We start from the raw sequence: 72,089 nt of genomic DNA on the forward strand, positions 1-72,089 counted from the left end.
TTGAGGTTTGTGGATATAGAGGGAAAAATGTATCTGGTAGAGTTCCCGGGTAGCTCAGTTGGTAGAGCGTTGGTACGTTTAACCAAAGGTCGAGGCCGCTCCTTCGGAGCTCGCCGGAAAGGTACGTCGGAATGACGTAGGCATGCTATGAATAGAGGATAGTCCACGCGCCTGTCTGGTGTAGTGTGTATTATCAGTAGCTATTTCACTTTGCCTATCTACGGCTACATAATGGAGGGATGTAAAAGACGGAAAAGTGATCATCAGGCAAATTCTTTCATTATTGCATGGGAAAATGCCTACTTCTTCAAAGCAGTTGGAGTCAATACTTATCTGCCACAAATTTTTAAAGAAAGAGGAAATGCGTCATTACTAGTCCACACGTAGAGATACGATGGTTTTGTTGGTGAAGATCGCAGTAAAAAGGTTCAGAAATTGAAAGTTGCATTATTACATGAGGTAGGGTACGTTAGAATTTATTAATCTGCAACAATTTAAATATCTCTCCTCAGGGAAAAAGCCAGCTCATTGTTGATATGTTGAATAAATTACGGGATTTCAGTCGTAAATTTACACTTTTCGTAAGTCAGTTTCGGGAAGGTAATATGGCTCACTTTTCAACGATAGAAACTGCTCGTGATGAAGCCATGTTAAACGATTATGTGCAAATATTAATTGAAATTCAAAATGAATTTAATTCTAGGTTCCCAGATCTTTTCTTAATTGGAAAGAAGTTTAAAGTTATCATAATAAATTCCTTCAACACCAGTTGAAACAGTGTCATACGATTTACAACTTGAACTTATTGATCTTTTATGTAGCCTAAGGGCTAAAGACCTTTTGAATAATACTACGAATCTGGTTGAGTTTTACAAGACTAAACGTCAGCAATAATATCCACGACTACACAAGCTGGCTGTGAAAATGATTGCTATGCTTGGCTAAACATTTATATTTGTGAGGAACTGTTTTCTGTTATCAACATTAATAAATGCAGACATCGAACATCTGTAACTGATGATTCATTACGATCAGTACTGTTCCTTTCAGCTGCCAACAGCATAAAACCCCGTTTTGATGCACTGATAAATAAAAATATAACAAAATGATACTGCATATTTAAGTAGCTATAGAGTATCGATTAATGTTAATGTTATGTTTTATTTAACGACGCTCGCAACTGCAGAGGTTATATCAGCGTCGCCAGATGTGCCGGAATTTTGTCCCGCAGGATTTCTTTTACATGCCAGTAAATCTACTGACATGAGCCTGTCGCATTTAAGCACACTTAAATGCCATCGACCTGGCCCGGGATCGAACCCGCAACCTTGGGCATAGAAGGCCAGCGCTATACCAACTTGCCAACCAGGTCGACCAGTATCGATTATTTCTGTAAAATAAATATTTCCTTATTAATTAATAATAGTCCAAGATAGTTTTGTAAACACTCGTACTAGAGTTTTGTGTACAGTTGTCAAAAAAAAAAAAAGTGGCCGCACTCGTGAACAGCGAGTATTTTTGTCAAAAAAAAAAAAAGTGGCCGCACTCGTGAACAGCGAGTATTTTTAAAGTCCACTTCGGGTCGCTGCGATGTTACACGATGAATGTGCTTGTACAAGTAGTTCCGGAAATATGAAAGTGTTCCATATCTGCGCCTCGTAGACCAGCGGTAGAGTGCTTGTTTAATGAGTCAAAGGTTGTGCGTTCGGGCCTTCTTCAAGTTTTCATTTTATTTTTTATTCGTTCTTTAGCGATGTAAATGATAATCAAATTATCATTTATATCCAGTTATCGTTCTTTATGGATATCACGTTATTTATATTTTGTTATCGTTCTTTAGAGATATGAATAAAATTCAAGTCATCATTTGTATTCTGTTATCGTTTTATAACGATATGAATAATAATAATTATTATTGTATCTCCAATGCGGGTTAGCCCTATTTTACATATGTATGTTAGGGCTATAGTTTTACACACAAAAAAGATAAGCATAATGAGAAATGGAAAAGAAAATTAAATTAGCCTACGCGATGAAAACAAAACATAAACAATCCATAAATTAGGCATTGCGATTGCAAAGCAAATATCAGTTATCAATTTGAAACATACAAAAACAATATCAACACACATACGTAACACTTCTATAACACAAATATGCAGCTTTCCTTACCTTACATCATAAATTAATACATAATAGTCACACAAATACAATCAAACTATAATTACGACATTGCGACGACATCAAGCATCCCATAACTGACTCACATACATAACAAATCAAGCATCCGTTGCAACACATAAACTTCAACATAGTAACCACACTTTTAAAAGTTACAAATTTGGCTCCAAGAAGAATAAATAGGACACTGTTACTAATTTATATTCTTCTACAATTTCTTAAATACATCTGTAATAAATCTGTGAAATTCCGATATGAATAATATTCACGTTTTTTATATTGTTATCGTTCTTTAGGGATATAAATAATATTCCAGTTATTATTTATATTCCGTTTTCCTTCATTAGCATTATAAAATAATATTCTAGTTATTTATATTGTTATTGTTCTTTCGCAATATAAATAATCTGTATTTTATGTAAGTAATTATTATAGCACAAATAACCATTTTTCTTTGTAAAATAGGTTATTTTATTTAGATAATTAAATACGTATTATATAATATCTTATATTAAATAAACAAACCGATATTTATCATTTATATTCTGTTATCGTTCTTTAGTGATACGGTATAAATAATATTCAAGTTATTTATATTGTAATCGTTCTTTAGCGATATAAATAACATAAATTTAATATTAGGTTTGGAAAAATCCAGTTGCATAATAGTGCTATTAGTTTTTCTTTTTGTATTATTACATTATACTATCTTGAAACACAATAAAATTAAAAGCAGTAACGAGGAATTGAACCTGAGACGTTGACATCTAAATTCCGACGTTCGTCCGCTGAGCTACGAGGGCAAAAGTGTGGAAACATTTTCGGAAAAATTGGCCCAATCACACTCTAAGATTTTCTGATGATTCGTAGAAGCTAGTCCAGGATGCGGGGGGAAAAGGCTAATTGAGATTTCCGGGTCTCTGATCGGGTCAAACATCCTGATAGAATTAATATTTAACCCTTGCCGTGACTTTCGGTGAAGTCCGGAGGGCCCAATTAGTCAAATCCACTCTCCTCATCTCCACGCTTGAGCCCCCTGGAATTTAATAAGATGCGAAAGAGATAATGGTGTGCGGAAAGCAACGGGATGTTACCGCATTTAGGCCTATCCTTCCCAAGAAAAACTGCAAACATGAACAAAGGAAGCTTTTAATAGAAGAAGAAGGATCTTCTGCGGACATCTGGAAAAAGAACTAAGGAAGAGACTAGTGAAGTGCGTTGTGTGGAGTGTGGCATTGTATCGGGAAGGAAAATGGACATTACGACGAAATGAAGAGAAACGAATTGAAGCATTTGAAATGTGGCTGTGGAGAAGAACGGTGCGTGTGAAGTGGACAGACAGAATAAGAAATAAAATTGTGTTTGATAAAGTGAGTGAAGAAAGAATGATGCTGAAACTGATTAGAAAGAGGAAAAGGAATTGGTTGGGTCTCTGGTTGAAAAGAATAATAGACGATATTAGGATATGTGGATCATGTGCGGAGACTAAGAGGAAGGCAGAAAATAGGAAAGATTGGAGATTGCTGGGTTTGCAATGAAAGACCTGCCCATGGACAGAACACTTATGTATGTATGTTCAGAATGCCTGGAATATCGTGTCTAAAAACAGTCGCTATTTGCAAAGACTAGTCAATTCCATGCCCACTCGACTGCAAGATGATCGAGATAAGAGGAAGATAGACTAAATATTGAACTGTGGCTTTTTGTTTTGTTTTTTGAACGTTTAATTGTTTGAATGTTTTAAGGCCGACGCCAGTAAATTTGTTTTGTTTATGCCACGAAAGATATTTTTATTGAGAATAAAATATTTTGTCTTTCCATTTGCAGCCACAATAGCATAATGATAAAGTCATGGCATAATATATTAATGAACCTGATGTTAATTACTAAAATAATCGTAAAAGAGAAAGGAGCCATTATGTATAGTTTGTCTCTCTCAAAAACAGAACAAAAAAAGCACGAGGTTGTAGTCGAACGCAGAACCTCATGAATAAGAGGCCTGAACGCTACAATTACGTTATTGAATAACACACAGAATACTTCAATTGTAACTGTAGATATCAGGCAACGTGGTCCAACAACATGTAACATCGCCTGTCTCCGAATTGTAGCGAAGATACCCGAAGGGAACTTTGTTTCAGGAGAGCGGCCACTTTTTCTTTTGACAGCTGTACAGCTGTCAAAAAAAAAAGTGGCCGCACTCGTGAACAGCGAATATTTTCAAAGTCCACTTCGGGTCGCGGCGATGTTACACGATGCATGTGCTTGTACAAGCAGTTCCGGAACTATGAAAGTGTTCCATATCTGCTCCTCGCAGACCAGCGGTAGAGTGCTTGTTTAATGATTCAAAGGTTCTGGGATCGGGTCATCTTCAAGTTTTCATTATATTTTTTAATCGTTCTATAGCGATGTAAATGATATTCAAATTATCATTTATATTCAGTTATCGTTCATGATGGATATCACGTTATTTATATTTTGTTATCGTTCTTTAGAGATATGAATAAAATTCAAGTCATCATTTGTATTCTGTTATCGTTTTATAACGATATGAATAATAATAATTACTATTGTAGCTACAGTATCTCCAATGGGGGTTAAGCCTATTTTACATATGTTTGTTAGGGCTATAGTTTTACACACAAAAAAGATAAGCATAAAGAGAAATGGAAAAGAAAATTAAATTAGCCTACGCGATGTAAACAAAACATAAACAATCCGTAAATTAGGCATTGCGATTGCAAAACAAATATCAGTTATCAATTTGAAACATACAAAAACATTATCAACACACAGACGTAACACTTCTATAACACAAATATGCAGCTTTCCGTACCATACATCATAAATTAACACACAATAGTCACACAGACACAATCAAACTATAATTACGACATTGCGACGACATCAAGCATCCCATAACTGACTCACATACATAACAAATCAAGCATCCTTTGCAACACATACACTTCAACATAGTAACCACACTTTTAAAAGTTACAAATTTGGCTCCAAGAAGAATAAATAGGACACTGTTACTAATTTATATTCTTCTACAATTTCTTAAATACATCTGTAATAAATCTGTGAAATTCCGATATGAATAATATTCACGTTTTTTATATTGTTATCGTTCTTTAGCGATATAAATAATATTCAAATTATCATTTATATTCTGTTTTCCTTCATTAGCATTATAAAATAATATTCAAGTTATTTATATTGTTATTGTTCTTTCGCAATATAAATAATCTGTATTTTATGTAAGTAATTATTATAACACAAATAAACATCATTCTTTGTAAAATAGGTTATTTTATTTAGATAATTAAATACGTATAATATATGATATCTTATATTAATTAAACAAACCGATATTTATCATTTATATTGTGTTATCGTTCTTTAGTGATACTGTATAAATAATATTCAAGTTATTTATATTGTAATCGTTCTTTATCGATATAAATAACATAAATTTAATATTAGGTTTGGAAAAATCCAGTTGCATAATAGTGCTATTAGTTTTTCTTTTTGTATTATTACATTATACTATCTTGAAACACAGTAAAATGAAAAGGAGTAACGAGGAATTGAACCTAAGACGTTGACATCTAAATTCCGACGTTCGTCCGCTGAGGTACGAGGGCAAAAGTGTGGAAACATTTTCGGAAAAATTGGCCCAATCACACTCTAAGATTTTCTGATGATTCGTAGAAGCTATTCCAGGATGCGGGGGGCAAAGGCTAATTGAGATTTCCCGGTCTCTGATAGGGTCAAACATCCTGATAGAATTAATATTTAACCCTTGCCGTGACTTTCGGTGAAGTCCGGAGGGCCCAATTAGTCAAATCCACTCTCCTCATCTCCACGCTTTGGCCCCCTGGAATTTAATAAGATGCGAAAGAGATAGTGGTGTGCGGAAAGCAACGGGATGTTACCGCATTTAGGCCCATCCTTCCCAAGAAAAACTGCAAACATGAACAAAGGAAGCTTTTAATAGAAGAAGAAGAAATAGAAGAAGAAGAAGGATATTCTGCGGACCTCTGGAAAAAGAACTAAGGAAGAGACTAGTGAAGTGCTTTGTGTGGAGTGTGGCTTTGTATGGGAAAGGAACATGGACATTACGACGAAATGAAGAGAAACGAATTGAAGCATTTGAAATGTGGATGTGGAGAAGAACGGTGCGTGTGAAGTGGACAGATAGAATAAGAAATAAAATTGTGTTTGAAAAAGAGAGTGAAGAAAGAATGATGCTGAAACTGATTAGAAAGATAAAAAAAATTGGTTGGGTATCTGGTTGAAAAGAATAATAGACGACATTAGGATATGTGGATCATATGCGGAGACTAAGAGGAAGGCAGAAAATATGAAAGATTGGAGTTTGCTGGGTTTGCAATGAAAGACCTGCCCATGGACAGAACACTTATGTATGTATGTTCAGAATGCCTGGAATATCGTGTCTAAAAACAGTCGCTATTCGCAAAGACTAGTCAATTCCATGCCCACTCGACTGCAAGATGATCGAGATAAGAGGAAGATAGACTAAATATTGAATTGTGGCTTTTTGTTTTGTTTTTTGAACACTTAATTTTTTGAATGTTTTAAGGCCGACGCCAGTAAATTTGTTTTGTTTATGCCACGAAAGATATTTTTATTGAGAATAAAATATTTTTTCTTTCCATTTGCAGCCACAATATCATAATGATAAAGTCATGGCATAATATATTAATGAACCTGATGTTAATTACTAAAATAATCGTAAAAGAGAAAGGAGCCATTATGTATAGTTTGTCTCTCTCAAAAACAGAACAAAAAAGAACATAAAAAGCACGAGGGTGTAGTCGAACGCAGAACCTCATGAATAAGAGGCCTGAACGCTACCATTATATTATCGACAACACACAGAATACTTCAATTATAACTGTAGATATCAGGCAACGTGGTCCAACAACATGTGACATCGCCTGTCTCCGAATTGTAGCGAAGATACCCGAAGGGAACTTTGTTTCAGGAGAGCGGCCACTTTTTATTTTGACAGCTGTACATTTTGTACGAGATCACCCTTCTTCTTTTCCACCCTTATACAGAGCGCAGCCAATATCTGCATTCCGCTCATGAGCTGTGGGCCGACTGAGAGAGAGCAAACCTCCTGTAAGCCTTGTCTATGGTGTTATTTTAATTTCATATATAGTGTCAATTTTGTTATGTTATTATTTTCTGTAATATGTTAGTATTTTGTTCTTTTCACTTTTTGTTAAATTTCACTGCATACGTATTTTGTGACCTGGAGAAGGTCCTATGGTCTTAACTCTTCCAGTATAAATAAATAATAAATAAATAGCTTCGGCCTGCTTGTTTGCTTTCTTGACATTCATCTCGTCACGTTTCTTGAAAAGTTGCAGCATCTTGTTTCCATGTGAAATGCTAGCAGCTTGTTGAGTTTCACTGATGAATCTCGTTCATCCTGCGTTGGGTCAACGTCTACATATCATTGAATAAAGACTTTCATTTTAATTTTGTATCTTTCCCATCTAACACATTTCCATTAGATTTTCAGATGCAAGCCTCTGGTATTTATGGAGTTTACATTGTGCATCAGTGCCCAGAATCCCTATAATGTTGCGACACAGAGAATCAGGGCTTTATACATGGTAGATTCTATCGCGGATTGTCAGTAGTTAAGGTCGCCAAAATCGGATAGTCAAACTATCAGAACGTTGGCCTTACGAGCAAGGGATTGGGAATGATCTCGAAATGTGAAATCAGAGTCCAAGGTGATCCCTAAGCATTGAATTTATTGCATCCATGGCATTAGTTGGCGGAAAAGTGGGGGTGGTAGCATGTAATTAAACCCCCTTCTTAGTGAAAAGAGTTGGCCCTAACACTTATTTACGTTGACCTTAGGCCTTCAGTCATACGGCGGGTGGTGATCTAAGGGGAGGGGGGGAAATTGCGCACAATGATTCTTTGGAATTGCGCATATGATTATTTTAAACATCGCGGTCGCATAGTTTTATTGCGCACACTGCCACCAATTTGTATACCTGTCGCAATAAGACATGCCCAGTGCAGCAGCAGTAGTGCGTGGTGTCATTCGTCCTTATAAACATTGCAGCAGCAGTAGTGCGTGGTGTCATTCGTTCTTATAAACAGTGCAGTGTGGTGCCATGTTCTAAATGCTAAGTGAAAGAGGACCGTGAGTTATTGGTGTGCAACGGTTTAAATTTCGATATACAAGATTGACTGGGAAAGGAAAACATGGAGGTTTACGGTAAAAAACTGTATTGCACGTATGTTTACTGCCGAGCATGATAATATGTTTTTAGAATCTGTAGCGGAGCATAATCACGACAATAGTGAACATTTGCCTAGACAAGTTTTATCGAATAGTGTTAAACGCAAGGCCATGGATGATATCTCTGCTAGACCTTCAAAGCTGGTGAGAAATGAAATTCGTAATATTCCTGATGAAATTTGTAGTAACTCAACAGGAAATAGTGTTGTCATTTCAGACCAATATACTGTAGTTTCATTAATTCGGCCACAGAATACGGTGATATTAGGCTATGTTAGTCATACAGAGAATGAAATTCATGTCCGTGAAAATGCTCCTTGAAAGCAACATCATATCAGTAGCAAAATTTGATTTATTATATTGAATTATTTCAACGTTATAAATGCTTGTTTGTTAAATGTGTACATGATAACGTTATGCAATTTGTGTTCTTTTGTTTTGTGTGTTTCTGGAAAATATAATTTCAATTAATGCTCCGTCATAAATGTTGTAACTAAAACCTTGTGCATCCCTCATGTTTATCGTACGGCTCGTCCTCCCGCACACGTTACCTGCATTTTGTTTACGTTTTCACTGTGCCTAAACGAGACGCTCTACTGTAAAAACCTCAAGAGATAATATTTCCGATACCTTGTAAATAAGGAGGTATTATGAAATATTGCAGAAACTGTTTCCTATAAAGTAAGATTAGCTCTTGTTTTACTATTCTTTGTACGTATTTAAATTATAACTGTGAATGAGGTTTATTTTTATGCCGTTATTTCATTTGTAAGCAAGACTTATTCTACGTTACAACACACCTCCGTTGCATCCTAAATACTGTATTTCCGTTTCAAACATACTGTACAGCATTTCTATGTTGATTAGTTTCTTCAATTATTTCTTCTAGAATTTACATAGTTTTTCCTTCATGTTAATCAAAAGTATGTACTAATTGTATTGTCATGTTAAGAATCGTTTGGAAAGAATACAAAATTTATGTTTGAGTGTATTACCTACATGGAAGAATATGGTTGTCGACTACTATTTGAATATGTAAAATTGTTAAATATGCATATTTTACAAAAAATAAGCTAAGAATAAATTAAAATTAAATCAACATATCAAACTCTCTTTGTTAAACTACGATGTGTCTACTGTATGTAGATGAAAAGTTATTAAAGTGTAATGATTGTGTTAGTGTATATTACGAATCAATTTAATGAATCACTAATTATGTATTTAAATGTATTACGTATCTCAAATTATATGGTTGTCAGTTACTGTTTTTAATGTAGTGTACCGGTGCTTTATTATATTATACTAAATGCAAGGCTTGAAATTAAATCAAGTGAATACATGCATAAATACTTAGAAAATATTTTTGAACAATTCTAGAACTTATTAGATGCAATGTGCCCTGTTTTACTATATATTACATACATGCATTGAAATTTAAACACATGTCTACATATATAGATGTTGTAGTTTGCAACATGAATCATGTATTTAAATATATTACGTAACTCTAAAGATATGATTATAAATTCCTATTTTAATATAGTGTGCTTTGTTATAATGTTGAGTACACTATAAGATTTCAAATTAAACGTAGTGAATGCTTAGACAATTGAACAATTCTGGAAAGTTAGATGTAATGTGCCCTGTTTGCATTAAAGATGAGTCACATGGTTGAATAACATTCTCTCTGAATTTATTACTTCACTTATTGGAACTTTTAAAAAATGAACTCAAAATTTATCTCAATATGTTTGTCTGAGCTCCCTCCAAAATTCATCCACTTTTTTTTGAATTGTGGGACATTCTGTGTATAACCCACTCCGACAGTTTTCTTAGACAACTCAGGAGGCTAATGGAATTATAGTTGCTTAGATTCGTCTTATCGTCTCCGAGTATTGGAAATAGTTTTACTTGGACTTCTCTTGGATAGTATCCTGACGTCAAGATATTATTAATTATATCTTCTATGCACTTCGTATATCTGAACAGGGGAGATGGTAGTCTGCAACATTATGGCCCAGATGCCGTCGTCATCAGTAGTCTTTCGATGGTTGAAGCGTCTTCTCAACAGTTCAAATAAGGGGAAAATTTAAATTTTGATATTACCTGTTGAAAAGTAATCTATATAATGTTTTACTAGTGTCGTGACCCTCTCGTCTGTAGTAAAGAAAGTGACAGCTGGTACAACTTATTTTTAGTGGGTGGTTAATTTGAAACGAGTTAGACAAGCATCGAGTTACACACCAGACATCTGACATGAATTTGACGACCTCGTCTATGTTCGTTATCGTGTTACAATTTCTGGTTTCCTGTTGAAGTCTCGAACAGTCTTCTCAACAGTTCAAATAAGGGGAAAGTTTAAATTTTGATATTACCTGTTGAAAAGTAATCTATATAATGTTTTACTAGTGTCGTGACCTTCTCGTCTGTAGTAAAGAAAGTGACAGCTGGTACAACTTATTTTTAGTGGGTGGTTAATTTGAAACGAGTTAGACAAGCATCGAGTTACACACCAGACATCTGACATGATTCAGCCACAGTCTACTATATACAGTCGCGAAGCTCAATATGTAGTAAAAATGCAAACATGGGTAGTTGCCCACCACTAGGATCGCTACTATCGCCTCATCATCACAGATCTCTCCTAGCAGATGACAAAATATGTTACAATTTCGTTGTCGTGTTCTTTTGGAAAAATTAGCCCTTCCTTCCATTATTGAAATTTTAAATGGATAAAGTTCATTTATTATTTTAATGAAGTATATTAAATTCCACCATAAACTCGAAGATACCTGCAAGAAATAGGTTAATATTATTTTTGTTTGTGCAAAACGAACTGAAATTTACTATAATCGCTTCACCCATTCAAGATTATAGCGATAATGAACTATGAAACCAATAAATATTAATTTGCATTTCCCTTTACAACAATAATATAATAACAATAATAATGGAAATATGAATTAATGGGAGTAACTTACGTGTACCGGTACTTGTAGTAGTTAACAAAGTGGGATGAGGTTAAGCAATAATAATCACACCAGAATTGGAAATAAAACGTGATCAATAAATTTTATTGCAACAGACTTACTTTTCCTACGTCTCTAGTAAAGTAACAAATAAAAATAACAACAAAATTAACAGCTATAATTAAAAACATATCCTTTGAAAAAAAAGTGGGTCTAAGTTGTCTGAAAATGTACAATTATTCAAGGAATCAGCTGATACAGACGTAGAATTAGTGCAAAGCTTTTGTTTCTCAGCTGCAGGTAATAACAGAACAGGTTTATTTAAAACATCAAATAAAGTTGGAACTGCATTCCAGATTAATTTATTTTTGTTTTCATTCATGAATTGTGTGTTTTCGAAATTAAGAGAGCAAAACTTTATATTATTATAAAGATATGCTTCATTCTTTGTCATTAGATCTTCCCTCCTGCTGTTTATTAACCACTTTTTGCATCTATAAGTAAAATAAGAAATAGATGTTAGGATTTTTCTTCACGAGCATCAATGTGAAATACGCAACGACCTAGCACTCGATGGAAATGCGACTCAGTCCACTCTAAATCCAAAGTCGACCGTGGACAGTCTATTGTTTCTAGTTGCTAACCGCTTGGAGCGCTTTATCGCGAGATTTGCAAAAAAACACCTCAAGCTTCGCGACTGTATATAGTAGACTGTGATTCAGCTATCCATCGCCTCAACCTGGGACTTCCAAGCACCCACAACAGTTTCGTTGACCGCGTCACTCATCCGTCTGCGCAAGAGTTTCATTTCAATTCTATAATGATCTAACCAATTACGCTTCCACATTAACCTGGGTTGAGGTCTAGAACCCTAAAATAAGAAGGAAAATGCATAAATTCCGGATATGGAGACCGATTCGGTATCGTGATATCAATTTCCTCCCTGATGCACTTTGTTATGTTGGTACACAACTGACCCAGCTGTTTTTACCAGTGATCTCAACATTATAAACTGGATACACAACTCCTGTAGAGAAATGCTGAAAAAAAAACGTGACGTGTAACTTCCGTAGACTACTATTGGCACACCTGAGGCGTATATTTCTCTCTTTCTAACGCACATGGGAAATGGTTGTTTTGTTGAAAGAAGTGTATATATAAATTATATTTCTTTAATTTTGCCGTTATAATGGTGAAATATTGTGCAGCATACGGCTGTACCGTACGTAAGACTGAGTAACAAAGAAGTGACATATAGGCCTACTTTATTTTTCCAAACAAGCCTGGACATAGAGACCCAGAGACCCTAGGCAGTTAACAGAGTAGGATTTATTTAACGTAATTTGAATTTAGAAAATAGACAAGCAGACTTAGAAATGAAGTAGACAAGTACCAATTATACTTTTTATATTTATAATTACAAGAGTACTTCTGACTGAGGTTCTGGCTGATACGTATATAGGCCTATATATCTATTAATAAACAGCAGTACATCACTTATATGTCAGAGGAAGAACAATTGTTTGTATACATCTGATTAGTGAAATATGTTACTTGTTATCGATGAATGCAATGGAGGGGGAAAAGAGATGGCAACCCTATCCAATTATTTCCTGGCTTAGTTGCTTCATGAGTGATGCCTCATTAATGTACTTATGAGGTTCAAACCTGTCTTCGAACAGTTGACTAAACAACAATAATTTAGGCTGTAACAAGATTTATTGCCACGCGAAAGTTTGCCATAACAAATAACACTATTATTATTATTATTATTATTATTATTATTATTATTATTATTATTATTCCTAGTCGGGACTTCCTCGAAGTTAGAGCCCTAGGCAGCTGCCTAGTTTGCTTAGGCAGAAGTTCGCCTTTAATGTTTACTATTCCTAACCCATATTTATCCTGATCGAGAGTAGTGCATGTAAATATGTGGCCTAGATAAGACAAGAGATTTCTTTTATATTATACTGCATTTGCCTTTGGTTTTCATATTTTTATATTGGTACGGTATGTATTTTTTTTAAGTTAGAAGTAATGTAGAGCACATTGTATACTTAATTTCATTTATGATGTTTACGTACAAATTTAGGGAATTCATAGCTCATATTAAATTGAAAGAAATAGTTCATGATAACCCACAATATAAATAATTTCCTTATGCATACACGGACTTGGGAGGTAACATCATTGTAGCAGCTGTGTTAGAAAGAGAGACACATTCCCTCACCAACATGGCGACGCACGAACCTAGTGGCAGTGTTTCCTCCATTTTAGTACAGAGTTCAATGGTTCTTACTGAGTGAGTTCGGATGGGAAGCGGTGTTAGCGTAGCGGCTACCAGAACACCCAATCAGCCGCCTTACAGTGGAATTCCTCACTTGTGGAAGATGTATCGACTGGATGCATGATCTCCATGATTAGTGTTAGGTGGTCAGATGGAGGACTATCCAAGGTAGTTTGTCTCGTCCAGGTTGTGAAACTTCTAAAACTGAGCGATATCCAAAACATCAGGAGTTCGGTTTGCCGCTACAGGAAAGTACGTGTGTTCCCTTCTGTCCATCACAACGTATTCGTTACCTGTCCAATTTCGATAAGCCTGTCTTTTTGTTACTAAATCACTAGACCTATCAGTGAGGTTTGTAGGCAGTTATAATAAGAAAGAAGTCTCTGTCTTTGTATGCCCTAATGGTCACTACCCAAAGTGTCGGTTGCTGGGGAATGAGATACAGTGTGCGATCGATGCACGAACGAACACCAGTACAATTTCTTCTCTTGAACCTGGCTTATCCCACATAAATTATGAACACCAAACATGTAAAATTTACCTGGTATTGCAGGAACTTCTCCGTGAAAAAGGCTATATCTATTGTATATTATTAGCCTCCAGAAAAGTCCTCTGTTTCCAATACGGTCTAAGTCCTCTGACGTTCCATATACTCATTGTGGGTACCGAGCCCCTGCAGCCGAGGCTGCGCAGAAGTTTAGAGTAGGGATAAATTGAAGCTTGCGTCCGCCGCCATGCTTTGGGAGAAGCACCGGCTAGCAGACGGCTGCACTATACAATGCTGAATGTTTAATGTATATGTTTGGTGTCTCTTATAAATCAATCTGAATGGATAAATGAAAAAAAAATCTTATTAACATTTAAGGTGACCACGTTAAAGACATAATCAAGCTTAGTTACCGTTAGTTTGACATGAAACGAAAGAAAACTCTAACAATTTGATACCGTAACTAAAGATGTTGTATAGTTATTTGACAACAGAAATACAAATGCATATTGTAGTAATAGTTCAGATGAAAAGAAAATTATTAGTATTAACTATTATTAACAAAACACTGCCTGTGTAAGACGTTACTTTGATGTGGACGAGAAATGAACAATTATTATTATTTATTCGCTTCCATATCACATAATACAGACCTACACCTGTTAAATAGAAACACGTACTTAATGTTTTAGTTTGAAATTTAAGTAGGCCTACCGTGCAATACCTTATTATCACAGCTGTAGTATGAAATAAACGTCACATGATGAATTAGTCAATTAGTCATATACGGTAATAGAACTCAGGCCTAATGTACAGAACATCTTGCCTATTGATTTATTATTATTATTATTGTTATTATTATTATTATTATTATTATTATTGACTCTGTTAAATATTGTCTTACAACATTTTTATGTAAAGTCGTGTTGTACTGGTAACCTTAAGCTGTGTGCTAACATCTGCTCTTTATGTAGTACTTTCTTTTATTTGGTTATTTAATGACGCTGTATCGACTACTAGATTATTTAGCATCGATGGTATTGATGATAGCGAGATTATATTTGGCGAGACGAGGCTAAGGATCCGCCATAAATTACCTGACATTCACCTTACGGTTGGGGATATAAGAAAAAACCCAACCAGGAAATCAGCGGGTATCGAACCCGTGACCGAGCGCGACTCCAGACCGACAGTCCTTAGTCCACTGAGCTACGTCAGTAGATCTTGATATACTTTTATGGTCAGTTTAACAAGTTTAAAATATGATTCTCGGGAGGAATCTGGGATCCATTTTCTAAAATATGTCCCTATAAGTGTAAAAAGGTTGTACAAGTGTTCTACTTCTAGAGCACATTGTTTTCACACGATGTAAGAGTGGGTGGTAATATGCCATTGAACTGTCAACATCTGTATAATCGCTCTTTCTCGCAATTAATAACCATTGTGTATTTTAGGTGCGTTGAGTGGGAAAAAAGATAGCATTTTGATATCGTGTTTTACATTAATAACAGACACGTACAATTGCTGCGTTTTATAGTTTAGTGAACTATGTTTAAACATGGATTCATCGTCAGATATACTGTCACAATACCGGTTCCGAAAAAGAAAAGTTGCAAAGTTAATTTACTAGCAAATGGTTAAAACATACCTATTCGTGGTTCATAAAAAAACGATTAGGCTATAGTATTCACTGTACTGTGTGTCCTTATTTTAGCGTTTCTCAAGGAGGCGAATATTACATTAAAAGCACGCGAACACTACTTTGCAGAAAACAACTTTAAATCGTATAACAAAGTGATGATAAGTCCAACGTCTTAAGTTAGCTTCTGATATCTCGATTTCCCCTCGCAGAAAAATCAGCAACTCTGCTGACAGCAGAAACACGTTATTAAAGGTATATGAGAAAGGAAGTAGGCTAAGTTATTGTTCCTGTAAATAAAAACATTTAGCTTTCGGATACGCAATAAAACGCTTATTCAAATAGCTGTTTCGAAATCCCGCGCGTTTTCTTCCAAACAAATGGCGGTTTTCCGATGCTTCAATTTGGGAACATATTTCTCACTTCTCAGCTACGGCGTGGTAGGGGCTCGTGTTCAGCCGACCTGCGCCAGACTGTGCAGCTTTCAGATGCATGATAAATATCAACCAAGTCTCATCCAAACCAGACAGGAAGCATTCAGATATAGACAAACTACTGAAAACTTAAATAATATCCATTAAATGCAAGTTATTATAAATTACTTACACTTAATTTCCATCATAGTAATATAAATGTAATGCAAACTCTTCAAATTTTAAGTTTCATAAATAAAAAGAAATCCATCCCTCAGAAGTTACATAGCAAATCAATAACCTGATGAACGAAAAACTCTTTTATATTGATAGGTTTTCATGAGGGTTTTAATTGTTGATGAGGAGAAAGTTATAATGGATTTTTTTCCTTTAATAGTTGTTAATAATAATAATAATAATAATAATAATAATAATAATAATAATAATAATTGTTACCAACTTATTTTCAACATCTTTCCTTTCCTTTACCTTCCTCTTTCCCTTCCTTTCCCCTTTCCTTCCCTCTTCTCTTCCCTTTCCTTTACTCTCCCCTTTCCTTTCCCTTCCCATTTTCTTTCCTTTTCACTTTCCCTTCCCGTCCCTTTCCTTCTATTTACTTCCCTTTCCTTCCCTTCCCCTTCTCTCTTCTGCTTTCCTTTTCTTTTTTTTAACTAGTCACAAATTAAGAAATATTACTATTTTATTGAGTCAGATACACTTTGCAGGAAAATTAAATGTATAATATTTGTCTTATTATTTTATGAAATTTTGTAGTGCAATACATTTTAAAACTATGTTTCTTTAGTCAAGAATTTTCTGCAGTATTTTACCAGAAAACATAGATTTTTTAAAGTGACTAAATGGACAACGAACTTAGATTTGAAAGTAGTAATGTTTCATCTTAACCAATATAGACTGGCTTCCCTGACTGCAAGACACTCTACAATACGAGCACACAGGCAGGCTTTCTAGGGTCCCACCCTGGACTGGGTTTATAAAACCCGGGCTGAATGGGCCAGTCCTAAATTTTAACCTGCTCTGCAGCTGCGCCGGAACCCAAGCCTGACGGCGGGCATTTACAGGCGTGAGTATGGTCTGCTACTCAGTTTTGTTGTCTGACCATTACGTGGAACAGTGGAGGTTAAGAGCTGTGAAAGGCTCGAGGATATCAGCCACAGGTTTCTTCGTGAAGAAAACTATAACCCTGGTTCTCCCTCTAAGGATGGAAGAGCTGCAGGTAATGGTTCTCTGCCTGCAGTATTTAGGAGTAGTATCTAACTTTCTAGAGAATATCTCCATAGTCTAATACATAGTCACGCAACTCATACGTATAAAATATACCAACATTTGACAGCTGGCGCGACAGTAGCCCTCTAGAGGCAGGCAAGTTAAAAGTGTGGACACGATATACGATAACACATCAGAAAACGGTTTTTGCGTAATTTATTTTATATTTTTATGCTATACAGTAAGTGTATATGATTCTTATTAATTTCACTTTAGAATCCTAGAAGAATTTCACACGCAGTTAATCTACAAGTTTGAGAAGCTGCGAACAGACGTAATTCTTTCTGCTCCTTACGATTGAATGATGGCCCTGATCACGTATCATGGTTTGAAATAATATAATGTTCGTACGTGGACGGTTAATTCAATTCATTCCTAATTATATATTTATGAATCATTGGAACTCTATATTTCCTGTGAGAAGAGTCAAAATTAGTAGCTTCAAAATTGTAGGGCATATCTCGTAGGGTACATTGCGTGGTGAACTCCTCTCCCTATTTCCTGAGAAATTAACTATTTTGCATACCGCAAATTGGAGTAAACTCGGCCGCTGAGGTAAACTTGAAAATAAAAAACGGAGAGGATTTAAACCTTAATATGACAGCCATTGATTTATGAAGTTCATTACTTTTCATTTCTTAAGAACCGGTATTTCCTTTATTATTTTGAGTCACAAATAGTGCAGATATTATGCTTTAAATTTTTATGGCAAGTTTACCGCATTTTACATCACATTTCCAGTTTTCACACATAAGCTTAATTTTAACTTATCCTACCTATATAATACATAATTTACATGCACTTATTGTTAATATGACGTAGGCGAGAACAAATAAATGAACACAAAATGTTGTTGAAAAAATTTTAACTTTAATTAATTCAGAAAATGTAGGGCTAATTTTAGTTTTAGAACAGAAGTGGTGTAAGTCAAAAATGGGTAATAAGGATTAAAGTAAACATTCTGTAAAATACAGCGCAAAGTAGAAATTAATATTCCAATTATTTAAACTATTAGTAGTCAGTGAATAGCACGAAGGATATATTAATTGCTACTTTGCATTGTATTTTACAGAATTTTTACTTTAAACCTCATTACCTAATTTTGACTTACACCACTTCTGATCTGAACGGCTCAAATAATCAATGGGAATATAAAATCAACACCAATAACAGTCATGCAAATTATTACAGAAAAGATTGGTTTTTATAGTAAATTTAAAAAGGCTCTTTTATTTCTTGAGAACTTAATACGTCTGCCACATGAATCTACACCAACACATCAGAAATTTATCGACACAAGAAGTGAGTATTTTACAAAAGGATTACAATACTCCATGAATTCTTGAAAAATTAATAACATGATCCTTACTTGAATGCAATATAACGTTCAACTTTTGGAAAATATAAAGAAAAAAACACGAATACAAAAATCATGGAATTACTTGCATTAAAAACTGTAGATAGATTATCCAAAATCGGAATGCTTACGCATTTACACATATGATCTCTGCAAAAAAAAAAATAATAATATACTGTAACAGGTATTTACTTTGTTTTTATTTAAACTCTTCTTCTTGACATACAAATAGGTAACTGATAACTAATAAAAGTTTTATAGTACACAATACGTAGGCTACCTACAAGTGGATTATTGGTTATGATTGAGTTATGGTTTTCTCTTGGTCTTTAGGGAATCTGAAGAACGACAAATTCGGAGATTTAAAGTTGTTGTTACTGCAATTTTCGTCATTGCACACATTACCTTTATTCCGACTCATGATTAAAACGTTATTATATCATCTCGCATCCCTTTAAAGCACATGCTGGCTGAACGAGATTGTATCAACCCTATGACCAGTGCCTTGCCTGCCGCTTGGGCGCTAGTGTCGCGAATGTTGGCAAAAAAATGTGTTGAAGTTGCGGGACTGTATGTATTAGACTGTGATATCTCCTTGATCGGACCTACAGTACTAGTCGAGTAACTGGCGACTGTCTTCTGCTGTACTTGTGGAGTGGGCCGTTCTGAAAGTTTGGCAACGAGAAAAATCCTGTCACCACCTGGGATCGAACCCCGGACCTTCCAGTCCGTAGCCAGCTGCTCTACCAAATTAGCTACCCGGCCGCCAGTAATATGACATATGGTAATAATAAATCTGTAGCCAAAATTTTTCTGGTAATTTTGGTTTTCCAAAAATAATTGGTGTTAACATGTGTAATTATTCATCATGAGACCGAAAATTGCTTTTTTGAAATTTTTGTTTGTATGTCTGTCTGTTTGTCTGTCTGGATGTTTGTTACCTTTTCACGCTATAATGGCTGAACGGATTTCGATGAAAAGTGAAATATAAATTAAGTTCTTTGTAACTTAGATTTTAGGCTATATGGCATTCAAAATACTTTATTTAAAGGGGCCTGAATTAAATAAATCGAAATATCTCGCTTATTTTGCTTTTTGTGAAAAATGTTACATGACAAAAGTTTCTTTAAAATGATTTCCGATAAGGTTTATTCTATGCAAAATTTTGATAGGACTGATATTTAAGGATATACAAGACTTTTAAAATAACAATACAATACATTTTCACTGCCGCCTCAGATTATAGCGTTGTTGTTCCTGCAGTAACTCCTATGTGCAAAATATAAAATTTTTGAGTAGGAAAAAAGAAACACATTTATTCATTCCATGGGAGATCGTGAATTCTTACATTTTCGAAAGAAAGAAATATAATTACATACCACTATATATCTGTAACACTATTTAAGTTATTTGAAGGGTTCAGAACCATAGTGGGCCAAGCGCCATTTACTGAAGACGTAGAAAACAATGGTTAAAATTAAGTTATTACCATAATTCAATGGAAACCTATAGCAAGTAATATAAAGTTTACACATTGAAACTAAATGGTATGTCAATCTTCATTAAACTATGGTTGCATGTAATAACAAATAGAAAACATGTTAAAGGAACTTCATGGCATCAAATGAGTGCTCTCTGGACCAAAATGATCGCATTTTAATTATTTAAATACAATTTAAATTAAGTAACATAGTAAACGATTTATCCTTCTATCAAACACGAATGTTCCCTGGATCAAATGTCCTATTTTAAATTATGTAATTACTTTATATTTATTTCTAATGGGTGCAGCGGAGCGCACGGGTACGGCTAGTAGCTATTACTATAATATTGTACAACATATAAAATATGGACATTGCGATAGTTGTTTCCTTTACAGTCGAGCACGGTTTAATAAACTAGTGTGAGAAATGAAGTTTTGCCAATTTAAGGGTTAATCTCTCTTTCAATTATTTTATTTGGCGACTTTATCAACTACGATTTTTATCTAGCTTCTGAGTAAGATGAAGTTAATAGTGCCAGCGAAATGAGTTCAGTGTCCGACGCCGAAAGTTACCTAGCATTTTATCTTAATGTGCTGGGGACACTCAATTTGAGCTGAGTTCCACGAGTCCAGAGGAGTAAACAGTCAATGACAAAGAAGCCCTTACAGGGCGCAAATCTAGATTCTGTACGGTTACTTTTGACTCCATGCAGAGATTCCTCATGTCTATAATAGACATTTCTAGTATATATACCACATCTATAATAACCCTGATTCCATACAGCCTTCGACACGATGCTTACTACCTTGTCTTTGGGTGAACCATTGATCCAATAATTTTGGGCTGCTACTAGGAGACCCAGGAAGAGCTTTCCATCTGGGGTTGGATTTTGGTTAGTAAGCTGCTTCTTTGCCTGGTAACTCGCTTGCAGCCACTCTGGCATGGAAGACCCTACTGTACAAGTCACAAGCATTGCCAGCACAGCCTGCAAGATTTTATTTCTTAGATGAATACAAACCCCTCCACCTATTTCAAGATCATGCAGTTTCTAGGAAAGGTTATTTTGAGTTTCCTTTTGATGAATTCTCATATGGAAAAATTAAAAATAAACTGACAGCATCGAAACTTGCAAGAATGTCATTGTCTATACAGATGTCTTTGGTAGTACCGACAATGAAGTTACCCACAGCTCAGAAATCACCCATTAGCCTATTCTTACCGATATTTCCTAACATTAACTAAAGACGGGCCCGTTGAACCTCAAGATAATCCAATAACCCTTGTGATTGGTTAGTTCAATCTTTCTTGAACTGATAGATAATAGCAATGCTCAGAGTGTTCTTATTATTTTCTTATCTTCTATGTTTTATTTTATTCACTTTCACAGGATTATCACTACGTTATAGGCTATTGTCTTTGCCTACTTTTGATATACTCGTATTTTGTGTTTTATTTTAACTGTTAGTTTCTATCATTTTCCGCGTAATACAATCTCGGAACCGAAAAAAATTTTCTTTTATTTATACTATACCGCTTCGTGCTAGTAGACGTCGATCAGTCACTTGAATTTAGCCATTCCTAATGACCTCAGGGAGTAAAATTGTAATCTAATAATTTTGTTGTCCTGAAAACGAAGGCAGATTAAGCTTCGAAACGTTGTGTGTGTTCTTTTTTTTTCGTATTCCATCAGCAATAGAAGAAGTACAAACCCCCCCCCCCCCTGTCCTGAAGAATGACTACATTTATTTCTCTGTGTAACATAGTGTACTCTGCTATTTTATTTAAGAAGTCACTTCATTTCCTGTAATTACTGTCATAAGAAATCTAGTTCTCCCTGCCAGAAATGTGTTAGTTCGAGCTCAATTCAAAGAGCGTTTGGTTATGATGACCGTGGAGACGTTGAAAACTCGACGATGGCGGAGTTGTATTTATGGCGGACAAAGCCAAATTTATGAGTATTTTCCCGGGATTCTCCCATTTCCCTCGTTATTCCTCAAACACTCTTTACAATTTTCTTTCCATTACCATCTCCGTCTCTAGAAATATAGCATCTCCTAATCGGCTGTCCGCCCCAATGGTTTTCTCGGGATTTTTCCAAATATTGGAAGATGGTAATTGATTCTAGATGACTCATACATGTGTATGAGAAGAATGGGCCTTCTAGTTAATTGCTTGTTTGACAGGTATGCAACGACTCTATATTATGTAGGACAAGTTAGCAGCAAGGTATGATATGCAAATTTGAAGGCAGGAGAGGAATAAGTAGTGTTGCGAATGTTGGGATCGGCTTAGCCAGCCAGCACGGGTCCTTGGGCTGAGTTACTTAGAATGCTTCGTGTCCCGACCAATAAGCACATCTCTATCTCCATACCTCTACTCTCTAATTGGAACATGTTTTTGAACTGATGTGAGTATGATTTGAGCGTTTGAGTATAGCCATGATTGCTTGTAGTTAATTATAATATTTATACTACCATATCGTAATGTGACAATTGCCTACCTGATTTTAGAATTTAAAGACATACTTGTGCTGCACTGAAATAAAATAATCGATTTTGAGTGCGGGCAAGTAACTTTGCAGCACTACTTTTCCGCATTAGGACACATTGCCGGACAGATTTTTAAATTTTACATAAATGTATTTTATACAATTTTAATGAAATCAAATTACAGAACTTGGTTATATCAACATAGTGACTCAAATTAAGCGAATTTTAACATTGAATAAATAGGTCTTAAAGTTGAAGACTTTATTAAGTTACATTTTTTCCATGCAATACAGCAACATTTTTTTTTCTATAATCGTAGTTACCTTTTTATTCCTGGACAAAATTGTGAACTATTTCTATTCTCCCTCATGTCGTTGTCTAGGTTTTTCAGAAAGCAACGGTTTCTGACACTCTCCGTTTTTCAGCGATATCGGTTGGAGTTCCCAGCAACTATTATCTACTTCCACAAATATCCAAAATAATTTGCGATATTTTTCGCGATCTTCAAACAAAATGGAAACAAAAACAACAATACTAAACAAAACACTTATGGTAACAAAGAAAACAAATAATAATGCTGGTCGATTCGCGTCTTCTAGCATTGTGTCATTTCAAGCGAAATATTATAACATTATCTATTATGTATTTGTATGTTTTAAAGTTATGGTAGTAATGTTACACCACACGAACACACCCTCACAGGAAACAAAACAAGAGGCGCCAAGACCAACAACGACCAGTTCTGAGGATGACCAATAAAAGGTCGAAACATGTAAACCAGGTACGAAAGAATTTAACACAATGTCATACAATACATATTCCAAATATATTAACTGAAGAATTTAAGGTGGAATGTGATAGACATCAAACATCGAAGAGCGCGGATTCGATTACTGCTTGGGCTGATTACCCCAACCATGGGGCAAATGTCAGGTAATAAGTATATAGCAAATCCTCCATCTCATCTGATCTCGCCCAATCTTATATCGCTATCACCAATTCCATCGACCAAAATAATCTAGTAGTTTATAGAGTGCCGTTAAATAACCAAGTAAAATAAAAAAAAAACAACATGAATGCAAAATATAATCATCGGAATGGCATTATGACGTGTATCATAAGACAGGTAGTGTGACATGAGTTCATCCTTCAGTCTTAGAGTTCAATTTTTGTTATATGAATATAGAACCGTTTGTAACTTTGTAACATCAGTAAAAATGCACCTAAAATATGCTTACGAGTATTCACTCAATATAAACACAAGTCTTTCACACCACAAGTAAATTCTTAATTTAAATTTTCTTTATTTTATGGAAGTGCCTAAATGTTACGATACGGTACGTTCACTGGCGCAGATTGATTCTACCGGAGTGATCATACCAAGCATTATAAGGGCAAATAAAATACCGCTTGCCACCATGTTATGAGCAGAACCTAAGCTCGTTGAGCTAGTAGATGGAATTATTGATTTCCTGAAAATCACATTCTTATATCATAACTGCGTAATAAAATAATATTACATCAATGATTTGATGTATGTGCTGGAGCCTATCTTTTTCCTTGTCCTCGTTTTGAGCTTATTGCGTCAGCTTACGATAATATCCTCAATTTCCGAAAACAATGCGATATTTTAAAAATAAATGCCGATATTACACTGTTATAAGCTGGTAACACGACCGAAGTATAAACTTGGGGGAGATCAAAGATCTTAATAGCCTAAATCTGAAGGGGCGAGCTTGACAATGTTACGATATCTAATACGGAATGAAATGCATGTAGATGTGAGACACCATGTTTTGATCGTCATAAACACAAATAATACTTTAATAGCTACTGAAAAATGTAACAAACCTCCTACATCTATATTAAGTATTATTACATAGCTCTAATTTTTGCCTTATACAGTGTAAATGTCCAATTATTAAGGAGTCCTCTGAAGTTAAGTATTTAGGCATAATTTTCGACACTCATTTAAAATGGAACCAACACATTAATTACCCTTGTAATAAATTACGTACAATAATATATTACTTTGTTTTATTGGGGAATTACTTGTTAATAAGTTTATTACGCACAATATACTTAACTTCATTTCAATCGGTAATTATGTATGGAATAAAGGATGGGGTAACTTATCTAAATCCAATTTTAATCCACTTTATTTATTAAAGAAGAAAATAATTAAAATATTCATGTTCTAGTTATGTATGGATTTTATAAATATTGAAAAAATTGTAAATTTAAATTTATATATTCTAATTGCGTAGTAGACATAAGGCAAATTGGATTATATACTTCTTAATTTCAATTCAGGAATCCGCCCCTAAGCACGAGTTCTATTCTTTAAGGGGCGAGCTAAAGTTTTTCTATTTATATTGCATTTTATGTTACAGTTATTAGCAAATGAATGAATGAATAAATAAATAAAGAAATAAGTAAGTAAGTAAATAAATAAATATATAAATTAATAAAATAAATAAATAAATGAATGAATGAATGAATGAATAAATAAATAAATAAATAAATAAATAAATAAATAAATAAATAAATAAATAAACCTAAGTAAGTAAAAAAATAACTAAGTAAAGAAGTAAATAATAAATAAATAAAACTTTAAGACAAGAAAATGTAATTTAATTGTTTTTCGAGAATATTTAACTCCTTGTGTGAGATAAATCACACATCAATTTAATAACAATGCAAATTGCCTTTTTGTACAATATTTCGAAGTAAAATTATAAAAAAATTAAAATTAAAATTCTAGATATGGTAATCTCCATATTAAAATAAATGCATGATTTAATTTCTTTTCCGAATCCTTTTCTTGTTAACACAATATTTTCGTTAGTTTGATGTAGGTCTACATAGTGAAATTGACAGATTAGTCACCAGTGCTGAATTCAGGTATTCTATTCAGCGGTGGGGACATCTAAGTTTGTGTAGATAGGCGATAGTCTACTGATAATAAGTGCAGGTGTTAAGATTTCTGACTTGGAATCATATAATTTTCATAAAAATCCATTGAATAAGAATACGGTAAGTAAAAATGTATCATGCTACAAAATGGTTCAACATTTGAACAGTGAACACGAAATACTGGTAGTAATGAGAAATAAAAGTAAGACCTTTTCCATGCTTTACATTTCAAACAATAAACACGTCGATAAGCTGTTTAGTATGAATTCATGTTCAAACAAGCATGCACCAAAAATAATTATTGTTATGCTTCCTTTACCTTCAGTAGCCTTCTTCTTTGCAGACAGATTTATTACCTTACGTCCTTCGATGCTTATTTACATACAGGTATTAAGGGCTTCTTGGCCTATTCTTTACACAGACTTGTACAGTAAATATGGACTTCGATTTATTGCACTAAAAATCGTTCAACACTAACTTAACTGTTGCAACTGGTACGCATCGCAGATGAATGTACAGATCCTTCAGATGTTCATTGTTTATCTTGCACTGAAGAAAGTAAAATATAATTTTCTGTTTCTCCGTGGCTATACTCCATCATACGTACTGGTGTTAAGAGAAGCACATATAGTAAGTTCAATATATCATCATGAATCAAAGATTTAAGCTCTCAAACTAAAGTAAAATTTGCATTCAAACTAATGAGTGCAACTGAAGGGTTTTTTTTTTTGAAAACAGAACCATAGTCCAAAAAATTCAAATTTAAGATATTAAGCATATGGTAAGCGTATTGTAGCGGCCATATACTGAATTAGTTGTTAGGGGAAAAAACACCATTGGCCTATGTTATAGGAGTGGACATTTTCAGTAATTTCCATAAAACAATCGTAGTCGAAAAACTTTTTTATGAAAACAGTCATTGTCCAGCCAGGACGATGTTAGTATTTACAAATATCCAATTCATATCATTTTGAAACGTTTATCCATACAATTTTAAACTGTAATAAATTGACAGTACTGCTTCTTACGTACGCGGCAAAAACCACCTCAGCGAAAAATACTTTTGCACGTGAATTGTTGTACTGTATTGGTTATGGAGTCATCTTTAGGTGCAGAAGTAACCCCATGGAAGAAATGTAAGCAACGGGAGGAGAAGGAACAAGATATAATAGAGAAAAAGTAGCTTAAAGGAGAGGCACACTTCAGCCACAACTAAGTATTTTTTCTTAAAATAACCATAGCTATCTCAGCTTAATTATAATTCTTTACATATTGCATATAGTCTGAATTGAAGTACATTAGTTCATAAATTAAGTTAATTATTTTTTCATACAGGCTTCATCTCAAATTAAATAAATATTTACTAGTCGTTAAAATTTAACTGAGGAATATTACTGGAGAATCTTTAGTATATTGTAGTAAATACACATAAATTTAAATATGTATATCTCTATTGTATTGATCAAGCCTGGCTGAGTGGAGGAGAAGGCCGTATGGCCTTAACTCTTCCAATGAAAGTAAAACATTCTACTCTGTTTTCCACAGTTACCTATATTTATACATGTATTTCTATTAGACAATTTATGTTATAAATGTACTTCAGTTTTCCCAAGTTTCTACAACACCCTAAGGAATGGCATGATGAATTTTCTGCTTGAAGTGTCAACAACACCCATGCCAGATAGTTTTTTGTTTCACCTGAAAAATTTATAATTTTGGACTATAGTTGTTTAAAAAAAGACCTTCAACTGCTATCCTTCATTTTTTATTTGGACTATAAGAATGTCATCAGATTTTTTTTAACGTTTCACTTCGGGTACATTTTTCAGAATGGGACGGGCCGACGAAAACAGTTTATTTCCTCAAAAGTATGACAATATCAGGGTTTGAACACACTGTGAAGCAATTAACTTAGATTTCATGATTGTTTGTTGCTGATAAAGTACGTATGGACTTGCTGATAAAGTACGTATGGACAGAGCTGTTTTTTTCTGTTCTACAACTTTGCTCAGTTTTGAAACTGCTAATAGAGTTGTGTCCAAAACCATTAAAGTTAACAGAACATTTGATCTGTTGATAACAGAACCCCACTTACCATGATGCCAGGTATTCTCCTCTGCGTGTTTGTGCTCTGAAGTCATCGGATGTCAATCAATTGGAAAATTGTTAAAACTGAATCTTCAGCATTGCTTGAACGTCAAGACGCATTGTTTATCGTAATATGTCTAGAACAACTAAAATATTACTTTAACAATATAAATAATCCACAGCTGTAGAGTATCGGTTAGCACGTCTGACCGTGAGACGAGCGGGCACAGATTCAAATCCCTGTTGGGACAAGTAATCCGGTTGAGGTTTTTTCCGGAGTTTTTCCTCAACCCATTAAGACTCGGTACTTTAAGCGCTGGACCCTTCATTCATTTCGCTGGCATTATAAGCTTCATCTCATTCAGAAGCTAGATAACTATAGCATTTGATACAGCGTTGTAAAATAATTTAAATAAAAATACACTAAGAAGCTGTTAATGGAGGATTATTTACAGTGTGCACTAGTTAAAGCTATTGACAAAGTGGGCCAGGCGCGGCTCCTTTGAAAGGGCACAGGGCCACGCGCCTCCCTTCCTGTGCTGCTATTAATTTAGAAGTAAATGTTTTGTATTCAATGTTATTAAATCGAATTTACTTACTCAATAAGGTTTTCTTATCAAGTGACTTTCTACTTTGCTTCAATTTAATAGCACGCTTTTTGTAGTTATTCAGTGGTCAGGAACACTATCCTTGTATAGAGATTCAGTGGTCTGGAGCGCTAGCATCCAGTGTCCGCACTACCAGTATAATAGAGATACTCTCCTGTTACTTAACCGTTGGGCATGTTGTCAGAAAAATACATTCGTCCTTGAAGTGGATGCAGGGACACTGGCTGACTGCGGACGAGGTTGGTTGGAGGGTGGAAATTTATAACCTTGTTGATCCGGAGGGTGATGAACTGTCTCACTTCAACTGAAAGAACGCTTGTAACTGCAAAAGGGATTACTTGATTTCGTGCTTTTGGTCTGTGCGGCATTCTTGAATTCAATAAGAAGGTTATTGAAGAATTTGTTATACGGTAGCTAAAGAAAGACGAGTTCACCAGATATACAAGCATTAAGTTTTCAAGTATGTGTATTAGGAAATTGTGTGTTATTTTCTGATTGTACATTATGTTGCATGGGTTTTTATTCGTTTATGTTATTTTACGACCCAATATTATGCGATCCTCCAATTTCACTCTTCATGAGCTGCCACTGAAGTGGGCCCTACATGTAAGCCCAAATAATATACAATTTCCCTGAGAACATTTTTCAATAGATACTTCCGCACTCCTGTCATCTTCCCACAAACGTTGCTGGTTCTTAAAACGTACAGGCGGCAATATTATTTAAATCAACGCGTTTTTATGTCAGTTATTAACCCTAGCACTACTAAAGTGCGATATGTTACATGGTTATCTAAAGGTGGCAAAAATATCTCGCGTTTTGTTTCGATTTTTTAATGGACTAGGAATTACTTTACTACGTTAATACACAATTGCTATATCAGGAACTTTCTAAAAGACACAAATATAAGACTTAATGAAAATAGACTGTATATGAGACATATATTTTCGTTAGACTAACACTTAGGCTATATAAAGTTCAGACTTCTATGTACTAAAACTTGCTATTTAAAACCACAAATAACAAAACTGAAAATAAAAGTCATAAATTGCTTAATTCTCAAGAGCTTTCTTTTCACTCACTTTCACATTCACTTTCACTTTCACTTTGACAATTTGTGCATATGTCTATAGCGGGGGTGGGGCAAAAATTGCCTAAGCTATAAATAAAGATTATAGGCAGATTAAAATAATTCATAAAAATTATACATCCATATCATTGTGTACTTGAGATATTAATGTGCAACTACCCAAAATCTTTCTTCTTCAGTACTATTAAACAAATAAAACCAATACTGCTGACAATTTTGATATCTCCTTAGCTGTGCTAGGGTTTATTAGTATATTTCTATTCGAAACTGCATCCACATTTTTTAATAATTCAACGAAACCTAACTCTATTGTAGGCTAATCTACATAAAGAACATTGATAGCTAATTTTGAAATATTATATATTAGTTGATTATTCTGCCATTATTAATTCTTTTTACGCTCAGTGAATCATGCGATTGTAAGATATTCGGATCACATGACCGTAACGCACTACATGACGTAACTTCTCTGCTATAGCTTCAAATGTTTCTTCGTTCTTATAGCAAAGAATTTAATGTGTTTTTGACTTTAACGATAGTTTTGACACAAGGGGTTGATATTTCGTTGTGTGTGATTTGTTCTTAAGCTAGGATATAAGAGTCAGAAATAGTAAAAGATAATTTCCTATTTTCTGTTTTTTCCTTTGCATTCTCACTGCTTACTACTTAATTCTTACTTACACAATTTATTGGCATTTGGAGGTTTTGTAAACGCTGTTTTTGCATGGAAATATTGTACGAATATACTGAGAACAAGCATGTTTTTCCGAGACATTTCTATAGTTGATACATGGTTCTGATATTAATCTGGAAACTTTACACAATATACAGTGTATATATATATATACATATGTATATATATATAAGGGTAAATGAATATTAAAGATAAAGAATGAACTATTCAAGATTATCATTTCTTTAATTGGCTAGTATTCTGAAGCTAAAAAATTCTTAATTCTTACTACTATGTGTATATATATATATATATATATATATATATATATATATATATATATATATATATACATATATAGAGGCCTATATAAAGAAATGCGTCACGTCAACTTTCATCATAATAAATCTTTTATTTGTAAGTTTTCTCCCATTTTCGTTGTATTTTAGCTCATTGACTTCCTCTTCTCGGTTAATTTACAATCACCTATACCTACCACCGTCTCTCACTTACACATACCGTATTTTATTCCGTATTAGATATCGGAACATTGCCAAACTAGCCCTTTCAACTTTAGGCTATTAAGATCTTTGATTTCCTAAACGTTTATACTTCGGTCGTGTAACCACGACTGAGAACTTCCTAGAAACTAGTTACAGGACTACTAACGTACTAGTTTATAACAGAAGAACATCGGAAATTATTTTTAAAGTGTCACATTGTTGAGGTAAATTGAGAAGATATCGAAAGATGACGCAATAGACGTCAAAACGAGGTCAAGTAAATATACTGCTCCAGAACATATCTCAGTATTTCAAGCCACGTGAGAAGTACAATGTTACTGCATTCTCAACTATATGTGTTTTCGTACATATTATTTATATCTGGCTATAATTATTATGATAAGAATACAATCAACTTAATGAACTTTATAGTACTTTTTAATCCATTGATTTATCCCATTATTACAATTTTAAAGACTTAAAACCACAGAAGTCTTGCTGCTTTCCATGGCTTTACACTTGCACAGACACAACCACTCATTAAGCCAAGCAATACACAAACACAACTGATCACCTGAGAGGGCGTGGTACGTCACATCGTTCTGTTGTTTTTGTGCCGTCTACTGAGTGTTTAGTTCAAAGTGTGTCATGGTTCGCTGAATGTCGTTATGTGGCTAGTCGTTGAGCCTAGAGAATTCAATCTTCCTACACTTCCACAAAGGCGTATTACTTATGTGCCAGAGAAGTTGCCTAGCAAGTACGGCGTTCATTCTGAAGAGTACACCGATACGTATGGTAACGCCGGTAATGGCAGGAATGTGAACTGTTTGGAAATACGTACTGAGGTGAGTTTTTTTCTTAATGTCGGGATATGTGGAGAGGGTTAAGGCGATTACTTACGTACAGTATTTGTTGACATTAACCTCGACGGTCAACATGAACACGGAGCATTAATTTGATTTGTGTTGTGGAATGTTGCCGTACGCAACCGATGATAACAAATACCCTGCGTACGACTTGCCCGCGCAAAACACAGTTCGAAAGAGGTTATGGTAGCACACAGACTTTACAGACCGCCATTCTGTTGCTACGACGTTCAAGTTATACCGTACACGTTCTCAAGTTCAGATTGAACGTCTTGATTAATAGGCAACTTCTCTGATATAAAAGCTGAAACTCACTTCAAATCGCTGACTCACAACAATGACGTCATGACACACTTTGAAATGAACACCCAGTAGTTAACTATGATTGAATTATTTTTCATAAACTGATAAAAGAACATCTGTAGGGTGACGTCCTCAATTGCTTTGTACAGATTTTTTGTTTCAATTTTTAACTAAAAATTACATTATTCTTACTCACTTATCACAAAAATTGTTACAAATCATACGACTTTAGGAACTAGATTCTTTACAGTTTAATTATGCATTATAATGCATTCAAGAATTTACAAGAGTGGCGTGATTTGTAACAATTATTGTGATAAATGAGTAAGAAAAATGTAATTTTGTAGATTAAAAATGAAATAAAAATTCTATGCGAAGCAACTATGGAATTCACAACACCTTTTTAGCTTCAGAATACAAGCCAATTAAAGAAATGATAATCCTGAATAGTTCATTTTTTATCTGTAATATTCTTTTACCCTTAAAAGTAAAGAGTAATGGTATTTTACAGACAGTTTCAAATTAATGTAACTCTGGAAATATTGAGATTATGACACATGCTGATATGAATTTTTTGGCTCAGAATGTATTGGGAAATAAGCTCCGTAAGTGACGGTAAATTCTCGTGAATCTCCCTATATATTATGCTTATTTTTTTACTCGGTACGTAGGCTTGGACTGCAGCCTGCGGATTATTGTGTTTACCACTCCTATTCTGTGAATGATTGAGTAGGTGAACGGCAGCGCTCTAGTACAAGTACAGCACGCCGCACTGTGAACTTAACTGCGATATTGTATGAATGATGATAATATTATGTGAATTAATGATGGCGAAATGAATCTGAGATCGAAGCCCGAAGTTACCGAGCAATTCTGCTTCAATTGGTTGAGGGAAAACGCCGGAAAAATCCAAACAGGATTTGAACCTGGACCCACTCGTTTCACGGCCAGACGCACTAGCTGTTACTCCATACCGGTGGGCATTTCATGCATTAGATCAGGGCTGGACACTTTACGTGATTCTGAGAAATGAGCGCAGTTTACTTTGAAGAGCAATTCTTCCGAGCGGTGTGACGCTTGCATACTGTACGTCACTCACTGTCAGTGCAGTGGTTGACTCTGCAGTAGGATGGCGAACTTTGAAGATGCATCCGCCTGAGAAGCTGTATGTCAGACGAAAACCTAAATTATATTTTGAGATTGAACATGGTTAATTCATTGTTACAAACATCGAAACGATGCAAATGAAACGATCTCATAAGTCTCGGAAATCAACCACATAGTTATCTTGTTATTGAGTTTCAAGAAGTTTTGTTTCAATAGAAAATATTTTAGACTTCAGATGGATAGAAGTAAGATTTTGTTTCAATAGTTTATTAATGCAAAAGAAAAGTTTAAGAGTGTGTTTGCTAATAATTTTTTTTCTTGTGTTTCTGATTGAAATCCTTTATTACATATGTTTATATTATTAATACCTTGTGTAATTGTTAAAGCACTGTGCATATAGATTGTGTAAATAAGCCTAATAATTTGAGTGTGCTTAGAGCGAAGTTTATTTCATTAAATTAATAAGAGTGTTATAAAGTCTATACTGTATAATGGATTGATGTAATATCCTTATAAACTATTATGTACTGACAGACTGAATGACTAGAACAACCGTGGCTCTTGTTATATTAATTCAGGGAAGGTAGCTGTAATGCGAGTCCGCCACTGCGTGAGCGTTCTGCTCTGGCTTGCCTTGCGGAGCGAGAGCAGCTCTGGCCGGCTATACGGAGCCGCTCTCATGTCCGGCGCTGCATTAGATAGAGCGTTGTTAAATAGTCGATTAATTAAAAAAACATACTATTTTGGGACAATACTTTTGTAATCCCTAGGTGGTGGCTAATAAATCCACGTAGCAAAGGCAATAATTAATTGAGAATTGATCGGAAGTCGAGAGAAATCCTTCCATACTGTTGTCTTTGTCCAACACAAATAATATGTAGACTATGTACACTTAACGGCAAAAAGAATGGGCCGTCGACAATTTCTAAGTTCCAGATACATAACATTGCGCATGCTCGTCTCGTCAAAGCCGTAGTTCACCAGGTAACACATAATTAAACCATTTAAATTTGCTCTATTTTGTTTAAGAGTCTGAAATATGTTATAAAATCGAAAGGAGGTTTGATTCTAGATACATCAAGGCCCTTGAAGAGTGAAATAATAATAAAATTCATAAATACAAAATCAATCGAAGCAAATATGAACAAGAAAACCAAGTATTATGCCGAAGCGATGTTAACAGCCATAGTAGCGTAAGTCGTTACAGCATTGGTGTATTGAGCAAGTTAATAGTAATAGCTCAAGGTTCAAATCTCCCGCAATCTCGTGACGACATCTCTTAGAATATGACTAAACTCTAAGAAATAATAAACCTCCCTCTCTCTTCCAAGCAATACTCCTGTCTGTTGTTAAAAAGTTCTGTCTCGTCATTACGCTTGAAGATGGCAGAGAGAAATAGCGTGGCATACGGTCGCGTGAGCGTCGCGTGTTGGGGATGGATGTCTTACGTTGGGATAGGACTTCTGGAACGCATCCACGGTCGGTTTACATCAGAAGTCTACGAACACATTTTGGCAAATGTAAGGATCCCTTCCGCCCGAGAACGATATCCAGAAGGAACATTTTTCTTCAAACAGAATAATCACCCAGTAGGCCTACACACCGCCAACCGGATTCAAAGATGATTACGAGGAAGCCTGATATCGACCTGGTCTCCAAAATCACCAGAGATGAATCAGATTGACAATTTGTAGGTTACAGTAAAACGGATCCTGCGCTCTAATTGGGCAGAACAACCACTCGTTCGGACAACTGACGAATTGTGGGACAGAGTTCTAGATTCGTGGGAGGAGGTGGGCATGAATTTAACCTGTTCCATGATCTTGTGGACTCCATGCCGCGCAGAATGAGGGCAGTTGTTGACGCACGTGGTTTGTGGACAAGATACTAGTCCTCACCACAGACCTTTTTTGTTTACATATTAACAAATTGTTTGTTTTTTGTTTATTTAATCATTATTGATGTTTGATATACGTCCGATTTTTTTTTGGATGTGAAACAAGTATTTTTGTTTATGGCCTACAGGCCAGGTCTCGCCTATTAATACTCACAGGTGATGGGCAATAATATTTTTACAAGACAGGCATAACGAAGTTTATGAACAAGTGTCATTTCACATTTAAACTAATAAATTAATTAAAAACTAAAAAAAAAAAAATTATAATAAATTTACCGTACCGGGAGGCGAACTCACAACTTCTGGTTCGGAAGTTAGGCATTTTGCTACTAGGCCACACACAGCTCGTAAGGTTTAATGCATTATAGACGACTTATTTTCAATGAAGAGGCACCACAGCAATGCCTTGCAGTGCGTTGCGTTTACACGAATGAACCGCGCGATAGAACTTAGCATTTCTATCGACCAAGAGTCGACCCATTCTTTTTGGAGTTAAGTGTACGTTCAGGGAGTGGAATGCTTAGTAGGCCTACTCTGATATGAGACACTGACACTAGGTCAGCGGCTCTCAAACTGGGTTCTGACAATGAGAAGGGTTCTCAGGGGTTCCGTGAGACGGTTATGCGTCACGACGGCAATACGATTATATTTATTCTATATTCATATAAAGGTTTCATAAATATATCGTATCTAAAAATGTTAAGACTTATATGGGTAGAGATTCTGTTTATGTTCATGTGATTCATTCATTCATAGTTTTCTACTCAAGGGCAGGTCTTTCACTGCAACCCAGAATTCTCCATTCTTTCCTATTTTGTACATTCCTTTTTGCCTCCTCATTTGATCCATATATCTTAATGTCGTCTATCACCTAACATCTTCTGCTGCCCCGAACTCTTCTCCCGTTCACCATTCCTTCCAGTGCATTCTTCAGTAGGCAGTTTCTTCTAAGCCAGTGATCCAACCAATTTCTTTTCCTCTTCCTGATTAGTTTCAGCATCACTATTTCTTCACCCACTCTTTTCAACACAGCTTGGTTTCTTATTCTGTCTTTCCATTTAACACGCTCCATTCTTCTCCATATCCACATTTCAAATGCTTCTATTCGCTTCTCTTCACTTCGTCGTAATGTCCATGTTTCTGCCCCATACAATGCCACACTCCATACAAAGCACTTCATTAGTCTCTTCCTTAGTTCTTTCTCCAGAGGTTAGCAGAAGATGCTTCTTTTTTCTATTAAAAGCTTCCTTGACATTGTAATTCTGCTTTTGACTTCCTGGCAGCAGCTCATGTTACTGCATATATGTAGTACACCCCAAGTAGGCTATATGAAGCTGTCCACTTGTTCTACTGCCCATTTCGAATTCGCACGTTTACCTTCTTTATTTTTCTTCCGATAATTTTGGTCTTTATGTGAGTTGATTATATACAGGAAATTGGGGACAGCATGTTTTCATTTCTTGAAATAAGATATGACATTTTATGTCCATGGTTACAATGAATTTGTTTTACTTTCTAATGTCTTGCACTAACATAACCCATGAAAAAGCAGCTAGTATGATAAGTAATGCGCATGCGCCCTTTCATTTGTTCATGGACTGTCTTTCTTGAGCTTTCTTAGAAGTTCTTTACAGTTATTCAGTCGTCGCTCCATGGCATATAGGCCCCTATAGAGCTAGTTAGCATTCAATGGTAGAATGTGTTAGTCGCTAAAGAAGTGACAGTTTGAAGAGAAATGTAAGGTAAGGTTCACTGAAACTTGTCAATAAACCTTTTAAAGTACGAGACAACAATAACAGTCCTACAACGTCTCTTGAGAATGCAAACGTGAAAGAAGTTATAATCCGGGAATAATTTTTAGAATATTTGTTATAGGGCCTACTGGTTTACGTATGTCGCTGAACTATGTGTTTTCAATGTTCACAGAGCGTTGCCAACCCTAAACCCTAGTTCTAGGGAATTTGAGTTTCATCTGGGGATATAGGGATAATTTATCCTGAAGCCATTATTTTTAGGAATTTTTATTATTTTCTCTTTAAACCTAAATATTTTCTTTTATTTCATCTTCCATATTAATTTTTATATAACTTACCGGTTATTTAAATTTGAGTTAAATATTTTCTTAGAACAAATTATATTTCTTAACAAAAATAATAATTTGGTTTTCCATTTTTTATCACATGCTATAACAGAAGAAAAAATATCACCAGAGATTTTGTGACTGCTTTTCCACAGTTTCTTTACTCGCAGCTTTTTATCATAGGAAAGTGCAGTTGTATGACTATTATTTTGTTAAGTGGAGACTTCCACTTTTCTCTATTGAACTTCTTTATAGGCAAACTGTATTGGTTCAGTTTATTACTACTCAGATATTCAGGCGAAGCCGATTCAGATTATGGTGAAGTGATGTTATGATCTGTGACTTAAGCTAATAATAAATTTAAGATTAAGTAAGAAAAGGGTAGATTTGTGTAAATAAGTAGCTCTATTGGAAATCTGCTAACAAATTAATCTTCCCTTCAAAACTAAAGCAAATAAACCTTCATATGGAAAGTTTTCTTTGAATAAGAAGATATTAATGTTTTATAATTCCAAAAGTTTATAGTGAGGAGAGAGAGGTTAGAGCTCCTCATACAATAAAAACTTTCAAGTTCCCCTTAGTTGGTAGTAGGGCCTACTGTACGAGAACTAATGAGTGCAAAAGTGTTCCATTAAATACTTATATAGGCCCTTGAATAGTGTCCTATTTGCTATTATAAGTTATGTTGATAAATATTACTATTCAATCTTAAGCTAAAATTATTTTTTGGAAATAGGTATTTTTTTATTGGAATCTAGGGAAAAATTAGGAGTATTTTAGGGATTTTTAGTCCAAACAGTTTCGCATCATTGGTTCATAGTGTGATTTGGAAACATTCTTACGTCATTAGCTCCAACTATGCTGCTATGACAGCTGCACGCAAATCACAGTGAACACAAAGAACAAACAGTTGAAACTTGTCAACGTAATTGTACAAATTAAAGAGAACCTGGACAAACTTTTCTTATGAAGTTAATTTCAGCAACAAAGAAAAAGTTTTTCAAACATGTCTTCAAGTTAATTATCGTTTGGCTAGGGTTGGGAAGGCACGTACAATTGCCGAAAACTTTAATAAAGCCATACAGAATTGATTTTTGTTGCAACTATGAACTGTGGAAAATTTAAAAATGTTATACAATCATTTCCACTTTCAAATGATACTGTTGCCAGACGAATTAATCAAATGAACACTCAGAGTGGACATGAAGTTATGAGGCGTATAATATGTAAGAGATGTTATGCATTGAAACTTTTGAAGAAATGGACGTTTCCGGACTTGCAGTACTTCTTGTTGTCTGATACATAAATAGTAATTGAAATGAAGATTAAAATTGCAAGTATGTTGTTGGACGTAATATCTTATAGTGTGTGATTTAAGCTGCATGTGGCAGCACTAGTGCAATTAGTTTATGTATTTGCTTCTACCGGCTGTAAACATTTTCGCAGACTCTGAGATATTTCTCGAACATTCTGGACCTTTCTCGACAGTCGAAACAGGAAGTGTCGTCAATTGAAGAAGAGACACTACGAAGGATGGCTATGGACGGGTCGACAGAATGTGTAATCTCGGCATCGTCTACTAAATACTATGGTTATACAGTCTACTGCTTATAAATTTTGGCAATAAATATTCTAAATTCGGGCGTCCTTGGTCCCACATATGTCAAGACTAGAACAGGAGAGAAAATATTTTATTTACTGGATTCTTATATAAAACAAAACGGATTTTCTTAAGGCGAACGCATTGATGTCTGCACCGATGGTAGAAAGACTACCGAAATTGGAAGTAGTGACTGTATAATCCACAGAAATGCATTAATAGTGAAAAAATTCTGCACAATCTTCAATGTGTATTTGATAAGCAGAGAAGATAGTGAATTTCATAAGATCTAGGTCGCTGAATTCTCAAGTGTTTGCTGCTTTCTGCAAATTAATGCGGGACCAATTCTAAGCTTATACTTTTTTACTTTATACGGAAATAAGCTGGTTGTCTAGAGATAAGAATTGAATCGGTTTTTCACTCTTCGGAATAAAGTCACTGAGTGGCTACAATGTCGTTCTTATCTGGCTGATATACTTCCAACTGTCATTGAACTGGACCTCTCACTTCAGGATCCATATTTAGATTTTTTTTAGATTTTATTTAATAATAACATATACATAAAAACGTTACATTAAAATACCCCGAAAGAGCAAAGCTCGTGTTCGGGGACAGTTCTGTCACATAGATATACATATTTTGTAGACAAAATACTTAAGAAAAAAGCTGACATAAAGATGATAATAAAATTAGTAAATAATAATACTAGTAATAACTGAGTGAAAAAAGAGACGATGTTGAGATTAATATTAAATTATTATTAGTAGTATAATTAGTGCAGGTCATGTTGATATAGTAACCAAGATAAAATAGAAAAATACACTTAGGATAGAAATAAACTTGTTTTACAATACATGGTACATAATATATATATACAGGGAAGTCTGTCATATGAATTTTTTAATTCTGGATCTGAAAATTTCACTGCTTAAAGTAGTCAATTCTGGATGAATTTTTATTAGGCTATCGAATTATATAGACGTGGACCATAATTTGTACTGTGTAGTAAAGCAGCAGATGTGAAATATTTAGGTTCAACTAATTTAAGAATTTCATTTCTTCTTAAATGTGATAATACTTTCAGCACATTAAAAAATTGAAGTCAAGATGTTGTATAAAAATAATATCGAGTATTTCCTTGCACTCAATGGTTTTTTGTTTTACTTTTTATTTATTTATTTTATTGGGTTATTTTACGACGATGTATCAACATCTCAGGTTATTTAGCGTCTGAATGAAATGAAGGTGATAATGCCGGTGAAATGAGTCCGGGATCCAGCACCGAAAGTTACCCAGCATTTGCTCGTATTGGGTTGAGGGAAAACCTCGGAAAAAACCTCAACCAGGTAACTTGTCCCGACTTTGTTTCGCGGCCAGACGCGCTGACCGTTACTCCACAGCTGTGGACTGGTTGCTCAATGTAGAGTATTCACCGGCCACTGAACGAATATTTCACACTTTTATCACTACCAATACTGCACTATAAACCAATTTTCGACAATCTAATGTAAAAGACTACCTACAGATATTTGGCAAGTTTCAGAGAAAATACACAAATTCAATCTTCTAACACGATGTTTTTGTTTTTTGTGAATTAAGTAATAGGCTGGGAGACATCGTTAGATATAGACCACTCTTACACTAAACCTGGAGTAATTTAAGCTTATTAATCAGATATGATTCTACTTACTGTTTTTTTATATGCTCACTTGTATGCAATTTCTATTTTATACATATTTCATTGTTATTTTCCATCCAAAGATCATTAAGAACGCTGAATATTACTTAATATCTCCTATCTTTCTTCAAATAGTGTTTATATCCCGTGCTGAGAGGATAAAAAGAAAGGAGATAGCGTTCCAAGGGGAAATGCTTGCAAGCGATGGGACGGATGTGACGTCAAACTACACCTTTTGTCCCATAATTCTCCGCGAAATACCGCCAAGTATTTAATTTTGCTACAGGCTGTTATGTCACATGGCGAAATTTAAATGTCTAATTCACATTTTAATAATGGTTAGTGTTGCATTTGTGGTGTAACAGCTAAACCAAAATCTTCAGGAAATGCCGTGACCTTTCATATCTAAGCATTATATTGTTATATTTATGTATAATGAATGGAATTCTTATAATAGTATGTAGGCCTAACCATTATGGCTTACGTTCTTTACAGATTTCCGAAAGATTTAAGTCGTAAAAATGAATGGCTAAAATTTATAAATAAACCAAATTGGCAGCCAACGGCAAGAAGCGTTATTTGTTCGCAACATTTCCTAGAAGAATGTTTTGACAGGTCCTCCTCCTGCTCTAGTGTTAGACTGAAATCAAATGCAGTTCCAACTTTGCATGTGGAAAGACTTAAATATGTAAGCATATCATCCACCTATATATATATATATAGAATTTAACAATGATGAAGTACATGCATTTAATTATAGTCTATAAGATTTCATATATAAATTAGCCTAATTATTTTCTCTTCCCTTTGAGGTTCGGCATCATAATCCAGAGACTCTAAAAGAAGTTCCTTATATAATTTCAACATCATCAGAACTGCCATCAAACTCTGACACATCAAGAAAGTTGGGCGAAAAGGAGGTTAAAAACGACACTGGATTAATAATCACCTCTCAGTCTATTATAATTCTACACAGAATTCCAGCACTTTTTTCTCCAGACGAAAAGCACTGGCTATAGCCTATGCAACAAATGCACATTTTTCTAATTTTTCTGTAAATTTAGACAAGATAAAGTATAGCTATATAACTTATTACTGTGTTAGGCCCTATAATGGTCCATCTACAGTATATACAAGATAGGCCTACTGCATAACCTATATAAAAATGTGGCCTACACTTTTCTGAACATTTATTAATAAAACAATTGATCATTAAAGATGTAATTTAGCATTATAATAGGACTGTACATATTCTTTGTACTGTATATAAAAATGTAAAATATTTTATAGCCTATATTTAAAAAATAATGTAATTTACCAGTATTAGGCCATGTAGCAACTACACGATAAAAATAATAGCCTACACTCTTTGAAAATAGTGCAGCCTATAATGATATTTTATTGTCGAACAACCTTACGTAATTATGTCATCGTTGATCTTCACCCTATACTATGAAAAATGTACTTTTCTGTATAGTAACTTACGGTATTTTATAAAGCCAGGTATTTAAAAAATTAGACTCAACAGCACAATATGTCCACCTATGCATTATCTAACATATGAAGCTTAAAAAATTATATTTTGTCTTACGTAAATGGCTTAGAATGGATGTGGAGAGAACAGGAGTAAATTAGTAGGTTATTATATCAATGTCCATTTCACTGTAGCTTTATTAAACTTATTATGGTTGTTACATGGACTAAACACTTCATTTCTACTTTCTTTTATTGCTGTTCACTATATTCACCAACAGAAAAGAATATTAGCTTTTATAAAAATAACACCCGCTGAATTTTACTAGACTTTCAAAATATTCACAACACAAAACAGAAGTCGTAATCGTAATACTACGAACATAACAGCTGTTTAACACACCGGAAAAAGAGATGGGCTATGGGTAATTTGGCGGCCATACTAGTACACCTTTTTGGTTCCACCGTTTCAAGCTTATAGCCCGGGGTTGATGACGTGTTAGTTTTCATTTGTTTTCATAAGTTAACAATGATGCACATTGGGAGCAACATATAAGAAATTATTTTCCTACACAATCTACGCTATATGCACGTTGTTTTGAAATGATTAATCGAAGATGGTTTGCTTATTGTTTATTACACCCACATTAATTGCATATAATTTCTATTCCATACGTTTTTTTCTATCTCAAGATCATTAAGAATGGTGAATAATATTCATGCTTGTTTCCTGTATTTCTTAAAATATGTGGCATGTTAGTTTTTATTTGTCGTTATCAACGAGTTAGATACTATAGAGAGGCTAAAGACCTCTGATAAGCGCTCCCTGCGGAGGCAAACAGTACTATGGATCGTTGCCTACAAAACATGGCGGTCTATAGTACCACCAGCCTCCGCAAGGAGTGCTTATCAAAGGTACACTGCCTCTTTGAATAATAAGGTGTCCCGTAATTTCCAATGAATACTTTATTTCATATTCTTGTATGATACACTTTCAATAGTAATATTTCACAACATATTATTATTATTATTATTATTATTATTAATATTATTTATTTGTATTAATTGTAGACTGGGTCAGTGGAAGAGCAGGCCTTAACTCTGCCAGGTAAAATAAAATAAATTATATTTTTCGGATACATCAATATTTAATTTAAACATTTCGCTATAGGTTTTGTAAAAAGCTGATTTATAAATGAAAGAGTATTAATTAAGACTTTAAAATTTCCAAAAATGTCTCATTCCCTCGGATTTAAATGAAATGTACCGTAAATCATAATATTCGTTGCTGGATAATTAACCCCTCTCAATACAAGTACAATTGCCCCAGAGAATTATAAGATAAGACGTGCTGAGCATAAGCGAAATATCTGTATTAATAAGTTTGTACCATCAAGAGTTTAGTATTTATTGTGTTTATAGGGCCTACTCCAAGAGGAAAGTTAGCACTTGCATCACACACATTTTGTCATTATTGTTCAAAATAATGTAAGAACAGTTTTAGTCTGCAAAAGCCTCTGCCTAGTTGCGAGACACGTGTGAGATCAATATTTGTTTCAAATTATATTAGACTACACGATGTCTCCATCACGTGACAATATTTGTTTCAAATTATATTAGAGTACACGATGTCTCCATCACGCGAAAAGAAGTGTAGCTAGCTTGGGCTCCCGTTGTTTCTGATAACAATGTTAATCGTAAGTATCTTATCGTTTTAATAAATGTGGTGAGTTATGATCACGAGTAGCTTTCTATTAGTGTCATTCTTTAATTATTATGTTGCATGCTAAGAGGTTATTTGTAGTTTTAATAATTGCAGTTTTCAAAAGTTCTCTGTGTTAATTCCAATTTCAAACGAATTTTTCTCAATAACTTAATTATTGGATTTTTTTTTTAATTTTCGCCACTACCTTTCCTATATTTTACTCCTATTAGTTACATACGTCTTCTCTCTTGAAATCACCTGGTGAGCACTGAATTATATGATTTCATATTAGGTTAGATTAGCTGTAAGATCATTAAATTTGTGACGAAGTCAAAAAATTATTTATTTTTCTTCTGCCGAATACATTCATCCGTCTTTAGGTGCTTTGCTTTGGTTGCATTGAGTATAGCTTGTCATTTAATATCTGGGCTATGTTATAAAACGTAAAATTTTGTGTGTATTTTACTTTTTACTTATTAACATAGTCTTAATATGTAACTCAATTCACAATAATATTAACTTCATCACAGTCTTTTCCTACAAAATCCGAGCCACGCCCCTTTGTTTTCACTAACCAAAATATGGCGGACCAATGTTCAATTGTCTTCAACTTTCAGAAGTCTTTAGCCTCTCTATAGTATCTAGCTCGTTGATCGTTATTTACGTAAAAATGACGCGCCAAAAAATAATAATTTCGTACTCACTCCGCATCCCCATATTCACATTTGTTTTTCAGTGATTTATTAAAGAATGTACCGGTTTTTAAAAGACTAATAATTTAGAAACATGTTACATAAATCATCCTTGTGCCAAAAGAGAATGCTCCCTGGACCAAATTATATTAAAGAATGTACCGGTATTTAAAAGACTAATTTAGAAACATGTTACATAAATCATCCTTGTGCCGAAAGAGAATGCTCCCTGGACCAAATTGTCGTATTTTGCAGTGGTCGTCAGTACTCGCTGAAATGGGTAATAATATAATAATATAATATAATTATATTGTACGTAGCAAGATCGATTATTTAGTCGACCTGGTTGGCAAGTTGGTATAGCGCTGGCCTTCTATGCCCAAGGTTGCGGGTTCGATCCCGGGCCAGATCGATGGCATTTAAGTGTGCTTAAATGCGACAGGCTCATGTCAGTAGATTTACTGGCATGTAAAAGAACTCCTGCGGGACAAAATTCCGGCACATCCGGCGACGCTGATATAACCTCTGCAGTTGCGAGCGTCGTTAAATAAAACATAACATTTCGATTATTCAATTGACAGGATATTTTATGAGATTGTCATGACTGAGATATCTATTGTCAATTGCTTTTGTTTGTCAGAAGGCCTTGACTGACGGGTATATAAGGACTGGCGCTCTTAAAGGTGGAGGTCGGGGTTTGGGATGGCCCACAAGCAACAAGTTATACTAAATATGCTTAGGATTAGTGTAAAACTGGCCTATGTCTCCTATAGTGGGCGGGAAATAAGTAACATTCACCGACTGGTTTTTTGTGTGAGTCAGCATCTATACTCATATCGGAGATTTGTTAAGAGATAATAGAATATCTACAGGGACATCATTTTATTTTTACTTCAACTTTTATTGTACCTGAGTTTTTGAATGTACTTCACTCCCACCCCTTCTACTAACGAAGTTCCAACTGTCCACACAGAACCAAGGCCGCAGTACTGAGTTAGTGATTATAGTACGTTTCAGAAATATGTTCGCGTTCTCTAGTGACGAAAACTTCCAATATTGAATCATATTTTCGCACAGGTACTGTCGTCCGTTTGCCTACGTCGCATCCCGATTTCCCCCACCCGCTTCTGCTCGCTCCACTGTAAAGACTAATGGCTGGGCTTTCTTAGCTTTTTTCTGAAAACATTAATTACTGTTAGGAATTAATTGGACGTCTACGTAATATTATGCAACTGTTTAAAATAACTTAAATAAAAGGGCCTCGTTAAGTAATTAACTATCACGTGATCACCCCCCCCTTTGTACGATCCTGCGGCATAACCACTTGGACGGACAGTAGATAGCATGTCTGAGTAATTTTATCTTTGCGGGTCGGGCAGAAGTGAAGACTGAATTTACGGTACGTAAGGTACTCTTTTATAGAGTAGGTACAGAATTATTTCAACATGAGTTACTAAGTATGAAAGACGAAACTGGTAATTGGAATTAGATGCAATAGTCTATAGTGCGATAATAGGCACAAAAGTTCTGAACCCTGTATCGAAATGAACGGCCATCATTTTAAAAAATGTGTTTAAATATCCATATTATGATTATTTTTAATTTTAACTTCATTCTCTATATCGTACACTAATGTTCTGTAGACAGTATAATATACACTGCATAATGAATACGTTCGCATGGATAACTCAGTTCGTGAGTAAAAACACTTATTCTTAATACTGTACTGTATTTTAATTAAACAAAACGTAATGAAAATTATCACACTCAAAATAGCGATATTTCCTACTTTACGTAAATGGATGAACTACTTTTCTTCCCTCCTATACCTAGTAAAGTGATGTGTTTTACGCCAGTATCATCGAACTCCAGTCGTGGAAGGAGGTAGTAAGCGGTGTTTCCGGGTCTCAATCATTAATCCAAAGGTATAGCCAGGTTAATATTACAAATGTTAGTAAAAATAAAATGATGTCCCTGTATAACTTCTACTTACTTTAATTCAAGAATATATTTAATTTATAAATGATGATGTATTGTAAACTGGCTTCGAAATCCATTCATAACCTCAATACAGGATTTGGATCTACCAATAAGAGAAACAAAAGAACTCATAGACATTGCGGCTAGCCACCGGCGTAGCTCAGTCGGCTGGGGCGCTTCCCAGCCGATCCAGAGTTCCACTCGAGCGTGGGTTCGATTCCCTCTTGGACTGATTATCTGTTTTTTCCGAGATTTTCCCCAATCGTAAAGCGAATGACAGGCAATCTATGACGAATTCTCGCCTCATCACGCTATTACCAATCCCATCGACGGTAAATAACCTTGTAGTTAATACAACGTCGTTAAATAACCAAGTAAAAAAATCAACATTGCGGCTCACAAGAATTTAGAAGACATTCAACCCAATAACTTTATTTAAATTTTGTGTAAAACTTAGAAGTGGATATTCAGAAATTACAAAGCGAGCTATAAAAAAACCTTTTAGCATTTCATACAACATACATACAGCAGGTTCCTTATTGAGGTAGCTTTCTTAATATTCAGTCTCACTAAAACAAAGAACGGAAGTAGACTCGAACCTTAAAAGCATATGTGAATTCATCTGTCCAATATCAGATCTGACTTCAAAGAATTCATCTCTGCAAGACAGACACATCCATCTCATTAGTATTATCCTAGATAATATATGTAACAGATAGCTCATCTCTATGTTAAAATCGGCAGCACTTTGAAGAGAACAACCGCCAGGATCGCCACCCGTCCGCCGTAAACGAACACGAGATGTCAGTGAAGTCGCTAACGTAAATCAAATGGGAATTATGACGTGACTCCTTATGTAATAACTAGATGGCAGCATAGTAAACCTGACAAAAGTTGTTACCGTCAAAACTTATAAGCCCGAGCTATCTGGATATATATGATCTAGGGTATTATATACAGTTTAACAAGATGAAATTATTTTGATATTATTGTCCTTTTAATTCTTCTTTCTTGTTTCTATAACTGGATATTTGTAATTTTAAATAATAAGTATGTCATTTTTAAATATTGTAAAGTTGAAGTTTAGAAAGTTTGTTAAAAAGTCAACATTATAATTTTAAGGTAGGCCCTATATTATTTTAATTATATAAAGTGAATGTTTCAATATATGCGTAATAATCAAATAGGACTATATTTCTTTTAGTTAAAGCTCATAAACTAGTAGTTTAGTTGTAGTGGGAAAGTAGATGTGTCTAGAACACATAAAGATTCCTCCAGAATATTCATGGTAAGTTGTATGAGTTATATTAGGCTTCCTAAAGCCAAAGCAAGGATCGCCATTATTCGTTTTCCTATTGTGTTGTAGGATCGACGACGACCGCAGCAGAACTCTTTGACTGCTCTTCAAGGCATCCCTTTAAATGCGCTGACCATGTAATTGGTATGACAATGGACTTATTTGAGCGTCTCGCTCCCTTAGGAGGGATTAGTTTGCGTTGTCATAGCAATTGACGTAAATCCTACATGCTAATGGTCGATTGGTAACGTCACAATGCTCTGCGGAAATTGCTGTTCAAAGCTATTTAGCTATAATGCTCTGTATGTACTACCTACATGAAAGCTTGAAAATATTACTAATAATTTAAATAACTGTTTTTCGGTTCGAGAAATGCCACAATGAACTGAAACTTCAAAAATGTTTACGAATAATGAAACAACCAGGATCACAAATATTTTTTTTTATTTTACTAATATTTGATATGCTGTACAACAGCCAGAGATCAATAACAGTTCAGCACATGAAAATTTCATAACAAAAACATTAACAATCATAGAAATTACAATAAAAGTACATAGGAATAATTATTAAAATCATGACAATAAAAATAATAATTGAAAATTTAAAAATGGAATCATATAAATTAATATAATACAAATGACATGAAACATGACGAGAATAATATAATAATACATATCTAAACAAAAAACATAAATTAATAACAACTGGCATAAAAATTCAAAATTACACGTTAAATACATCCAAGTTCAATCCATGCAAATTAGCGTATTTTATACATGTGCAGACCGGAGAGAGAGATTTAGAATCTCTTTTATATATATATATATATATATATATATATATATATATATATATATATATATATATATATATTTTTTTTTTTTTTGAAATCTTGAACCCCTAGCAGGAACACGAAGACTGATATTGTTTAAGAAGGATTCATAATCAATATCACCCTTAATGACTTTACAAAAAATAAGTAATCTAGATCTTGATGTCTGACAAATAAACTACAGCAATTAAATATTTGTAGTTAATCTCATATTTATAATAATCGGAATTAGGTAAAAATCTATAAGAACACAAGGAAATAAATTTTCTTTGAATATTCTCCAATTTAGCCGAGTCAGTGAAAGTAATGCAGTTCCATACAACAGATGCATATTCAAGCTTAGATCTAACCAACGTATTGTATAAAATTAATAGATACATAGGAGGGGGAAAAGAATAAGTTATAGATCTAATTAGACCAAGCATTCTTACTGAATGGGTATAAATATATTGTACATGAAATGAAGTTTTATTAAAATACGGGACTTTGTGGCACCCGACAAACATTATGGGGACGCCAGTCACCTGGATCAAAAAGGGGATTGTTACGTTTTTTACAGCGCATATTGTAAGCTTAATTATTTGTGTAGCTAGGGAAGAAAGATAAGGCAGACTTTATACTTTGTCAAAACCCTTGTAATATTAAACCGTCTTTGTGATGCGAGATAAGTGATAAATAAGAAAACTATCTCATCGCTAATTCCAAGAAATGTACCTGCATTAATGGATTTTTGATTAACTAAAATTGTAGTTAGTTTGTAGCATGGAAACCTCCTAATAAAGTCAATATCGCAAACTTAGAAAAATTAACTTAATGAAACGACAGGTGTGGCCCGTGCCCATGGTCCCTCTCTAAATCCGCGCCTGGTTATTTTCCCAGAGCTAAACATCATGTTGAGGGTTTTAACGTAATATTTATTAATGAATCTTGAAATTTGATGTCTTTTTAAATTTTAGTTTCTGTATTATATTCTCTTCCTATACTTTCGAATTCGATTACTTAATTTATCATTGAACTGCAGCCTCAGGCAATTCAAGTCTGAAATACGAATAGCTAATTAATATGCATTTGAGCATAAGTAATTATACAGAGCCGTATAAGAAGCAGAAGATAATATGATAGGTGACATGAAGCCGTGTAAGATCACGATAAGAAATCTGCTTCTAGGTCGCGATTTTACATAAGACTCCCTAACAGTTTACTAACCTTGTGGTGGTGTCCCGACAATTCATACAGGTAAATTCGTCCCAAGAGACATCTGTCCCACGATAATTCGTCCCAAGAGTCATATTCGTCTAATCAGAATTCTTCTCACCACAATTAGTTGTGATTTTAAGGAAAGATCAATATCATTTGTAGTAAGAAGGTAGAAATTATATTATTTGGAAATAAATTTGAAATCATCCCACAATTTTTCCCCGTTGCTTAACAACAGTCGTGAATTTAGGACAACCAAAGTCGTTTGTAAAACTAAGACATAAATAGGGAGTAGAACTTTAGATAACTTTATGGAACACCCACGTCCCACATATCTGAGAAAGGCAAACCCAAATTAATTTGGAAAGGATACAAGTATAAGAAGCATATAAAATAGAATGGAGATGTGAAAGAAGAGGACACTTCATTTAAAAGTAGATACAAACCAGATTGTGAAAGGAAGTGACCATACTGTACACATGGCCTTGGTTTGGAAGGAGCAGAGCTACGGAAGGAGTAGCAGCTATTAGTCAGCACAGTCATCCAATGCACTTGGCTATGTTATATTATCCTAATTTCTACTAGACTAGTATTTATAGCATCTTCTGATGCTTTTGAGAATATTAATAAATCAAATCAAATCACATCCGCAACAGCGAATCGGTATGTCAGCTCGGTATCGAGTGAGAAGCCCTTAAAATTTGTAATATGGAATATTTCTTCAAAATTGGGACTTATTTGGCACAAATCTGGGACTTTGAATGGGATGAATTTACCGGGACGAATTTGTAACCGTACCAATTCGTGTTGTGACAAATTGTTTCGGAAGAGCTGTCACGGTACAAACTGATCGGGACAGATTGTCGTATATTCAACCTTGATATCTTCGTAATAGGGATCTCTTGGGCAGAGTCGTGCAGATTGGTCCTCCGCGCAGCACTGTCAGTCCTAGTGCATAAGCCCAGACCACTCAAACCCAACACTGCTTGGCGCGGCCGCTTCCTAGCCCGTTGCGGTGGGCTTCGCAGCCCAGCTTAGCCCACCGCACTCCTCAGCACTCGTCTTAGCACTGCAGTGACGTCATCCCACCAGTTGATTGCATTCTACTGTTTTCCTGCTTGCGCGCTAGTTGTGCTTTTGCTTGATGTGTGGCAAGAGCACAACGGACACAGTACAAAATTAAAATATTTTCCACTGCTGTCGAACACAGATTTAAAAACTGTCCCTATGTTACTTTTTAAAATTTTCATCCGACTCTGTATTTTTTAACTTTCTAGCAGCGATTTTCTCCTTCACTACTTTTTCTCTAAAGAGATTGTATTTTAGAATGTATGTTTTAATGGCCGGTGTCTGTGATAAAGTTTTTCCGGGCTGCTATTACACTATCAAAATTTTTTGGCTAAGATCTTTTTATAATATATATATTATACAATATATGACAATGTAATGGGTTTTCTTTTATAAAAGTTCCTTTCATAAAAGATCTTTTATTAAGTGAGAGTGCAACTTGTTATCTTTAATAAAATATTTTTATACCGTGAAACAAATATGGCGGCACGCAAATATAACTGGACTGTTGCTACCACAAAAATTCTGACATCGAAGTATGAAGCAAATGAAATGTAAATAAATAATTTTTATAATATAATATTAATATTATATGGGCAAATCCAGAAATGCATATAGAGTGTTAGTTGGGAGGCCGGAGGGAAAAAGATCTTTGGGGAAGCCGAGACGTAGATGGGAGGATAATATTAAAATGGATTTGAGGAAAGTGGGGTATGATGATAGAGACTGGATTAATCTTGCATAGGATAGGGACCGATGGCGGGGTTATGTAGGGCGGCAATGAACCTGCGGGTTCGTTAAAAGCCATTTGTAAGTAAATAATATTTTATAATAATATGTATAACTTTTCAAGTCCTCTCATTGTAGCTCTTTAAATAAGTTTTGATGTATACCTCTCATCACGTCTTGCAATACATGGTTTAACCCCTGACAAGATATTATTTTATTCATGGTGTTATAAACTTAACGCGTAAATAACAGTATAAACAAATCGTAAACTTAACGCGTAAATATTAGTATCAACAAATCCACGGAACGCGTGTTCATTGTTGTGGAACAAGTGTTAGGAGAGATTTGTTCCTAATATTTTGAAAAGATTTTATGTAGTGTAATATACCCCAAATCCTATCTTTTATCAAAGATCTTTGATGTAATATTTTATCATAATATTCTTTGTCAAAGAACTTTGATAGTGTAATAGCAGCATCACAGAGACTGTATTTTCTTTGCGATGCACTATTATTTGGACTCATCTTGAAAAACAGAAATCAAATGTTTGAAACAGTAGCTAATCGAACCGTACACACAAACACAAACCCGCGCCAACTCAATTCATAAGTAACTGATAGAAGCGGAAGCTTGGGCTCACGCTTTGATACAAACAAGTTCACCGCACTAAACCGATCCACAAGCAGTCCGCCGCGACCCGTGCGGTGGTGCAGGGTGACGGCACGGGCTAGTTCCGTGCGACACTGCTTAGCCCGTTGCGGTCAGCGGTGCGCAAGCCCGTGGGCTTGGACCAATCTGCTCGACTCTGCTCTTAGGCGACGTTTTACCGTTAGAATGGAGGATCGTTCCCAAGCGGCACAACTTGTTGTAGGGTTATATTACATTATAGCTATGCTACAGTTTGTTACGTTTTCCCATTTGTTGGTTTTCTGTGCGTGTTAAAATTATTTGTTTAATTATTTTGTATAACCTAGTATAATTTAATATAATTCAGTATTGTCTTAAATCACAATTTAATTCAATTTACAATAAATAACAGCGTAAACTTGTATAATACTGAGTGATTCCGCTTAAGAGATGGATCGGGAAATCTGCAGTATGCAGAATATAGATACGAGTAAACTGAATGTTCATGAACCTAACTGAAAACTTTGAGAACAAGGTGCACAAAAAAAAGAAAGTAACAGGAACTTCGTCGAAGGTGAATATTGCCTCTTTAAATCATTAGTATTGTAAGTACTGTATGCGAAAAACAGGATATGCAACCACCAATGTATTTTTTATATAGAAGGGACTATCGGGCTTGAATTTCTCGTATTTTTTCTCTAGTTGCAGAAAGATCAAATGCAATTTTTAATAGGATGTTATAATATAATCGAAGTAGTACCTCGATTATTCGTGGGTTTTGTAGGTTAAGGACATGCAGTTTTAATATCCTCCTGAGTCCTGAGAGATTTGTTGTTTTATTTTTGAAGTTAAACATAATTCTACACTTTAAAAAAAGTCACTGACATGAGGAAAAATACTGAAAAATTCTGCAAGTTACAGTTAGTGCACAAATGAAGGTATATTATACTATACTTTGGATCTCTGCACATATATCTTATATCATAATAATGTTAATAATGTATGGAGTATAGTATAGTATACTATACTCTCACTGTACTATACTCTCAGGAGTTATCATAGCATTTTTAATACATCTGGAGACCGGAGAGAAAGATTTAGAATATCTAATATAGAAGAGTTTGTGATGTCTCATGTCCTTCATAGGAATACGAAAGCTGACATTGTTTAAGAAAGATTGACAATTAATGTCACCTTTAAGAATCTTACATAAGAATAAGTAATCGAGATCATGATGTCTAGCATAAAAGCTTCGACATTTAAAGTACTCTCATTTTTGTTGATAGTTATATCCGGAGTTCATAATGATATAAATATAATGATAGAACATAATGATATAAATTTCCTTAGTAATACTACTACTACTACTACTACTACTACTACTACTACTACTACTACTACTACTACTAATAATAATAATAATAATAGTAATAATAATAAAATTAATAATAGTATCGAAATCTCAAATTTATTTTATTTCCTCACTACTTATATTCCACCTGCAGGTGGATTCTTTCTTCTCTTGGAGGATGGTTGTGATAATCAATTTTTCACAAGCAGTACGTCGCTCGCAGGTGTGGGTTGCTCGGAGTCACCCGTCACCTGTCCGGTGGCCTAGAGGAGACGCCAGTAGTACGTCAAATATAGGGAGGAGCTAAGTGGGCTAGCTCATGTCTTTACAATGAAACTCAAAGTCAAGATTGTTTGAGGCAGTCGGTTTAGATGAAAGTTTACTGACGGTCTTCCAGGGCCCTTTTGAACTATGCAATGTGAAACAGCTACTTTGCAATGAAAATGACATAAGGAATGACAATATATGAAAGAAACCGCTCTCATTGTCTCTGTGAACATCACGGAAATTGTCGAAAGTCGGCTGTCTGCCTGTCTTTCTGTCTGTCATATTTATAGAGATGGATAGTTAATGTATTATAGCTGCTAACAACAACATAAATTACAAAATAATATAAATAATTAAGTTTTATTTGTTGTCTGTTCTCTGAAGGTAAGCGTTCACTACATCGTATCGCACTCATCGGACGAATCGCACGGATCGGAAAAAGACAATCTTTGCTGTAATTGTTATGTAACCGTGTTCACTACATCGTATCGCACGCATCGGACGAATCGCACGGATCGGAAAAAGACAATCTTTGCTGTAATTGTTATGTAACCGCATTCACTACATCGTATCGCACTCATCGGACGAATCGCACGGATCGGAAAAAGACAACCCTTGCTGTAATTGCTATGTAACCGCATTCACTACATCGTATCACACTCATCGGACGAATCGCACGGATCAGAAAAAGACAATCTTTGCTGTAATTGCTATGTAACCGCATTCACTACATCGTATCGCACTCATCGGACGAATCGCACGGATCGGAAAAAGACAATCTTTGCTGTAATTGCTATGTAACCGCGTTCACTACATCGTATCGCACGCATCGGCTCTCGGTAAATCCGTCCACGCTTCTCGGATGAGCAACTTTTCCGATGCGTGCGATCATGGCCTTCTTTAATAAATCAATTTTAATTGGTCAACTGTTACTATTGTGTTGTGCCATATTCAGTGTCGCACCAAAATGGCAGACGGAAAACTTATTTCGCTTGTAGAAAACTGCGAAGAATTATATAATTTGAGGCGTTCCCATTACAGTAATCAAGTCGTTTCTTACATAATTATATATTATGTAACCACTTTCGTTTCTTCCTCTTCAATTAAGAAGCGTGAAACAATTACAAATTCTTATTCGCTAACACTCGTGGTTAATAGACTTAACCTCAAACTCGTCTGTTTTCAGCAATGCCAATATCGTACGTCATATGTTTTAAACAGCTGATAGAGAATCCGTTGAGATGATGAGGTAGAGCCGTTACAGTGAACGCACTGCACTTAAAATATCCGTTGCGTGCGATTCGTACGAGGAGTGCGATACGATGTAGTGAACACTTACCTTTATACAAGCGAAGTCACAGTTTTCATATTTCATTTTAACTGCACACTGCAATAGTACTATCCAATGTTTTTATGTATCCGAATAATGAGGAACGCGCGTCTTGTAGCGATTTCAACAAAAAGCAATAATGATAATAATAATAATAATAATAATAATAATAATAATAATAATAACGCGATTAGAAAGAGATTTGTCACCAAGGTCTTAAATTTTAAGATCTTAAAAAAATTAATTGAGGTTTAAAAGAAATAGTTGTCATAAACCCTACGCCGAAAGAGACATTACTTACTTTAAAAATATTTTGTTTCACGAAAACACTTCTCTTGCAATCAAAAGATCTGATAAAGATATAGCGGGTCCTATTACCTATGAGAATTGAATTAAAGTATATGGTATTCGACGAGGACGTTCTTGTTGTGATATCTATTTCACTATGAAAATTTTAACAGTAAAACAGAGAATTCAATGTTGAAACTCATTTACGAGTAGCATTCATTGATTTTGTTAAAGCATTTGACAAAATAAACAGAAGCATCCTTTTAGAGATACTATATCACGATAATGTACCAATTAGAATTAGTTCTTATATTTATAGCTTATACAATCGGAACGAAATAGCTGTACGAACTTAACATGAAACATCTAATTGAACGCCTTGATTTATTGAAGTACAACAAAGTTGTGCCTCTGATCACTATTGTTCATTATATATATAAATATATATATATATATATATATATATATATATATATATATATATATATATGCACACACATATCTGAACCACATTTTCAATACTTGGAGTTAAAGCCATCATGCCGGAATACAACTTAATCGATATTCTTATCTCGATACTTTAATTTTTACTGATGACCAAGCTATTATTGTCAAATTTGAAGACGATTTACAAAGAGCAGTAAGTTATATAACTTACAAAGAACCACTTCAAAATTTAATATTGGAAATATCAATTGAAAAAACTAAAGTGATGGCATTTTTAGGAAAAGATCAAATTCAATGCAAAATAAAATACATAATTATTTAGGTTATAACTTATCTACAGAAATGTCACAAGAGGTCTGAGATTTATTAGGACTATTTCGTGAATGAAATAAAAGTGTAAATAATATATCCCTAAAATTCGCTCACAAAATGTTAATAATTGTATATTTTATGAATACCGGTACTTAATCTATTCAGACATTGTGAAGTTGAAATAGATGAATATCGATTACTGCTATGAAGAAATTGGATGTTATTCAGTAATGCCAATTGCGAAAAGCGAAATACAGGTTTAACAATGTTAATTACGTCATGTACTGCGCTTTTCTCTTGTTATTATAAAAGAAATACATTTTCATTACCTGCTGAAATTATATTTTAATTAAACATTTTATATATAATTACAAGTAACCTGATTAATACATTTAACTAAATGAACAAATGTTGAAAAGGCAGTTATCAAATCTGAATGAAGGAGTTGTTTATTGACATTTCTGGTCTTGAGCCAGAGGCCGTTTTAGGGTCTTATACGCGTAGGATGACCTCTCCAGCCATTGTACAGAAATAATAATAATAATAATAATAATAATAATAATAATAATAATAATAAAAATATATTTAAATATATGACATTATTTCTGGCATGAGTGCCAGTAGGTGTGTGAGTGCAGTGACTGATTCCTTTTATTTGGTGTAGGCCTAATTTGTTAATTGCGATATTTAAGAAATGGTGAACGGGAGAAGAGTTCGGGGTAAAAGATATCAGCTGATAGACAACGTTAAGGTATTATATGGGGAGATTAAGAGAAAAGCAAGAAATTGGGAAGAATGGGAAATGCTGGGTTTGCAGTTAAAGACCTGCATTTTCTTTCGATAGCCTACAATGAACATGGAATTAGAAGATGAAGATTATAAATGTGGAAGTAGGATTTCGCACTTTATTTACCACTTCATCGTTACATTGCACACTACACCGAGAAGTTCACACCTGTGGAGTAACGGTTAGAGCGTCTGGCCGCAAAACCAGGTAGCCCGGGTTCGAATTTCGGTCGGAAAAAGTTACCTGGTCGAGGTTTTTCCGGGGTTTTCCCTCAACCCAAATTGAGCAAATGCTGGGTATCTTTTGGTGCTGGACCTCGGACTCATTTCACCGGCATTATCACCTTCACCTCATTCAGACGCTAAATAACCTGACATGTTGATACAGCGTCGTAATATAACCTAGCCTACTTAAATAAAAAATACACCGAGAAGTATGAATTATGTAATATGTGTCGAAACAGCAAGCAATGCTTATATGTGTTCACACTACAGCGAGAAATGTGTTGCTATGCAGCGGAGCCATCTCTGTATAGATAATGAAAACACGAATTTTATTACGCCAACTGAAGGCAGTTTGATCAAAGACATGGTATATAATACTACAGTCTAATTATACAGTCACGAAGTTCAATACATTGGGAATATGCATCCATAGATAGTTCCTAACCACTAGGATCGCTACTATCGCCTCATCACAGACCCCTTCCCTAACAGACGACAAAATGTTTTGTACTTTCGTTACCGTGTTCTTTTGGAAAAATTAATACTTTTTTTCCATTATTGAAATATTAAATACATAAAGTTTATTTATTATTTTCATGAAGTACATAGTATGTTTTATAAACTCACCTTGCTGGATCTTTCGGAACGATAAACACTGGCCTCTTTTCTTACAATTTATAGCACTACAAACGTCTCCTCCTTGTCCTATATCATTACTCCAATTATTGTATTTTACCCATTTACATTTATTACAACTGATAACGAACATTTCACAGTTTACACAACTTTTCCTTTTCTTCACAACAATGCGAAATACGGCACAGTCAATAATACCTTCTCGATCTAGACTAGGCCGTAATGTATGTTCGGGCTTTTCTATTTCAGTATATGGAGCTCAATGAAATATAATTTATAACTTTATTGTGTATCATTGCTAAGTTTCATTTAGTGTAATGTGTCCATAAGTTCCGTTTACTTCTTGTTGCATAATATGTTACAGAAATAATTACAAAACTGTGTTATTTTAATGTGAAGAGAGTTTTACATGTTAACATAACCTGTTCGTATGGACATATTTTTAAGTTTAGAATGGAAGCTATTTTGAGGTATAATGACGAATAATCTATATTGTGATTTTAATTTAGCACATCTACCTTCCTTAATTGTAGATTGGAAATTTACCAGACCACTTCTATGAAATAAGTGTACGTACGATAGACAAATTGAATGTATGGGGTAACATACATCACATTGTGCTTAATTATGATGTATAATTGCGAATATAGGAATATAAGGTAAATACAGTAAACAACCTATAATTTCAACATATAAAATATCCGTGAGATGCAACTGAAAATTATTGAATTATTGTGCATAAATGAATGTGCAAGAATTTTGTAATGAAGCGTGATTTATCTCAATTAATTAAATGATTAGATACTGCTACAGTAACGAAAACTACGCGGTACCATTTTATTTATTTTTCGTATATAGCCTATTTCTATCTTGCTTTTAGTTCAAATTGTGTACCGTATATTATCAAACATCGTATTATTTGTAACTTAGGTTATTCTTAAATAAAAAGGGCGCAATAACTTAAATTTAATAAAACAAATACAGTGAACAATAATGGTCTGATTACACAAGAGTAACGCTGCACTTAGGCCTAATCACAATTTACATGCCAGTCAATGTTTCCACGTTCACATGTATATTATACATATTTACTGTTTATAACACCAAAAATGCACTTAACCACATAGAAGGACGCAATATTTAATCGAACTCAAGACAGGTATTACACATACTGTATGAACAATGTAATTTTCACATAAAATTATATTACACCCTAACTCGCAAGTGAATTATGTTTGAATTGTCTCATAATCATTGTATTACATTTTATTAATGCAATTACATTCCATTTTAGGGAAATATGTTACTATTTATGCAATCCAATTAATTCATATGGTTGAAACGCCGCCCTTCATGATTAGGTTAAGCTAGTCACACGGTCTGCCTTACGGCCTGTATTAGATCACAATTAAGTGGCACAGTCTATTCTTAGAGTTGCTAACCGCTTCGAGCGCTGTATCGCGAGAAATGCAAAAGATCACTCCAAGCTTCGTGACTGTATATACTAGAATGTGATAATACAATAGAAGGTCTTTGGGTTTGATATGCACTGATAGTAATGAAGTTATATAAATTTTAACATCTGACTTTCTATTAATTGTTCAATTTTACTCACGTAATATATATTTTATAGGCTACAATTAGGTTAGGTTACCTGTGGAAGCGGGAAATACAGGTAGTGGGGTTGCTATGTTTTAAAGAAAATCGCTTGACGTCCAATGTCAGCTATGTCTCATTTCGCGTGTTACTCCGTGCTAAAGGAAAACACTTTCCATAACTCGACAAACGCATTACATATTTTTTTTTTCTGTAGTGTGTTACGGGCCTAATGGATTCATACTCATCGATTTACGGGAAACAGTTTGCGACACTGACTAAACAAAAGAACGGCCTTGCGATAAATTGATTGTGATAAAACGAGTTGCAAACATTATCGCGATGTATGACTGTGATTGGTTGGAATTCAAAATTTCTTTACACTTCATTGGTCGAAAATGGAATGACGTCATATAAACGAAATAGTCACACGTAAATGTTAATTTCTACATTCCTTTAACTATTAACAATGTATTCAAACTATCCCATGTACAAAGACATACAAGGTTGAAGATTATTATATTAAACCCTTGCACGACCAGCTCTAGTTTATGGCAGCGATGCGTGGACGATAAGGAAATGTGTTGAGAGACGGTTAACAACATCCGAAATGTGATTCGTGCGTAGAACTGCAGGATGTTTATTAACTCATCATTAGGGACCGGATTTTTATGTAATATCAAGGTGTGAAATATGTACATATTTATGTAAGAAAAATAAGCTGAATATGTACCAAAATATGTAAAATCATGAAAATATTTAATATCAATATCTGGCAGGTATAGGATAGGTAAGACTCTCCAGTTGTGATTTCATAGAAGACCCGACTTTTTTACCGCATACTTGACACATTACTATTTTTTTATCTGTACTGAAAGCTTCGTCCATCGCAATCCATGATTTTATTTTTGTCTTTAGGGTTGAAGATACCGGGGCCATTTTAGTTAGTTAAAAGCAGTAAATAAATTCACTTGCACTTTATAGGTAAGTACTAAAAGTATAGAACTGAGTGAAATGAATGACACAACATTACTGCAAGCATTGTTTTGCTTTACTGGATTAGGAGAAAATAAGAGGAAATGTGGGACACATGCATTTTAGCTGCTCCCTGTAAGAAAAAAAGTACCTACTAAAACCTCAAACTATGCCTCAAACTGTTGTTTGAAAAGTGACATTCCTGTCTCATTCAGAAGGGTAGGATTATTCCAGTCGAGAACCATACTTTCTAATTGCTCAAGAAATCCCATTTCCGTATAGGTCTACTAAATTTAAAGTAAAGAGGTCAAGCAATAACCTGAAAACCTATTTCTTTTAATCTTTCAACAACTTTCCGGTTTGTTCCTTTACTCCAGCTTCTTTTCAAAAGTCTGCTACTTTATTGGTGCTCATGCCAGACTTGACACGGGATTTCCCAGGAAGGATTAGGAAGAGGGTGGGTAAGATTGCAAATTGCATGGGAACGGCTTGTTAAGACGTGTGCAGAACAATTATAATTCGAGACAAATCATGTCGTCCACGTCCCACTCCACCGCATGAAGACAGCGCTACTTTCAGTGATTTTTACAATACAAGATAATTATATGACAAAAAAGGTGCCTTTTGTGCACTCATATTTACAGTGGGCGGTATGGGGTGAGTGCCTCTATTACTTCCTGGAACTAAGGACGTTATGTTTCATCCCGAAATATATTCTTTCTTGGGTATTTAGAAAGGCCTTTTTAAATCTGTGTATTTCAAATTGTAAACTACCCCAGCAGAATTGTTTTTTTCCTTTTAGAGAAGTAAAAATAAATAAAATCACTAAATATGTAGATTTATGTAATACCAAGCCATAATATGTAATATGGGCTAAATATGTAAAAATATGTAGTATCAAATTTTAATATATTAATGGTAAATAGAAGATTCGCAAAGATTTGTTATTTATATGTGGTTAGGTTGAAAGGAATATAATATGTAATTACATAAAAATCTGGTCCCTACTCATCATTGACTGCAATGTGAGTAGGCCTACAAGGCAAACCGACCAATTCCTATTTTTCTTCCTGATCAGTATCAACATCATTCTTTGGATATTTATTCCTGTCCAACAAAACCCAGAAATTGCTACATGTGGCACAAGAGCATTTTAAAACTATGTGTTCTGAAGATCAAAATTTTCTAATTGTAATTCTTCAAGATTATACATTCCTCAGATTTCACACATACACAAAACCTCCAAGTACGCTAGGACTAATAGAGGAGAAAATATTATTATTGGTTGAAGAGTTGAAAACTGATTGTGTTACAAATTCGGTGAACATGCTGAGCAAAAGATGATGATCACATCCAACGCCACTTAAAGTTTCAACAATAGATTTAGATTTTTGAAAGTGTGAAAGGGAATTCTCCTTTAAATGTGAAATCCAAAGCTTCGTTGTCTTTTGACAAATGTATTGTGCCTATGATATCCCGGTATTTCCCTTGTAATTCGATATTTAATCCATTTACTTTGTACGTGATTCTTGTAAAGAAAGATATGTCGAATCTAGTAGCTATGATATGCTATCAAGTTATCAATATCAATATTGAACGGAAGACTGCAGAATCGGTTCAATGTTTTTCCCTAGTAAGCCACCTTACTTCTGCACGAATAACGACATCATCATGTTTATCATATCGATGGTGTTGAACAGCAACTTCGTATGTAAAAAAAGGAAGAAAATGAGATTTCACTTAATGCCTATCAAAAAATCTTCCCTAATCTTCTGCAAACACATCTTAAGTCAACGTATGGTTACAAACTTCACATTCAAATATCCTCGTTTGTCAGATATTTGTTCGTTATCAAGATATTAAAACGATTTTTCACTCTCCTGTAAAAGTGACTTTTTTTACATATCTACAAGGTTGTTGTTCAACATCATCGATATGACACATCCAAAAGATTCTACAACTATAGATGGAGAGTATGTAATGATTTATTTGTAAGTTTGTACTTTTAATTATTGTAATCGTATAGCAGAATTGACAATGTTGTTTCTGCAAAGTTTTATATTCCTTACCATCCAGGCTACGTCGCGGTGAGGGGCGATAGCCCATTCTCATTCCGCTCATCGTTTCCAGGTTTAAATAATTTCTCGCTTCTGTCATTGAGAATAATGACTTCCAGACTATGTAAGGTAATGTTTCGTGGTGAAGGGTTGATTATGTGGGCAGATTTTTTTGTTTGTTTCGGTTGTGTAAATTTTGGTTGGTTTGCTTGTTTCGTTATTTAAATTAAAATTTTTGAAAACTTATCATTTTGGCCCATTGTACTTGTCTCATTATTGCTTCTAGGGAGGAAACCTTACAATATGTCGTAATCAACATTAAACAACTTTAAGTGAAGATACCTTACAGTATTTTGACTTTGTTATATTATTGGATTTATTAATTTTGGGTTTGAATCTGAATATTGAAAAGTATTGAGTAATTAATTTATTATTAATGATTGTCCAAACGTGCTTAAAATTCTAGAATATTGTATGAAATAGGAGATTGTAATTTTCATTTGTTAGTATTAAACATAACCATCTGTATACATTACATATGGGTTATCTTTTTGATGAGAAATTCTGTCATGTATAGAAATCATACATTTTATTCAGATTTTTCTTCATGATCATCGAACAGATTTTCGGTGGCGCTGGTAATTACTTCTTTAAAGGGTTTGGTACAGCTTACAGCAGTAAAAGTTTTGGAAATATTCAACATTTTTTCCTCCATTACTGTAATTTGTACAATAATGAAAATTGGTATGTGTATATTCTGCTACATAAAAAATATATATATATTTTTACGATTAAAAATATATATTTTTTTTCCAGAATTGAAAATGTAGGCAATTCACTGGGCAGTGATGAAGCGTTTCCCTCATAACTCATAAACTTGTTAACTTTTTCATGTTCTCTCTCTTTTATTTTATTGCTGAAACTCATGTCTACAGTACAATATCATGCTCTTTCAACTACATTCCTTAATAAATAATATATATTTTTTTAAATTTAGTGTTGGAAGAGAATATTGACCATTTTTTTTAAATGAATTTATTTTTTATCAGACAATTTATCAAAGGTAGAGAAGTGATTTTGCATCATATTGCAGATATGACATGCATAAACACACACAAAAAATTCATCACAGAATGTTGGACAGTTTTTGAGTTATGAAGGAAACAATCACTGCACAGTGAACTGCCACCATTTTGAATTTTGAAAAAAAAAATATAAATATATATTTTTTAAATCATAACAGTACATTATGCAACGAGCCTATAATGAAGGTAATTAAGAAGTGAGTATGGATATTTATGAAACGAGCGCAAGCTCGTTTCATAAATTTTATACGAGCTTCTTAATTAGCTTTATAGGCGAGTTTCATACGACTTTTTATGCTCGACCATATTTCTAACTTGATATTATTAATTTTATTTGTATTTGACATTGAGCAATGTTCCGTATGTTGTGAGATGTGCGCAGACGCGAAAGTATTGATTTTTTCCGAGGAACATTGACCTTGCTAGGCCATAAGAACCTACAGAGATAACATTGAAATTAAATTAGACATTGAAAAACGAGATGACAAATTGAATTTATTTGAATATTATTTACAATTAACGCTAATTATTATAGTAACAGAACATAACCTTCTGCGACATTATTGGATTTCCAGCCTCCGTGACTTTTCGCTAATTCTCTTTCGATTGCATATCCGAGAATAATCGATACTTGCGGTTTTATAACGGTAGAAAGCTGACCTGTCATTGGCTGAACAGTTGTAACCTGAGTCGTCATTGGCTGAAAGACCTGACCTTTAATGAGTACTAGGTGTACTTTAATGACATGCATTAAAGGTCTGCTACCAGGTGTATAATTACTACATTTCGGCATGGTCGAGCATAAAATATTTTTTTTTCATATAACAGAAGGACAGTGTTTTACACATATTCATTTTGATTATTGTACAAGATAGAGTAATGCAGGAAAAAAATGTTTAATATTTCCAAAATTTTACAGCTGTAAGCTGTACCTAACCCCTTAACTACTTCCCCGTTACTAAAATATTCTAATTAATCTTAATTAATAATAAATGTAAGATTTTGTAACAAGCTTTTCTATAATTGGTTATTTAACGCTATATCAACAGGTTATTTAACGTCGATGAAATTGGTGATAGCGAGATAGTATTTGGAGAAATGAGGCTGAGAATTTGTCATAGATTACCTGACATTCGTCTTACGATTGGGAGAACCTAGGAAAGTGCCAACCAGGTAATCAGACCAAGCGGGAATCGAACCCAATCTCGAGCGCAACTCCGGATCAGAAGACCAGCCCTTTTACGACTGAGCTAAACCGGTGACTTGTAGGAAGCTATTGCCACATCAATTGATTGGTGAGTACGTTTTATAAACATACATTGTTGCAATGTTAATGTAGAGTTAAGGTCCTAATTTTGTTTTGTGTGTTTTTGGTTCAGAATTCACAGGATTTTTACTATCGAAGTTTCTCATACCATATCATAATAAACACACAGGTTTGCGTTGCATACAATAAAGCAGTACAGATCCTCCATTAAATTAAAATTGAAGTTCGTTGCCGTTTAGCCATTTTAGAATAATGTCCGCTTAACATTTTGACGCCGGAGTTTAAATACCTCTGTGATACGTAGCTGGCCGTTATTTAAATGCCGTAATAACCCACTTTAATGCTTGCGTGCGACTACTAAGTCGACTTTTGGTTTTTTCAACGATAGTTACTGTCAGTCTAAAGTGAGAAGAGCCCAATTCCAAGAATTTATTGCTTTAGATGATAAATATTGTTCGTAGTTGGCCAACTTTTAAACATTAATTGTCTCACGTCTTTCTAGTACGACAATTTTAGAACCAATAATTTCGAAATAATTACATTGAAATGGATAGTACGTTTTCTCTTTCTCTTTGTTGTCCTCTTAACCTACCCAAGGTCCTAGTCACAAGCACTAAGACCTATAGAAAGACTGGCAAGTTTTCTTAAACCTTTTAATTTTCAACTAATGTTACACTAATTCTGACCATGACATGGTTTTTGTTTTGGCCGATATTCACCACATAATGCCCCTCCCCCCAAAAAAGAAAAGTTTTTACTTGATACTTTGTCCTGCGGCCCTTGGTGACACAACCTTTTTCAGCATAATTTGTATAGTAAACTCTTATAATTTTACTTATTTTAATTAGTATGTATTTCAATTCTATATTTGTCACCATTTTTAGCAACCTTCTTTCGTTTTTTTATCAGAAGACATACACTCCATTTTGAGATTGATTAAACGTAATGAGCTGTTTCAATACTAATATGTAGGCCTATGGTTAGACGACAATTCCTGAAGCACAAAAAAAGTTGACAGGCATGTCCATATTCGAATAGAGTTCCTTTATTTATATAATAGGCCTAGATGAGAGTTGAAACAAAGTGAGACTGTCTGACAGTATAATGTTGCAGAAAGTGGTATGTACTAAATTAACGCCTTAGCTTGGAAACGAAGATACACTTCGTATACTTCAATGTCTGATGTATTAGGACTATGCGATCAATGCAAGCTTGCATTGTCCCAACTCTTAACCATTATAGAAATAGAATAACTATACTTTTGACCAATGGTGGTCATTTCGGGATATAGGTAGTAGGCTTACCTCTGAAGTATCGTCGAACGTAATTTATTTCCACCCAATTAAAATGTAATTTTGACACACTCAGCGTCTTAATGCAATACTGCAAATTTCGTAATCAAATATCTTTTTTTATTGGGTTATTTTACGACGCTGTATCAACATCTAGGTTATTTAGCGTCTGAATGAAATAGAGGTTATAATGCCGATGAAATGAATCCGGGGTCCAGCACCGAAAGTTACCGAGCATTTGCTCGTATTGGGTTGAGGGAAAACCCCGGAAAAAACCTCAACCAGGTAACTTTCCCCGAGCGGGATTCGAACCCGGGCCACCTGGTTTCGCGGCCAGACGCGCTGACCGTTACTCCACAGGTGTGGACTCACATATCTTGCAATGTATGTTTTTATTTCAAGAATATGTGCTATGCTACTTTAAAAACAGATGATGACAAAATAACATTATTGGACACTGATAAAAGTACAAACCATTTTTATGAAAATGTACCTTCAGATTTAATCGAAAAACAGAAAAATGCTTGCTAACTTTGAAAGAGAAAGGTGCGAAGATTTAAATTGCAAACTATGAAGTTAATCAGGAATGGACTTAAAATTATTGGTTAGTCAACTATCCGAAGACAGGTCTGAACCTCACAAGTGAAACCAAAAGGCACCACTTGCAACTGAACATCACAACAGGGAATATTAAAACTGTCTTTACATATACTGGGTGTTCATTTCAAAGTGTGTCATGACGTCACTGTTGTTGGGTCACCGATTTGAAGCGAGTTTCAGCTTATATGTTAGAGAAGTTGCCTATTATTTAAGGCGTTCTTCAATCTGAACTTGAGAACGTGTACGGTATAACTTGAACGTCGTAGCAACAGATGGCGGTCTGTACGGTCTGTGTGCTACCATAACCTCTTTCGAACTGTGTTTTGCGCCGGCAAGTCCTACGCAGGGTATTTGTTATCATCGGTTACGTACGGTAACATTCCACAACACAAATCAAATGCTCCGTGTCCATGTTGACCGTCGAAGTTAATGTCAACAAATATGTAAGTAATCGTCTTAACCCTCTCCCCATATCCCGACAGTACGTATTTCCAAACAGTTCACATTCCTGCCACTACCGGCGTTACCGTACGTATCGGTACGTACTCTTCAGAATGAACGCCGTACTTGCTAGGCAACTGCTCTGCCTCTTAGGTTATACACCTCTGCGGAAGTGTAGGAAGATTGAATTCTCTAGGCTCATCAGCTAGCCACATGACGGCATACAGCGAGCCATGACACATTTTGAACTGAACACCCAGTATTATTACGATGTACCGAATTACATATGGTATTTCCGTGCAGAAATTCTGCGTCATCATATGATGAAAGATGAGTGGAACGAAGAAAAATTGTCTTTACATGGATATTTATTAGATTCTCATTGCTGTAGACATGTCATTAAAAAAAATTGGTGCTTGTATTTTTGGTAAAATCCAAGATCTCGTCGCTGTTTTCCTGAACCAATTGAAGAACGAAGACGCAATATATGACGTCACGCACGCTGCTAATACATGAAAATATGAAGGAAATAGACACCCTCACTACTGACGCTTATCATTCTCCCACCCTACACCACTTCACTACACTCTCTTTCTCACATATTTCCTTCTACTTCTATTTTTTACTTTCTACCTATTTTATCCAAGAAACTACTACATATTAAATTGAAATACACAACTTATCTTCGAATACGTCGGGATTCGATCCTAGGACTTTTCGTGTAGTAAACAACCATCATAGTCATTATGCTACGAATACGTTGATGAACAAACCCTTAAAAATTATACTTAGACACAATTAACATAAAATACTTCCAAACGCATTAAAATATACAACTCCATGATTATATAATGAAACTAAATTAATTACTTTGTCACTAATGTCTTACATTACAATATAACAAATAAATGACAAACTATTTAACTTGTGTTATACAAAAAAGTAATATCATAAATACTCGAAAGATGGCGTTACTCCACTTATCCACTATCAATTGTCTTATTGTACGTATATTAAATCGATTCACTCTTGACTACTCCCAGTACTCTAGAAATCTTATGATGACTAGTACATCATATACACATGTGTCTGACGCATCACAGAACATCATAAACTTCCGTGAATTATGCGCAGCCATCGACACAGATAATGAAAGTAGTGTAAATTGGTGCATCGAACAAGGATTAATTCCAGATAAAACATAAAAAACTTGTACTAATTGTGGTGCTGCAGAAAAAGTAGTATGGCAAGTAAGATCGAAATATAAAAACTTTCCGTACTACCTCAAATGCAAACAGTGTAAAACAGAGTGTACAATAAGGACAAAAACGTGGTTCGAAAACTGTAAAATCAGCATCTTTCAAGGTTTAGGACTAGTTTACTTTTGGTTAATGGGTGCAAATTTACCAAATGCATACAAAAGTCTACAAGGAGGAGGATATATTCAAGGTTTAGTAAACCATAAAGTGGAATTCATAAATAGTGAAAATCGTACAATCCATACTCTGAATATAGAAAAAAATGTGGAAATTGTGTAAAAAAAAAAAAAAGGACGACCAAGTAATTCCGACAATTTATACATCTTCGAGTTCTTATACCGCCATTCCGAGAGTGCAAACGGAACAAAACAAGCTCATCAAATGTTCCTCAACTTCATAAACAACATTAAGAAGGCATACCCGGCCTATGGACAAACACCATTAACACCCAGAACTTACACCAACACAGAACAACAACAATGAGGTAAGTTGAATTGTCAAAATATCATGAAAACACGTTTTCGTACTTCCAACATTGTGTGTAGTTATACGTAAGCCTCTTACGTTATCCAACTTATTGATCGGGAAAACAGCGGCTCCATCTTGGATTCTACCGTATTTTTATTAGAGATGATCTATCATTTAGTGAAATTGATATAATCTGATTTTATCTTGAACAAGATATTGAAATCTGTGGAATACAAGTTAATTGTGAGATATCAAATTTAATTCTTATGTGTTTATAGGGTGCCAGTGGGAGATTATAAAAAATTATAACTAACTTAGATTCATTATTGAAAAGACTTTATAAGCCACATACCGTATTTGTAATCTGTGGTGACAAACACAGATTATCAGTAATCTTTCGTAAAGTAAACTAAACTCACTTCTTGAAACTTATAATAATCTTAGTCACACAGTAACTTTTCCAACCAGAATACAAGGTGGAGTCGACCTGGTTGGCGAGTTGGTATAGCGCTGGCCTTCTATGCCCAGGGTTGCGGGTTCGATCCCGGGCCAGGTCGATGGCATTTAAGTGTGCTTAAATGCGACAGGCTCATGTCAGTAGATTTACTGGCATGTAAAAGAACTCCTGCGGGACAAAATTCCGGCACATCCGGCGACGCTGATATAACCTCTGCAGTTGCGAGCGTCGTTAAATAAAACATAACATTTTTTAACAAGGTGGAAGTAGTACAACCATTGTTAATATATTTCTATGTAAAAGTAAATTGAATTCCTATAGTACCTGGCCTGTCTGATCATGAAGCACAAATTCTAAGTGTTTTCTATGTGAGTAAAAAATTTCAAAGTATTAATTTAAAAACCAAAAAAGATTTATAAGTGCTGAATCTCTTTATCATTTCAATGCATGTCTATAAAATGAATCTTGGGAACATATTATAAAGTACCGATATCTGTACCATTGATATTAATATTAAATTTAATGCATTTTTCACTATGAATTATTTCAATGAATGTTTTCCAGTCAAGATGGCGACAAAATGTAGTAAAAACATGTGGATAACTCAGGGAATTAAAATACCATATGTTACAAAAAGGAGTAATGAATAAGAATAATGATGATCCTCATGTTCTTAACTACTATAGACCCTAATAGGAGTAATTACTGTACAATTTTGTCAGAAGTTATGAAAGGTATAAAGAGAATGTATCTGAATGAAAAATACGAAATTCAGATAATAAAATTAAAACTATTTGGGATATTATAAAAATGACACTAATCGATATTCAAGAAATTTAAATTTCTTCTTCTTCTTCTTCTTCTTCCTATCACGTATTAAGCCTGGTGGCCTGTTACGGTCCCACTTCATCGTTTCAGCGGACAGCCCAAAGATTTTATTCCTAAAGAGTGGTAATTCAGTGCTTGGCGTGGTATCCTTGTTCTAGGCATCCTCAGTATATGAGATTTCCATTTCCGTCTATAATTTTGAATTTTCTCTAAAATTGGGTCAATATTTAATTTCCGAATATGTATTATATAGCTTTCGCGTGTTAAATATTACAATACCTGGTTGACTAGTTTCAGCCTGTTATGGACCACCTTCAGAACTGGTTGTTACTGGTCTTGGCGCTTTCTGTTTGCGTTTCCTGTGCGGGTATGTTTGTGTAGTATAGTGTGGAGTCAAAGAGTGTGTGTGTTCTGAAATTGAGTTGTGTGCTGAGAATTTAATTTGGATGTGTTTTTGTGTGTCTATATATTTCGTATTGTTCTAGGGTGTTTAGTTTCTGGCTTTTTCGTTGAATATGTAGAATTTCCATGTCTGTGTTTATGTCGCTGTAGGTGTGGTTAGCATTTGTGATGTGCTCTGCGTATGTGGAAGTGCTTTGTAATTTTGTTATGGCTGTGATGTGTTCTTTGTAACGTGTTTGAAATGATCTGCCTGTCTGTCCTATGTAGAAGTTGTTGCAGGTGTTGCATTTGAGTTTGTATACGCCTGCGTGGTTGTATTTGCTTGTTTGTTTGTTTGCGTTGTGTGTTGAGGTGCTTTTGTAGAGTGTTATTTGTTCTTATGCGATGTTAGAATTTAATTTCTTGCACAAGGTTGCAATCTTGTGTGTATTTTTGTTTTCGTATGTTAGTGTGATGTATTTTTTGTGTTCTTGTGTTTGTTTGCATTCTTATGTTTTTTTTGTGATTATGTTTTGTCTTTCTTATTATGTTGTTTATTATGTTGGGGTTGTATCCGTTTTCCTGTGCTCTGTATCTGATTGTGTTTAGTTCTTCTTTCTCGTCTTGTAGGCTCATTGAGTAGGTGTACCATTTTTCGGAATGCAGCTTGTTTGTGTTGTGTTGGGTGATTGGATGTGTTGTGTATGTGTGTTGTTGTTGTTGGTTTGTTGTAGATTTTGTATGTGTGTATGCTGTCGACTTTTTTTATTGTGATGTCTAGAAAATTTATGGATTTGTTGTTTTTAATTTCTAATGTGTAGTGTAGCTTTGGTTGTATTTTGTTTATGTGTTGATGTAGGTTTTAAATCTGTCTTTTGTTTCCTTTGTATAGTATTAGCATGTCGTCTACGTATATATGTAAATATATGATGTTGTCTACGCATTTGTTGTTGCCTTTGTTTAGTTATGTATCGGTACTGTGCGGCGCGGCGCCGACCAGTGTGAAGCTGCCAATTCAAATATAATTATGGCTGCGACATTGACTCGCCATGCAGAGCGCTTACCGAGTTGATGTCGTACCGATACTCCACCGACTCGTCAGAGAGCGACCTAAGTTTTCATTTCGCATGTTATGATCTGAAGATGAGTCAGTTGAGTCGAAAACGTTAATCCAATTAATAAAATTATGTACAAATAAAATATGTTATTTTGTCTTTTACTTAAGATAAGCATGGACGGATCTATTGCATTCAATTAATTTTATAAGGTTACATCTTGTCGGACACACATGATAGCTTTTAAATTTGCCAAAAAATTGTAATCTTGTAACATTTTGAGTTGTTTCACATCGGAACGTCGCCGGCCTCTATGTTTCTTACTCTTGTATACAAGTATGTATGTTTGTATTCCTGCATAAGATAATTCGGGGGAAGATGCAAGTTGGGGGAAGACTCAACTTTGTTTGCAGTTCTTTTATGTGTCAGTAATTGACAGTGCGAATCCTCTAGTTTGAAGAATGTTGACGGGGTGGACACGTAGCGTGTGCATTTGTCTTACTTTATCGCCTTGCATCGCCGTTATTTTGGATCTTGTAAGCATATAATCTGGTGAGTACTTACTTTATAATATTCCGTTGCTTATATTTAAGGTTCATAGACTGATGTATTATTTTAAATGGAATATATGCTATATACGTGAGTTGTGCATTCTGTTACGCACACGAGGCATGCAGCTGCGGCAACAACCTTGCGGCAGTAGGCAAGTAAGTGTGAGTTGCATCTTCTCCTTGTAACTGGGGGAAGATGCAACATGGTTAAGAAACACATTATTTAACCCGT

This window comes from Periplaneta americana, chromosome 8, assembly GCF_040183065.1.
Source record: "Periplaneta americana isolate PAMFEO1 chromosome 8, P.americana_PAMFEO1_priV1, whole genome shotgun sequence".
Classification (NCBI taxonomy): Eukaryota; Metazoa; Arthropoda; class Insecta; order Blattodea; family Blattidae; genus Periplaneta; species Periplaneta americana.